This window comes from Miscanthus floridulus, chromosome 1, assembly GCF_019320115.1.
Source record: "Miscanthus floridulus cultivar M001 chromosome 1, ASM1932011v1, whole genome shotgun sequence".
NCBI lineage: Eukaryota > Viridiplantae > Streptophyta > Magnoliopsida > Poales > Poaceae > Miscanthus > Miscanthus floridulus.
In genome coordinates, this window is record NC_089580.1 from 151,049,625 (window position 1) to 151,121,186 (window position 71,562).

The 71,562-nt window shown below is 45.5% G+C and overlaps 3 protein-coding genes and 1 long non-coding RNA gene across 7 annotated transcripts; 3 read left to right on the plus strand and 1 right to left on the minus strand.

The window, feature by feature from the left end:
- Positions 1-13,810: 13,810 nt before the first annotated feature.
- On the plus strand, positions 13,811-23,638 carry LOC136543910 (uncharacterized). Its single transcript, XM_066536231.1, has 14 exons — positions 13,811-14,447; positions 14,545-14,637; positions 15,295-15,357; positions 15,659-15,745; positions 15,828-15,980; positions 16,061-16,218; positions 16,956-17,190; positions 17,299-17,409; positions 18,426-19,484; positions 19,579-19,842; positions 20,180-20,365; positions 20,862-22,013; positions 22,102-22,452; positions 22,553-23,638. Exons 1-14 carry the CDS (start codon positions 14,034-14,036, stop codon positions 23,039-23,041), a joined length of 4,815 nt encoding a protein of 1,604 aa, XP_066392328.1. The 5' UTR covers positions 13,811-14,033; the 3' UTR covers positions 23,042-23,638.
- Positions 23,639-23,838: 200 nt separating this feature from the next.
- LOC136543917 (proteasome subunit alpha type-2) lies at positions 23,839-31,134 on the plus strand. Of its 2 annotated transcripts, none has more exons than XM_066536239.1 (11): positions 23,839-24,111; positions 24,194-24,270; positions 25,245-25,309; positions 25,415-25,461; positions 25,987-26,062; positions 27,931-27,998; positions 29,506-29,575; positions 29,825-29,910; positions 30,326-30,388; positions 30,473-30,537; positions 30,874-31,134. In XM_066536239.1, exons 1-11 carry the CDS (start codon positions 24,071-24,073, stop codon positions 30,921-30,923), a joined length of 708 nt encoding a protein of 235 aa, XP_066392336.1. In that variant the 5' UTR covers positions 23,839-24,070; the 3' UTR covers positions 30,924-31,134. The 2 variants fall into 2 exon arrangements, with proteins under 2 accessions (XP_066392336.1, XP_066392333.1); XM_066536236.1 differs by having other exon boundaries at positions 23,841-24,111; positions 30,473-30,538; positions 30,892-31,134.
- A 2,878-nt stretch (positions 31,135-34,012) lies between these two features.
- LOC136465402 (uncharacterized) lies at positions 34,013-35,655 on the plus strand. The gene is made up of 3 exons (XM_066464151.1): positions 34,013-34,549; positions 35,049-35,099; positions 35,617-35,655. The coding sequence occupies exons 1-3, from the start codon at positions 34,013-34,015 to the stop codon at positions 35,653-35,655; spliced, it is 627 nt and encodes a 208-aa protein (XP_066320248.1).
- A 558-nt stretch (positions 35,656-36,213) lies between these two features.
- Positions 36,214-41,706, minus strand: LOC136497796 (uncharacterized). Of its 3 annotated transcripts, XR_010769435.1 has the most exons (8): positions 41,105-41,706; positions 40,814-40,985; positions 39,780-39,837; positions 39,498-39,575; positions 38,811-38,920; positions 38,048-38,190; positions 36,858-36,938; positions 36,214-36,602 (listed from the first exon to the last, which is right to left on the minus strand). It is a non-coding gene; the product is annotated as an uncharacterized lncRNA (long non-coding RNA). The 3 variants fall into 3 exon arrangements; XR_010769434.1 differs by having other exon boundaries at positions 38,815-38,920; positions 39,498-39,837; XR_010769433.1 differs by having other exon boundaries at positions 39,498-39,837.
- Positions 41,707-71,562: the final 29,856 nt, after the last annotated feature.

The following is a 71,562-nucleotide window of genomic DNA, read 5'->3' on the forward strand; positions in this document are numbered from 1 at the left end:
AGCATCATGGTGAATTATCTTCCTATCATGCTCACGCCACCCGCCATGAGCTGGTTTACCAGCCTTGTGCTAGACTCCATCGGATCATGGGAAGAGCTGAAGAAAGTTTTCACCGACAACTATATGGTCACGTGTACTCGATCCGGCATGAAGCATGATCTCAGCCGCATCAACCAGAAGCCATCCGAGCTCCTCCGTAGCTACATCCGATGTTTCTCCAAGATGAAGAACTCTATTCCCAACATCACGAAAGCTGAAGTCATCACCGCCTTTATCCGAGGACTCCACCATCGCGAGCTTCGCTCCAAATTCAACCACAAGCCGCCCACCGGTATCGGTGAAATGATAACTACCGCCAACCAGTACGCCAACGCCGAGGAAGCCGAGGTGTGCTTCAATGAGGATGCAGGCACTCATCGCCTGTCTCACCGCTACGACGATCGCCCTGACGACTGGCGCCACAGCGACCACCGCCCTGACGACCGCAGCTACCATCATGACAGCGACTGTGATCGGACAGGAGGACACATGCCTAGCCAAAATCGCCGCCGCTGGCTAAAACACATCATCGCCGCCGTCAGTCAACCTTGCGCCAAGCGCAACTATGACAAACAGTACCAAAAGATCCTCGATGGCCCGTGCCCTCTTCTCAAGAATGCCAAACACAAGATGAAGGACTGCATTGGCCTAGCTAAGGAGTTCCAGGACAAGAGGCTCGATGACGACGCCAATGATGGAGCCGGAGGTCGTCGACCACCTGGGGGCAACAATAATGCCTTTTAGGACCATGATAAGGTGGTCGCCACCATCTTTGGGGGCCTCGCCTCCACTGAGAGTAGAAGAGAATGTAAGCTCGTCGCTCAACGAGTGCTCGCCGTCACTTCAGAGGAAACCACCACCAACCCCAACTATCGCCCATGGTCTGAGGTCCCCATCACCTTCAGCAGGGCCGACCAGTGGGCAGACATACCCTACACAGGGCGTTTCCCCCTTGTCCTCGACGCAACCATCCAAAAGGTGCTCTTCAGAAAAGTCCTCGTTAACGGTGGCAGTGCTTTGAACCTACTCTTCGCCAGGGCCCTAAGGGAGGTGGGCCTCACGATAACAGATCTCACACCCTTAGACTCCTCCTTCTGGGGTGTGGTACCTAGAAGGGCATCCAGACCACTTGGAGAGATTACCCTACTAGTACAGTTCGTCATGGCAAGCAACTACCACGTCGAGCATATCAACTTCTACGTCGCTGACTTCGACACCGCCTACCACGCCATACTTGGTCGGCCAGCTCTGGCTAAGTTCATGGCCGTACCACACTACGCATATCTAGTGATGAAGATGCCTTCGCCTGTAGGAGTCCTGGCTCTGTGGGCCAACCTCTCTGTTGCCTACGCCTGCGAGACAGAGAGTCTCGCTCTCGTCGAAGCCACCGACCTCTCCATCCAGATGGCTAGCATGGTCGCCGAAGCCAAGACAGCGCCCACCGATGACATGGAGATCCTAGAGCTAGAGCTTCCTCGCGCCTCCGCCAAGTCCAAGGAAATCAAGGAGGTCGGTCTTGGCCTCGACGATGTCTCTAAGACCGTGAAGATTGGGGCTCACCTTGACCCCAAATAGGAAAGCGCGCTCGTCTCCTTTCTACATGCCAACACCGATGTGTTTGCTTGGAAACCTATAGACATGTCGGGGGTACCACAGGAGAAGATCGAGTACTCCTTGAATGTCTCACCAACCGCCAAACCGATCAAGCAGAAACTCCGCCGATTCGCGCCAGACAAGAAGGAGGCTATTAGGGTAGAAATAAAACAGCTCTTAGCTACCAGGTTTATAAAAGAAGTGTATCATCTAGATTGGTTAGCAAACCCTGTTCTCATCCAAAAAAAGAATAAAGAATGGAGAATGTGCGTTGATTATATTGATCTTAACAAACACTGCCCTAAAGACCCCTTCAGCTTGCCTTGGATAGACGAGGTTGAAGACTCTACCGCCGGCAGTGAACTACTCTCCTTCCTTGACTGTTACTCTAGCTATCATCAGATCTCCCTCAAGGAAGAAGACCAGATCAAGACGTCGTTCATTATGCCTTTTCGTGCATACAGCTACACAACTATGTCCTTCGGACTCAAGAATGCTGGGGCTACCTATCAAAGGGCCATCCAGATGTGCCTCAACCAACAGATCGGCCGCAATGTTGAAGCCTACATAGATGACGTGGTTGTCAAGACCAAGTCAGCCAACAACCTTATCGCCGACCTCAAAGAAACCTTCGCCAACCTGAACAAGTATTGGTGGAAGCTGAACCCTTCAAAGTGTGTCTTTGGAGTTCCATCCGGTATACTGCTGGGCTACATCATCAGTGCTTGAGGTATCGAACCAAACCCTGACAAGGTCTCTGCCATCACTAATATGAAACAGCCGACATGCGTCAAGGATATACAGAAGCTTGCAGGCTGTATGGCTGCTTTAAGTCGCTTCATATCACGCCTCAGCAAAAAAGGGCTACCTTTCTTCAAACTCCTTAAGGCCTCCGAGCGATTCTCTTGGTCGGAGGAGGCAGACTTAGCTTTTGAGCATCTCAAGGTGTTCTTAACAAAGCCTCCGATCATGACAGTGCCACATCCAAATGAGACTCTGCTAATATACATCGTCGCTACTTCTCACGTCGTGAGCACAACTATTGTCGTCGAACGTGAGGAAGCCGGGCACGCTTATAAAGTGCAATGTCTGGTTTACTTCATTAGTGAGGTACTTAATGAGCCCAAAACTCATTATCCTCAGGTACAAAAGATGTTATACGTCATTCTTATTACGTTGTGCAAACTCCGCCACTACTTCGAATACTGCAAGATCGCCGTGGTCACTGAGTTCCCTCTAGGGGACATTCTCTGCAACAAAGAGGCCAATGGCCGCATCATTAAGTGGGCTATTGAGCTCGGCACCTATTCCATCAAATTCAGAAGTAGACCTACCATTAAGTCATAGGCGCTTGCTGATTTCGTCGCTGAATGGACCGAGATCCAAGAGCCCATCGCCGCTACTTGCCCCGAACACTGAATGGTGCTGGTGCGGGCATTCTATTCATTACGCCGACCAAGGATAAGCTACGCTATGTTCTTCGGATACACTTTTCAGCCTCCAACAACGCCGCTGAATACGAAGCGTGTCTCCATGGTCTCCGTATAGCCATTGAGCTCGGTGTCAAATGCCTCATGGTGTACGGGGACTCCGCGCTAGTTATCAACCAGCTCAATAAGGATTGGTCCTATTCTAGTGAGAAGATGGACGCATACTACACCAAAATCAGGAAGCTCAAAGGAAAATTCTATGGCATCGAGTATCACCATGTGGTATGTGACCAAAATCAGCTCGCCGATCACTTATCCAAGCTGGGCTCTTCTCGCGCCGTGATCCCACCGGGGGTCTTTGTTCAAGATCTCCTGGCGCCATCCATCAAAGAAGATAAGGAAGTCGAAGAGGTTCCCCCTATCGAGCAGTTGGTACTTGTGGTACCTTCATCGGTCGCCGATTGGAGGGAGCAATTCATCAAGTACCTCACCAGCGCCAAGGTACCCGCCGACAAGACTGAAACTAAACGCCTAGTTCGTCAAAGCAAACTTTATGTGCTGGTGTATGGCAACTTAATGAGGAAAAGCGCCAAGGAAGGGATACTGCAGAAATGCATCACTCAAGAGGAGGGAGTAAAGCTACTTCTCAAAATTCACTCTAGTTCCTGCAGCAACCACGCGGCCTCGAGAACACTAGTCGGCAAGGCTTTTCGAGCTGGTTTTTATTGGCCCACAGCCATCACTGATGCAAAAGACCTCGTCCGACAATGTGAAGGATGTCAATTCTTCGCTAAACAAATACACGTGCTGGCGCAAGAGCTGCAAACCATCCCAGCTTCCTGGCCCTTCACGTGCTGGGGACTAGACATGATCGGCCCTTTCAAACCAGCACCAGGTGGTTTCCAGTATGTGTATGTCGCCATCGACAAGTTCTCCAAGTGGATTGAATATAAACCGCTCGTCTCAGCTACTGCAAAGAAAGCAGTTGAGCTCTTCAAAGATATCATCCATAGATTTGGTCTACCGAACAGCATCATCACCGATCTCGGAACTACATTTACTGACCATCACTTCTGGGACTTCTGCGAAGACCATTGCATCTCCATCAAATATGTCTCCGTTGCCCATCCAAGAGCCAACGACTAGGTCGAACGGGCGAAAGGCATGATCCTTGATGCCCTCAAAAAGCGACTATATCAGCAAGAAGAAAAGCACCCGGGTAGATGGCTCAAGGAGCTTCTAGCTGTAGTCTGGGGATTGCGTACTCAAGCTAGTCACAGCACCGGCGTGACTCCATACTTTTTGGTCTATGGCTCAGAAGCCATACTACCAGCGGATGTTACTTTCCGAGCACCTAGAGTGGAAAATTATGATGAAGAGCAGGCCAAGGCTGTTTGGTCTGAGGATGTCGACAGGGTCGAGGAAGAACGCCTAATCACCTGCATCCGTACAGCTAAATATCTGGAAGGCTTGTGGAGGTACTACAACCGAAATGTCAAAGGTCGTTCATTTGTTGTTGGCGATCTCGTTCTCCGCAGAAAACAAAAAACTAAAGGGATGCACAAGCTCTCTTCCCCTTGGGAAGGGCCTTATGTCGTCAAAGAGGTTACTCGACCAGGTTCTTATCGCCTAAGTGACTTAGAAGGAGTCGATGTTCCCAACTCGTGGCACATCAAACACCTTATACGTTTCTATCCTTGAAACACTCTAGATATGTACTCTCCACTTTTATATTGAGTAAAGTTTTGGTCTCCATAACTTGTCTCTATTTTGCCTCTATTGTTGTTTAACATCCACTCGCGGTCACCGACCTCCATGCTACTTCATAACGAACTCCAATACATAATCGCCATAACCACGCCGACCATGTTTCTCCAAAATCGCTGAAAGATTTCTCCAAAATTGCCGAAAGATTTCTCCAAAATCGCCAAAAGATTTCTCCAAAATCGTCGAAAGATTTCTCCAAAATCGCCGAAAGCTTTCTCCAAAATCGCCGAACACGATTTCTCCAAAATCGCCGAACGCGTTTTCTCCAACATAATCGCCGAACACGATTTCTCCAAACGTTATCACCGAACATGTTTTCTCCCAAATCGCCGAACACGTTTTCTCCAAATCGCCGAACACTTTTCCCGATCGGAGAGCAACATCCTTTCTTTTCTATTCTCTTCGGAGAAGACCCAGTCTCCGATCTCTCCCTACACGTGCTACGGGCTCCGCGCTCTGCGTTATGGGTGGTCGGCTGTGGTTCCTTGGTCACACCTGTTCGTCCTACATGTCTATGGGCTCCGCGCTTGACATTATGGACTATGGGTTAGCCAAGGCTGAGAGTTCAGCATAGAATACATTGCTCGGACGCCGCTTATGCTACCTTTATCTCCAAGTTCGTACAACAACCGCCGAGCAGCACGTGTTCTGCGCTGTTTTTATGGAGAAGACCCAGTCACCGATCTCTCCCTACACGTGCCACGGGCTCCACGCTCTGCGTCATGGGTGGTCGGCTGCGGTTCCTGGGTCACGCCTGTTATTCCTACACGTGCACGGGTGCCGCGCTCGACATTATGGACCATGGGCTAACTAAGGCCATAGGAATCAGTAGCAGACCAACTGTTCGGACGCTATTTGAACTACGCATAATCGTGTTAGGATTGAAACTGTGAAGATTTTTTCACCGAAATACAAGCAAACTGCATATATTGCATATACATGCACCTTATAACATTTATTCGATAAATAATTGTTTCTTGCGCTTTCGCGCGTTCTAATTACACTGTCAAGATTTTACAGATGATAATCTATGAGCAGATTACTGAGCTCCGCCATTACCATCCGTCTCACCAAACAGATCTATATCGCCGGCCAGCATCTTCGTTGCGTCCTCCACCTCATCCTCTAGCTACTGGGTCCCCACGTCGCTCAGTCCTTCAGCGAACCCACCCCCTATTGACTGAAGGCAATGGTCAGGTAATGGGACCAAACAACCGTGAGGACATGGGTAGCGATGGTCGTAATGGCGTCATGGTTGAAGGTCTTGAAGTTCTCCCATGCTGCCTTGCACCTCTAGATGATGGTGTCGGGATGTTGCCGCCTACCGTCGTGCTGAGTGGCCGGTTCCAGGTTGATGCAGTCAAGCACCGGCTTAATTGCAGCGATTACAGCGTCGAAGTTCTCCTTTTGGACCTTGGCCTCCTACACCAGCACGTCAAACTATGCTTTGGCTTTATGACAATAGCCTACAAGCGTTACAACGATCCATTATACAAGGAAGCTACTTTAACAGCAATTCTGACAAGGAGGAATTCACCTTTTAGCTCCAAAGCAAGTTTGTCCGCCTGCTCTGTTTCCTTTGCCTTCTCCTGGCGAAGTTGATCAATGGCCTGGTGCATTTGCCCGAGCTCAGCGTCTTGCTCTACAAGCACAACAGTTGTCACCAAAATGTGGTTGTTTAGCAATATATAAGTACATTCGTTGATATACCATACCTGCTTTCTACTTGGATACACTGTTAAGTTGTTCAGTTTTCCTCTCCAACTGCTCGGAAGCACTTTTTAGTTGGCCGGAGATGGCGGCCAGCTGCTCGGACTGGCTCCTAACCTGTTCGAATATAGCAGCCAGCTTTTTGGTCAGGACCCCCTTTTCGTATTCCAGGTCCCGCGCGTTGGACTCCGCAAGGTCTCGTTCGTGTTGGGCCCTCTAGATATTCTTCTCTGAGAGGTTCCTGGCCTCCTTGAGTTTTTCATTCTCCTCAGTAAGGGGCTCCATTCGCTTTATCAGCTAGCGGCGCTACTCGGCAACTTGAGTTATTTTCTGCAGATGCACAATGATAGTACCGTTATCCAATTCCAAAAAACAAGCAGGACCTTTCCACACGAAGTACTAACCTTGATCTATTTCATCACACCGATAAGGGCAGTCTCTAGTCTCCTAAACTCTTTGGAGGTGTCCTCCTCTTCGACAATTACAATTTCATCGCCGCGCTTTCGGAGGATCTAGACTGATTGGGGTTGAGGTTCATCATGAATGATCTCCTCCACCTCGTCCTCCTCTGTTGTAGCCGGGGGCACCACCTAAGGGCACAGTGGTCGGATAGCTGGTCTGACCATGCCCTCCGAAGCATCGAGAGTGTCGTCTGCTCCTTCGGCGCCGAAGGCTTTTCCGCTCTAGATTCTTCCATTGTCAATGATGCTATCACCGACTCATTCGCCGTTGTAGACAGTCGTTCGCTGCCACCAAGCCCACCAGGGGCAGCGATTGGCTCTGCTGCGTGCTCCCGAGCAGTTGGGGACTCGAGGATGGGGTCTACAGGCATCTCCCAAGCTCCGAGGCCAATTTCTGGCTGCTGCTCAATCTGAGCAGGCGGGGCTAGATCTGTCATTCGCCTTGCACTATATCAAATCAGTTATTCAGACGCCATAGAAGTAAAGAAAATACATCAAAGTAACTTACGGTTTGGTCTGACGGTTCAATTTCTTGAACCAGCGATGCCGACCCGAGCCTCCGGGCGCAGCCACGGGGTCGACTCCCATGCTCTGTGGGGGAATTCTCGGCTCTTCCTTGGTCGACCATGGTTCCGCCTGCTGCTTCGGGTCTGCTTCCGCTTGTTGCTCGGAGACTTCCATTGCTCGACCCGCAAGGACTTCCGTCATCTACTGCATAGAAATTCCCTCCGCTCGCTGCTCGGGGACCTTCCTCGTTGGTGCCTCACGGACTTCTTCGCCTACCCCGGGTTGTTCCCCCGCGAGTGGGATACGTGGAGGCTCTTTCATGCTCGGGGGAGGATCCATGCCATTTTCATTGTCATTAGACCAATCGAACACCGTGGTCCTTCGTGTTCGATTGGTCTGATCATCGCCAAGTGAGATGCCACCTAGTTTGCGGGGAGCAGTAGCCACTATTTTCCTCTTCTTCTGGGCTGGCTCATCTGCCACCGGCCTCTTCCCCCGGATTTTGGCCGACACCGAGGGAGGACTCTCCATCCGACCAACATCCATACCTCTGGATTCCGAGGAAACGCCAACAGAGCTTTCTTCAGGTTGAGCTGGTGGTCATGCATCCACTGCTGGGGGCCAATCGTTTCTCAGCACGCTCGAGAAATACACTGCCCTGTCCTACGAATGGATCTTCACATGAGTAGGATCAGTTTATTACTCAGCAATGACAATAAAAAAAACTTCTCGAAAACACACAGTCGGGATATTCACCTGAGGAGGCAGATTCTTGCAGTTGAAGGGCTTTGTGTACCTTGACAACCTGAATGAGGCTAGTGGAGCGAACAGCTCTGCAGTTCGCTCTTTAACGATGTTCTTGGATAGTATTTCTGGCCTCTCTCAGGTACCGTCGATCTCCCCTTTGAATTCAAAGCCTGGGTACGCCCTCTCTTTATAGGGCTAAACACGGCACACTATGAAACTTGCCGCTACCAATCCGCCATTGGTCTTCATGCCTTTTATTAAGTCGAGGAGTTCATTCACTTGCTCCATATCGTCGTTGCTCGATAGCTCCGACCAACTCCTCTAGCTTTCTGGGATGTGGTCGGCGTTACAGCAAACCGCTGGGTGGTTTTGTTTCATGTAGAACCACCTAGTGTTCCACCCCTTCAGTGATGTGTTAAGTGGTATAGTAAGGTATTCGCTCGCCATTTCATCCCGCAGCTAGAGATACACCCCGTCGACCACCTTGGAACCAACGCCGCCTCTCTTCTTCAGCCAGAATAGGTGACGGAAGAGATTGAAGTGGGGTAGGATTTCAAGGTATGCCTCACAAAAATGGATGAAGATTGAGATGTGCAAAATGGTATTGGGGTGGAGATTGCATAGAGTAATCCCCCAGAGCTCCAACAGATCCCTCAGAAAATAGGTGAATAGGAAATCCTAACCCGCGCCAGAAATAGTCCTCGAATACCACTGCTTCATCAGTATGGGGTGTTGGGAAGGACTCATCGAGGGCTAGCCGCCATCCGGCGGTAGCACGGTCGAGGAGAACGCCAACTTCCACCAATTGGTTTAGCTCCGCTTCTCCTATTCACGATAGCACCCACTCCTCATCACGTCGGGCCACGGCGCCCGTGTTCTGTGGACTAGTCTTCTTCGGCACCCACTCCCTTCTTCGGTGCCATCTCCCAGATCTGGTTAGGGTTTGGCGGTGGAGGTAAACGTGGTTGCGGATTCGGCGGTGCAAGAGATGAGGAGGAAGATGAAGTGGAAAAGGTGGGAATGGGGTATGCGGCGGCACCGTTATATAGGACTTTCCCCACTGTTCCACATTCAAGGGTTTTTTGGGAACCATTCCCGCGATGTGCGCCGCTCCGATTTCTCCGATGCAACATATGGGCCGTTACTTAGGCTTCTACGCAACTACAGCCCATGTTGCTCATTTATCGCTGCCATCAATTGCTACTCGCTGAAATATCACCGACTTCTCCGCCATTTATTGAGGCTCAATAACCAACACTGTACAGCCGTTACTCCAGTTTTTTCTCCATGGTTCGATTTCTCCGATGACTCCGCCTGTAGCTCGAGGACTGGCGGCCTGCTCCGCTAGTCTTTGATTGTTTTTCTATTTCTAACCCTGGCACCACGTGACTGCGTCACCTACTGTTAGGCTCGGGGACTAAGTGGGCATACTTTACCTTGCGGTGAATGTTCTTTGTCTCTTTTTGGGCCACGCACGAGGACTGGCTGCCTGCTCGGCTGGTTTTCTACTATTATTTTAGTTTCTGACCCTGGCACCACATGATTACATCATCTGCTGTCAGGCTCGGGGACTAAGTGGGCATACTTCACCTCACGGTGAGTGTGTGGGATTTTTTTCTCGAAGACTACATGCCTATAGAAGAATATTGACTCCTACTACTTTGTTCGGACTCTAAGTGGGCACACTTGGTCCACTGTGGAGAAATTTTCGATTCTGAACTTGAGCTCCTTACACCCTTATGGCAAGCCGTACTTGGAACACACTGCTCGACGATAGGTCACGCTGCTCGGCACCAGCTCATGCTGCTCGATGATGGTTCACGCTGCTCGGCGATAGGTTATGCTGCTCGGTGGTAGTTCATGCTGCTCAGCGATGGTTCACGCTGCTCGGCGACGGTTCACGCTGCTTGGCAATTCATCATGGTGCTTGGACCATGAGTTTGACCACTCGGCGTTACTCGCACCTACTCGGACGAGCTCAAGATGGCGTTGCACAACTGGTACAAGGCGCTCGGGGACTAGCTGTGAGGTGTATGACCCCGGATACCCATGACAGGTCACATGGGCTACGCCCCTAGGGGTGGCCCAACCCACAAGATGAAGCCTTACGGGGCACGATTCTGCTCAGCGTCTCCCGCAAGACATCGAGAAGATATTCAGAAGATACTACGAGATCTGTTAGGATATGTATGATCCCAAGATTCCTGTAATCAGTTATTACTTTCCGGTTATCTCTCAGATCTAACCGACTTGTAACCCTGCCTCTCGGACTATATAAGGCGGGCAGGGACCCCCTCCAAAATTACGGCATATCATACGATAGCTAATACAAACCAACAGACCATAGGAGTAGGGTATTACGTCATACTGACAGCCTGAACCTGTCTAACTCGTGTGTCTCTGTTGCCTTCTTGTTCTTGATCTTACGCTCCTCTGCCGATCAATCTATTTTCATGGGATACCCATCAGAGGACTGCCGACAATATTCTGTCGACAGTTAGCGAGCTCACCGAGCGTGACACTTGAGCCATCGAGGCAAGTGATGTTAGCTCAACCCCTCCAGTTGCGGAAACCGCAGACGGGGTGACGATCACAAAGATGAGCCGACCCTCGATCGGACCCCCGCTACGCGTGGGGGCTCAAGAAAAGTTGGACTTGCAAGGAGACCGAACACGCGGTCGCAGAACAACAGACCCCCGTAGGGGTTGGAATCAGGAAATACCTTTTTCGACCCATCAAATCTCACGGCTATACCCCCGAGGGGTCCGATCATGACGAAAGGGAATCGCCGCCCCCAGGACACGCCGTGGGCGACAAAAGAAGACCAATGAGAGTCCTCCCATTCGAAAAAGCATCCGAAGGAGTATTCTACTCCTTCGTAGGCTCGGAGGCTACTGTCGGGGACCAAAACTAGGGTACCCGAAGAGGTGGAGCTAATGGTCACCAACATTTATTTATCTGAGCAGTCAAGAGCGCGACTACAGTTCCAACCGACCCCTAGGTACGCGGGCTTCGCCTCGTCCGACCTCTGGGTCAGGGGCCCCACCTCGTCTAACCTCTGGGGGTGGGCTCTGCCTCGCCCAACCTCTGGGTCAGGGGCCCCACCTCGCCCAACCTCTAGGTCGGTGGCTTCGCCTCGCTCGGCCTCTGGGTCGGGGGCTCCGTCTTGCCCGACCTCTTAGGCATGGCTCCTGGCGGAAGCCCATACCACCACCAACCACTACGAGCCAGAAAGTACAATCCAAGGTCAAACTTTCTGGCATCGTGCAGGGAGCGGGCACATCTCAGCATGACCCGTGCCCGCGATATGTCACTCCAGGGAACTCACATCACCAACAGTGACGGACGCATGGTCACTATGCTACCTACTCCTTGTACGGTCGCTGACCAGCAGGCTGGTTCGCCGCGTCGCCCGTCGGGACAGAATGGGACGTCATGACCCGCTGACAACGTTGGGCGTGGCATCAGCGGCGAACAGGCGCTCGGCGTGGAGACATCCCTGTCACCATTTACAGTGTCGGCGGGACCCGCGTAAAGGAGAAGAAAGGTCCGGCGGTCCTGGAAGCCTTCCTCTCCTTGGCTCTTCTCCCTCTTTCTCTCTGTGTAACCTGCTCTTCCCCTTCATCTATAAAAGGGGAAGCAGGACGCCCCAGGAGGGAAGAGAGCGGTTCACCACTCTATAGGGCTACAGACATCAAAACACACGCCCTAACACGCCTTAGGGGCACACGCACATCAGATACTTGGGACTTGTCCCTCTCTCGCTCGTTTGTAACCCCTACTACAAACTTTCAGTGCTAGTAACACGAGCAGCAGCGACGAACTGGACGTAGGGACTTTCTGCCCGAACCAGTATAAACCCCATGTCCTCTGAGCGCACTATCCGAGCCAGACGCGCAATACTAGAAATTTACTAGTTGGTAACTTGAAACACCGACACTATTTATTTTCTTAGGCCGGAAGTGCATAAGCGCAGATTAGTAAAGTGCTAGAAATTGACCAGCCACACATCACGAATTGTTTAAATTGAAATTTGAAGACCACTTTGTGAAGATTCAAATTGTGGACATAAAGTATGTAGTGTTGCAAGTACAATCATGGTAGTTCTTTCTAAAGAGTTCTGTTTGGTAGCACATCTAAATGTGCATAAAAATCATTCAAGAAAGAAGGGTGAATATACAACTATTCATGTCCGACTTGCAATCTGCAACTATCCATATGTTGATTTCTCTCTTTTGTTTCTTGTTGCATAAATCTTGAATAAAACTCAAAATTTCATAATGTAAATACTTACAGCGTAGTTGGTCTGATGACGAGAAGAGCCTGGCTCGCTTCTAGCAGCCAGGTCAAGCCAGGACAGTCCTACTGTATACAAGACTGATGTTTGGTTGACTAAATAAATACGTAGGATAAGTGCATCAGTTGCTTGGGCGTGTTCGGCTGGTCTATAAGCCGTTTGACTGATTTGTACGACTGAATTATTGAAAGAGAAAAATATTATACTATAACTGATAAGTCGCTAATTAGAGCAGCCGAACACGCCGTTGCCTGCTGTTGTACCTGCTGTCTCTCTCTCGCGCGAGCCACAACACACGCTCGAGCAGTAAAACAACTCTAATCTCGATTTTTTTGGTAAAATAAAGAAAAATCTCCCTCCAGTAACGTCTACCCACACTTGGAAAAAAGATCGCTCCGTGCGCAGAAATATACGGATGCTAAGCGCTCCTATGGCTGAGTGGTTTGGACAGGGTCTAATGCAAATATATAAGAGAAAAAAAGTATAAAAACATCTGGGCCGATTTAAAAATAGTATAGGTTTCCTGATGTACAACTGTTTTTTAGAATGGGATAATAAAAATGGTTGAAAAATATAAAAAAATATGCATCCTTCAATTTTAGCAATTAGTAATATAAAAATTCCTTGATTACTAATTCTTTTTTTCTGATAACAGATTACTAATTTTCTTTTTAGAAAACTATTGGAGAGATGCTCTAGGAGCCATCAGACTATCAGCTTACCAAAAACAGCCCCTTTCTACCGCTATATTACTCGACTTCTTTTTTTATAATGTCAGACATTCCTGGTTCAACTAAAATTTGTGCTTGGTGCCCATTATTATTTTTAACTTGAAATGGAATCCCTAATGAAGAGGGGGAAAATTGTTCAAATTTTCGTGCGATGGTAGCAAGGAGTAGTGCAGGACGAGCAAATCAAGCGAGAACCGACTATCCTCGAAGTCGAACGATCTCACGGTCACGGGGCGTGGTCCATAGTCCGTGGGCTTGAGCTAAGGGCCTGTTTACATAGCGAAAATTTTTACAAAATGATACTGTAGCATTTTCGTTGTTATTTAACAATTATTGTTCAATCATAGTCTATTTAGGTTTAAAAGATTCGTCTAGTGAATTTCGTCTAAACTGTGTAATTAGTTTTATTTTTTATTTATATTTAATGCTTCATGTATGTTTCAAAGATTTGATGTGACGAAAAATCTTGAAAAATTTGACATTTTGGAAAGCAACTAAACTGGACCTGAACGAAACGGGACTCTGCTGTAGCGGGACCCCTGCAGCTTCAGCCGAAAAAATGGTGACGACCGGCTAAACCCCCTTTCCTCTTTCAAATCTCATCTCCCTCTCGCCGCCGCCGCCGCCGCCGCCTCCCCTCCCCTCCCCGTCCCGCTCCCACTCCCGCTCCCACTGTCCAACCCACCACCCGAACCTTAAACCCCGCAAGCCTCGCCCAAACCCTAAACCTCGTCGAGCCGCAGCCCCAGCCATGCCGAAGGTCTTTGGCACCGGCGTCTTCGAGTTCCGGCACCCCCGAGCGGCCGAGTACCCGCTCCCCGGGGACGCCGCCCCCGCTACGGCCACGGCGCCCGACAAAGTCCCCGCATCCACCGGCGGCGGCTCCATCACGCTCCTCGACATCCAGCGGGACCGCCTCACCCGCGTCGCCACCGAGCATTGGGGCACGCCCGCCGCTGCGTCGGCCTTCGACGCGGACCTTGTCAGGAAGATCTATGCCACCGAGCTCCGCGTCGAGGGGCGGGGCCGGAAGACCGTGCCTCTGCAGCGTGTCATGATCCTCGAGGTCAGCCAGTACCTCGAGAACTACCTGTGGCCGCACTTCGACCCGGCGGACGCTTCCTTTGAGCACGTAATGTCCATCATCCTCATGGTCAACGAGAAGGTCAGCCTCTGCCCCGAATTGGATTGGAGAGCTTGCTGCCTGCTGCTAGCTCGGGCAATTTCTAGGGTTTCTGACATGGTTTGGGCCTTGTGTGCAGTTTCGGGAGAATGTGGCGGCTTGGACATGTTTCCATGATCGGAAGGATGCATTCAAGGGGTTCCTGTGGCGGGTTCTCAAGCTCAAGGAAGAGGTTTGTGTTGATTTTGCTTTGCCATTCAAATTTTGTTTCATGTGAGACCTAATTTATGATACAGTTGATTTTGAAGTTCATTTACGCGCCTACTTTAAATAATTTTTCTAGAGCATGGATAAATCTGGGTGTTGGCAATTGTATGTATTTCACTTTAGACAAAATGTAAGATGTAGTGAGATGTAGTCACTATAGTTGGTCGTGAATTGAGAACATCAGATTTGATTACCAAAGCTTAAGTTTGGTGGTTTGAATTGATTCTGTTGCACAGACGATGGTTTCCCCACTTAATTGTTCAGTTGTTTTGAGCTCCAGTTGAAGAGCTTGCGCAGAGCATTTCTTTCTCAGATGCTCTGGTACAATTCTTCTCAATCTCAAGTAGTCGAGGTGCCTTGGTTGTCATTTCTTACAGGCTGGGTCATAGAGTTGAGAGGCATCAGGGGATACTGGTTGTGTGTTGCTTGCATTCTTTTTGTTTTTTTGTTGTGCATACCAGTTGTTTTCATATACAAATAGTTTGGTTGTTTGTCCATCTCCAGCTCAAAACTTATCTGCTTATGACAGTATGGTATCTGTGGCTTCTGGATGGTTTCCTTATGAAAATATTTTGATATTATGATGCTTATTCTGAAATTTTCTTCTTATGCTATCATGCAGGAAAGGGCTCTTAATATGGCAGAGAAAACAAATTACCTCCTGTTCATGATAAATTCATTTCAGGTACTCAATATATTTTCCTTGGGGCAGTATTTGCATCACATGCGGATGCTTCATTTTCTCAATATACTTTGTTTAATAACCTCTGTTCAACTAGACAACCACTACATACTTGATCTTGAGGTTAAATGGAGATATAAGTTCTTTATTGAATTGATATGTGCACTGATATTTATTTATAATTTTCAAGATTATGAGCAAACGTCAGGTTGCCCTAATAACTTCAGATTTAGTTATCCAAGGCTTACTCTTGTGTATACACATTGGGATCATACAATGACATGTATTTTATGCTTCGCTGCAGAGTTTGGAGGACGAGCTTGTCCGAGAAACGATACTTCAGTTAGTAAGCCTAAAGCTGTGGAATACTCTTTCTTTTGGACGACTTCAGGTAATTTTAGGTTTTCTTCCCTATGAATAGTTTTTTTATGTGCTAACTTTTGGGTTCTTATCTTTGTTTCAAACATGTACAGATGGAACTCTGCCTTAACCCTGAATTGATTAAGAAGTGGACCAAAATCAAAAGAAGAGAGGCAAAGGAAGCAAAAAAGGCTGACCAACCTATTGACCCTTCTGAAATGCTCAAGAATAAGTTCCTTAGGAATCTAATTGAAGAATTCTTGGAGGTGCACCTTTGAAACTATTCTTCTTACTCAGTTGTTGCTAGATATGAATCTTGCTTAACTCCTGTGGAACTTCTTTGTAGATTCTTGATTCAAAGGTCATACTATCCAATCAAGATGCTGGTGAAGAATCTGTATTGAACGAGTCGCTCAGTGGGCAGATCGATGATTCTTGTGTCCTATATTGTGAGAGATTTATGGAATTTTTGATTGACATGTTAAGCCAGCTTCCTACTAGACGGTATGTAATTACTAATCTTGTATGCAGCACCTTTATAAGAGTAGATTTACCTAATAAGTCATTCAATTTTACACGCACACTCCACTTAGATCCAAGAACCTGAGAACTTAACATCCTGCTCTGCTATTTTTGCAATTATGTCGTTAGTGCAAGTAGGAGTTCCTCATGATATAAACACCCATACACATATAGAGCCTTTAGGGGCTTGAATGCTTATAATTCTCCAGTTCATTCATGGGTCCAAATGGAAACCTGGGATAGAGTTATATACAGAGCAACTGCCTTTTTTGACCATGCAGTTCTCAATGTTCTTGCACATCAAATAATCATAGAAACAAATTGTGAGTACCTGGCTCTGTCCACCCTGAGCAATTCAAATCATGAAGCCATAAACCAGTGTATTTCCCTCCATTCAAGGGTGTTTACTTTCTGCTGTCAGAATCTCTCATTTTCATAACGGGACATCAGTTCTGTGATCTGGTTGTCTGTATAAGTTCGTATCATGTCAATTATGTGACCTGGTTGTTTCTATAAGATCGTATCATGCCCACATCACATTTTTCCATTGTATTTTTACCTAGATTTCTTTAGTCTATTCAAGAAACACATCTATATTCCTAAGCAAAGGAATATCTTGATTCAGTTAAATATTGTTTACAAGTGGCATTGCTAACAAACCTTAGCTTGCATTTGCTTATGTCTTATCTTTGCCCACTTATGTTGGTTATAATCTGCAGATTTTTGAGGCCCCTAGTTGCTGATGTTGCTGTTGTTGCCAAGTGCCACTTAAGTGCACTCTATTCTCATGAAAAGGGACGCCTTTTTGCACAGTTGGTTGACTTGCTGCAGTTTTATGAAGGTTTTGAGATTAATGATCACTCTGGGACACAGCTCGGTGATGATGATGTCCTGCAGGCGCATTATTCCCGTTTCCAAGCTTTTCAGCTGCTAGCATTTAAACAAGTGCCTAAGGTGTCCACCTTGTTGTCTTGTCTAATTTGATTTCTATTTTGCAGTTCAATTTCTTGTACGCTAGTAGTAACATGGAAGACTTATTATTTTTTGTTTTAATTATTGCAGTTGCGAGATTTTGCCTTGTCTAGTATTGGTTCACTCCATAAGCGAGCTGACTTAACAAAAAAGCTGCTTGTCTTGTCAGATGTGGAACTGCAAGATCTGGTTTGTAACAAGGTGAAAATTTTCACATTTTAGTTTGTGCTTGTTGTCTATAAATTATGTCAGACTCTTTTGTTGTTTGTAAATGGATTCCGGATTCCCTGACATGTGTCAGCTGGATATGCTTCTTGCTTGTCATGGGTAGTCTATCTTTCAAAGTTCGATGGTGCTCCAATATCCAGACTTAAATTAATAAAATAGCATGAAAATCACATGCATACAATTGGTCATTTGGATAATTGACCATTCAATGACTGATCTGATTGTAGTTTGTTGGAAATTTCCACACACATTGGATGTTTTTTGAGGTTGGGTGTACAGGAGCACTTAAATATGCTGGATAGGCCGTATATATCCTCTTAGATTGAGCTGTCTAGCTTCTACTTCTTCTCCCCCTTGTCAATGAGGCTGCAATCTGAAGAGGTGAGACTTACATTGAGTCCCTTTTACCTCGGTGATATTAGGTGATCTTAGCTGCAGGTTTCAAATAAAATTGCTCCCCATGTAGTTGCATTTGGGAATCACTGGACATTAGAATCTGCACATGATATACACCTTACAAACAGCACTGAGATCTGACATGCACCGACTTCTTTAGGCCTTTAAATGTGTGGAGCAAAAAACGATTTTCAAGAAATTATATGTTCAAAAGCAGTAAACACCATCTCAAAATAAGCAGCAAATGCATTTCCCACTTGGTTATATGTTAATCCACCAAATAAATACTTCTCATTCTTATTTCCTAGCATGTCCTGTGCATTGTCATTAGTGGTTAAATGACATCAATGGTGAGCAAATATGGAACTGTCTGCTACCAATCAAAGGTCCGAGAAGTTATCTCTGATGACAATGATTGCTCACCATTTATTTTGTATTTTCACCCAAACAGCAAATTAGTTCCATACTGGAGTTGGCTTAAAAGTTGTTCTCATGGTTTATAGCTTATTATTTCCTAATTGCTTATTAGTGATTTTTTTACCTGTATAACTGAATGCATGCTTTTGAGGTGCTAATATGTCCTTTTTAAGCAGCTTAAGTTAATCTCAGCGAAAGATTCATGCAGTGGAAGGCGTGATTTTCTTATCGAAGTTCTAGTTGCTTTTTTTGAGAAGCGGCAATCCCAAAAAGATGCAGTAAACGCACTTCCTCTGTATCCAAATGAGCAGATCATGTGGGATGAAAGCCTTGTTCCTAGCATTAATTACTCTGGAGAAGGTTGTCTTGCCCTCCCAAAGCTCAATCTCCAATTCCTGACGCTTCATGATTATTTGTTAAGAAATTTCAATCTGTTTCGTCTTGAATCAACTTATGAAATTCGTGAAGACATTCAGGAAGCTGCTCCTCATCTACATGCTTATATCAACAATGAAGGAGAGACTGCCTTCCGTGGATGGTCTAGAATGGCTGTTCCGATTAAGGAATTTAAGATTACAGAAGTGAAGCAGCCAAACATTGGAGAAGTTAAGCCTTCTACTGTAACTGCTGATGTTACTTTCAGCATATCAAGCTACAGGCATCAGATAAAATCTGAATGGGATGCTCTGAAGGAGCATGATGTTCTATTTTTGCTGTCAATCCGCCCTTCTTTTGAACCTCTTAGCCCTGAAGAGGCTGCAAAATCAACTGTGCCAGAAAGGTTAGGATTGCAATATGTACGTGGATGTGAGGTTATTGAAATTCATGATGAGGAAGGAACACTCATGAATGACTTCACAGGAAGGATAAAGCGAGAAGAGTGGAAACCACCCAAAGGTGAGATTCGTACTGTCCGAGTTGCCTTAGATACAGCACAGTACCACATTGATGTTACTGAGACAGCAGAGAAGGGCGCAGAAAATGTGTATGGAACATTTAATATTCTAATGAGAAGGAAACCCAAGGAGAATAATTTCAAAGCAATCTTGGAATCTATACGTGATCTAATGAACGAAACATGTGTAGTTCCAGAATGGTTGCATAACATATTCTTGGGTTATGGAAATCCTTCTGCCGCACAGTGGATGAATATGCCTGATCTTCTGGAAGTTATAGATTTCAAGGACACTTTTCTTGATGCCAACCATGTTCAGCAAAGTTTTCCAGATTACCAGGTATGTATTTTGACTAAAACAATTGCTTTCTTGGAGTGTATCTATTCTCATTTTCATCTTCAATCTCCAAGCTTCTAATGCTTGAATTTTTCAGGTTACATTTATCAATTCTGATGGTACAGAAAACCTGCATCCAAGTCCCCCTTTTAAGACTAGGCTATCCAAGAAAATGAGGGAAAGCAGTCATGCTCTACCTGGCAACGTGAACTCCAATTTGACTGTTAAGAGCAGTAATAATATTGCTGATGGGGAGCCTCAGAAAGAGAAACTAATTGTTGAGAGTTACATTCCAGCTGATCCTGGGCCGTATCCTCAAGATAAACCTAAACAGAACTCAGTGAGGTTCACACCCACTCAGGTACTCTTCAGACTATCAGACAATCCAATAGTTTCAGTTGGTGCATTGAGGCACATTTAGAGCATTTTTTGTGCATATTAGACGCTTCTTCCAACATCGAAGATACGATACTGTCTCTGGTCAAGAATCATTATTTTTATCTAAGTGTACATGCAATGGTTATCTGACTGGAACTTGAGTACATAGCATATTTGCTCTCTTAAGTATATAGAATAAGCCTACCCTGACATGTGTGTAGGCTCAATCTGTGTGATCTGCTAGTGTCTTTGCTTTCATGATGAGTGTGGATCTTATTCACCTTAAAAATTCTGACCGTGATAATATTATTTATTTGTAGATTGGTGCTATAATATCTGGTATTCAACCTGGGTTGACGATGGTTGTTGGTCCTCCTGGTACGGGGAAAACAGATACAGCTGTGCAGATATTAAATGTTCTATATCACAACTGCCCTTCACAAAGAACACTGATTATAACCCATTCCAATCAGGCTTTGAATGACTTATTTGAGAAGATAATGCAGGTACCGTTTTTGTGCAATATATGATCTAAACTTTTACCTCTTACCTTACATCAGTACTTTTTCAAGATATATGGTGTGTCAATGCTGTGCTGTACATTAATGTGAGTGACTTGTTACTGTTGGTGCACCTGACTGAAAATTAGTCGAACATTTCCCTGCTCTTCCATGTATAATTGCAACATGCTTGTTTTACTCCTTGTTGATTCTGATCTGTTCTGTTAATAGAATCCAAAGGTAAAAGGGTACATGTTCTGAGGGAGTGAGGGATTTGAACCTCATGCTTCCATACATTGTTGCTTAACATGCCTAAACACTACAGTTTATATTTTTTATTTTCCTTGTATTTTGACTGGTGGCATGACTCATTTTATTCACTTCATGATGGGTGATATATGTTTGCTAGATGCTTTTCGTATAATTGCAGAATATTTTTAATATGACTATCTGTTGCATGTTAGTTTGCTACAGGACATCTGATACTTTATTTTTCTGCCAGAGGGATGTACCTGCTAGGTACCTTCTCCGCCTTGGTCAGGGTGAGCAAGAACTGGCCACTGATCTTGATTTTAGTCGTCAAGGACGTGTCAATGCTATGCTGGTCCGGCGGCTAGAGCTGCTCGGTGAAGTTTCTAAATTGGCAAGATCTCTTCGTCTTCCAGAAGATGTGGGCTACACATGTGAAACTGCTGCATATTTTTGGCTATTACATGTTTATGCCCGTTGGGAACTATTCTTAGCTGCCTGTTCTCAAAATCAAGACAAACCCTCTTTCGTCAAAGATCGCTTCCCATTTTCAGAGTTCTTTTCAGATACTCCACAGCCTATTTTTACTGGTGAGTCATTTGAGATGGATATGCATGCAGCGAAAGGTTGTTTCAAACATCTTTCTACAATATTCCAAGAGCTGGAAGAGTGTAGGGCTTTTGAACTACTTAAGTCAACAGTGGAGCGAGCAAACTATCTAATGACTAAACAGGCCAAGATAGTTGCTATGACTTGTACTCATGCAGCATTGAAGAGGAGAGACTTTCTTCAATTAGGTTTCAAATTTGACAATTTGCTGATGGAAGAAAGTGCACAGATATTGGAGATAGAAACTTTTATACCGATGCTGCTGCAGCGGCAGGAAGATGGCCATGCTCGTCTTAAACGTTGCATTTTAATTGGTGACCACCATCAGTTACCCCCTGTTGTGAAGAACATGGCTTTTCAGAAGTACAGCCACATGGACCAGAGTCTCTTTACAAGGTTTGTTCGACTTGGTGTCCCTTATATTGAGCTCAATGCTCAGGGTCGTGCAAGACCTAGTATCGCTGAACTTTATAACTGGAGATACAGAGAGCTGGGAGATCTGCCTTATGTCCGTGAGCAAGCAATCTTCCATAAAGCTAATGCTGGGTTCTCTTTTGAGTATCAGTTAGTTGATGTTCCTGATTATAAGGGAAAAGGCGAGTCAGCGCCTTCTCCTTGGTTCTACCAGAATGAAGGGGAGGCTGAGTATATTGTTAGTGTGTATATCTATATGCGCCTGATTGGTTACCCTGCCAATAAGATTTCAATATTAACCACCTACAATGGTCAGAAGCTTCTTATTCGGGATGTTATCAACAAAAGATGCAAGCCATGGAATATTGAGCCCCCTAACAAGGTAATTTGCAATGAGTACGGTGTTTGCTAACAGTTTGTTGGCTTCCGTTTTTTTTGGGTACTGACATCCATTGGCATATCATATCTAGGTTACCACTGTGGACAAGTTTCAGGGCCAGCAAAATGATTTCATTTTACTCTCTCTTGTCCGTACCCGTTTTGTGGGTCATCTTCGTGATGTCAGAAGACTTATTGTAGCTATGTCCCGTGCTCGTCTGGGCTTGTATGTGTTCTGCCGTCGTTCACTGTTTGAACAATGTTATGAATTGCAACCGACATTCCAGCTGCTCCTCCAAAGACCTGATAAGCTTGCCCTGAATCTCGAGGAGTGCACTCCTTTTACCGAGCGACCTTTGGAGGAAACTGGAAACATCCATTACATTACTGGTATTGAAGACATTGATCACCTAGTGAAGTTCAGGCTGGAACATCTTCATCAGGTATGTTGTCCAGTATATCTCTGAAATAAATAGTTGTTATTTTTGGTATTTCAAAAAAAAAAAAACCCTAAGCCAAAACTACAATTTCTCTGTGCAATAGATGCAATACATGCAGTATTATGCTCCTCCGGCAAATGAACTGCCTCAAGCAGTGCCAGAAAATATTGCTGATGCAATCCCTTCTGAAAATGGGAATGCTGGTAGTGCTCTAAATGATGCAAACGAGCACATGGCAGTGGAAGAAAATGGTGGTGTGAATGACGCAGTGACCGGTAATAGGATGGACGAAGATGGTGTTGAGGCAAAGGATGACATGACACAAGAAGGGAACAAGGGTGAAGGGAGTGGCGTGGGTCACATGGCTACAGAGGATACACAAGGGGAAGCACAAGCGAGTACAAATGACAAGATGGAGGAAGCAAATGCCACGTCGACGGACAAGATGGAGGAAGCAAATGCCATGTCAGCGGACAAGATGGAGGAAGCAAATGCCATGTCGATGGACAAGACGGAGGAAGCAAATGCCACGTCGACGGACAAGACAGAGGAAGCAAATTCTGATCCGAAGGACAAGATGGATGAAGAGTGACTTGGTGGTGTAGCCAGTTTTGAAATAGAGGTAGACTTGTGCTGTCCAGCCACAGATCTTGATTTGGAACATCATATTTTCAACTGTGTTACCACAGATGAAGGCTGATAACATGCCACACAAGAGGTGTAGCCGTGTGGGCGGAATCAAGATTGACATATGATGGCCTATGTTGCTGCGGTTAATGATGGTGAAGGTTGTTCGCTACCATCTTGGCCATGCTATGCTGGAAAATGTTCCTTTTCTTCCAACCAACGGCGTCTCCATGTATCCCACATGTGTTCAATAGTGTAAACTGTAGAGATTTTTTTGGCAGTTTGTCTGAATCACTCAGATATCAGAGGCCATGTGCAGCTTCTCAACAGCTTAATGAGTTCCCCGGGCCTTTAATTTAGCGTGCACAAGTTCCATCTATAGTTGTCCCCGTAGCATGACACAGCTGGAACGTTGCTTTTGTATACTTGATTGACTATATTGTAATTTTGGCACAAGCATTAGATTTTTGCAGATTTGATAGACCTTATTGGTCTACAGCTATCATATGGCAACTAATATAAATCTATCAGGCCAAATGTGACCAAGAGAAAGGTTGTCATAAGTTTGAGCTAACTGCATCTTTTGTCTAGCAATTTTTCTCCTGACAATTTGAGGTTTTACTTTACTTATAAGAAAGTCGCTTACTGGTCGTGTCGTGGATCGAAAACTGGGCTACACGTACACACGGTATACGCGTCTTGAAAAAGAGATGGCAGTAGAGAGTTTGGCAACTCGAGGAGATGGTAGTAGAGAGAGTTTGGCAACTTGAGGTGAGTACGGTGTACGATGCAAGGTACTACGGAGTGTAGCATCCAACGGCGCGAGTCGTAAAGGAGCCGGATAGGGCCCGCGAGGCAGATCCCCGCCCGGCCGCCCCTCATCTCTTGTTCCCAATCCCACGGCAAATTGGCAACAAATTCGCCCAACTCTTTCTTTCCCCCCGAAGAAAGGAAACTAAGGCGGCGGCCGGCGAGGTAACAGTCGAGCCCGGCTATGGGGGACAGCCAGTACTCCTTCTCTCTTACCACCTTCAGGTCCCAACTCAACTCTCTCTCGCTCTCTCTCTGCGTAGACTTGGCGTCAAGCTGACTTTAAATGGGTCTTGGTGCCTTGCAGCCCGTCGGGGAAGCTGGTGCAGATCGAGCACGCCCTGACGGCGGTGGGCTCCGGCCAGACCTCCTTGGGGATTAAAGGTGCGATCCCTATCCCCTGCACTAATCCCTTTCCTACTCTCTTTCGTCAGTGTTAGGGCCAATGCGGAGTCGCGGACGAGGGTTTGGGGCTGCCGCTGCGGGTTTCTGTGTGTTCCTGGAATTTGGGGATTAGGGTTTGGCTAAGTGTAACCGTGTGTCCACGCCGCTCTAATCTGGTTAGGCTGGTTTATTTCTTAGCATCTTGAAATTTTACATTTGATTCATAACGTGTGGGGTCTCCGAGTTTTGAGATGGCTATGGGCGTTGGTGGCCATTGTGGTGAATTTGTGATTCCCTGGTGGCACTGTTAGCGCGTGCCCAATCTGAGACTGCACGTAGTCTTAATTTGCTTCCTCTCTTACCCCAAGTGGTTCAGGAGTCAGTTCAATGCCTAGGAAATGCACTGAAGCTAATAAATCTCATAAAGTTGGACCTTTCTTTATCTTGGAGTCATTGGGGACTGTATATTGCACATAAGCTAGCATTGTTTTTGTATCATCATAATTATAAGTATACACAGAATAATACCTTCCCTAGTGATAAGATGGTGGCAGGCATGGTCCCTTGGAAGGGGTTTGTTCAAATTCCAAATCTTGGTCATATTTTTTTGTTCGTTCCTTCATTTATTTTTGTTGTCGTTCATATCCAATTATCCATCATACTGATGGTCTCTTCTTATTGCTGCCACTCAGCAGCTGTGTTCTGGAAGCAAGTTCAATATTTGGATATGTCACTCTCGTTATCAATTTGTGTCTGAACTCAAATTGCTGAATGGAACTACTATTTGACTTGTATTTCTGACATAATTGCTTCTGCTGATATAGTAAGCTATTACATTATTATGAGTTTATTGATAGTATATGTGCTCTTTCAGATATTGCTACTCTGTATTTATACCTGGGATCTGGCAGTCTGTAACCATTTCACTACCTTTTGTCTCTTTATTATTTATTCTGATACATGCCATATTACAGCTTCTAATGGAGTTGTTATTGCCACTGAGAAGAAATTGCCGTCTATTTTAGTGGATGAAACATCTGTATGTGTAACATCATCATTATCTTTTGCTTTCTCTCTCAGTCAAATCGCATAATTTGTGCTTCTCGTAAATGCATTAAAAGGCCCTCCAATTCCTAACCTGTAGGTGCAAAAGATTCAAGCATTGACTCCAAATATTGGAGTTGTTTACAGGTACTTTCCTACGCTATTTGGACCTATGGGTTGCTTTGCTGTTCACATCTTATGTTCTGGTGCTGACAGCCTTTCTCTATACATTTGCCTCACATTTCTGAACTTAATAATGTATAAGATCAGTAGATCACAAATCATAATCTTTCAACATGGCTGATGTAGGGTTTTAGTGTTAGCTCCTTAGAGCTGTCACATCTGATTTGCACTTATCACTAATGAGATGGTGTAATAAAAAGTAAAACGCACTATGCTTACCAAAAGAGATATGTTGAAAGGACAAGTTCTTATATGCCTATGGGGAATTTGTTTTTAAACAATTGTGTACAAACTAAGTTAAGCCAAAATATACTTCAATTCAAGTTCCCTCTTGCTTCTTTTAGCTTCCTAGCATCAATATAAGGTATTAAGGTTTAACAGTTTAACTCAGTGACATGTACATTACTGATCATTGAGAAGACCTATGACAATGAACTCTCACTGTTTTTTTGTCGCATTTCCACGTGCTTACCTTGTGTTATTTTTCAGTGGGATGGGTCCGGATTTTCGCGTTCTAGTGAGGAAAAGCCGGAAACAAGCACAACAGTATTACCAGTTGTATAAGGTATTTGTGACAGTTCATTTTGTGTACATTACAACAACAACAACAACAAAGCCTTGAAGTCCCAAACAAGTTGGGGTAGGCTAGAGTTGAAACCCAGCAGAAGCAATCAAGGTTCAGGCACGTGAATAACTGTTTTCCAAGCACTCCTATCTAAGGCTAAGTCTTTGGGTATATTCCATCCTTTCAAGTCTCCTTTTATTGCCTCTACCCAAGTCAACTTCGGTCTTCCTCTGCCTTTCTTTACGTTACTATCCTGGCTTAGGATTCCACTACGCACCGGTGCCTCTGGAGGTCTCCGTTGGACATGTCTAAACCATCTCAACTGGTGTTGGACAAGCTTTTCTTCAATTGGTGCTACCCCTAATCTATCACGTATATCATCGTTCCGAACTTGATCCCTTCTTGTATAACCGCAAATCTAACGCAACTTACGCATTTCCGCGACACTTATCTGTTGAACATGTCGTCTTTTCGTAAGCCAACATTCTGCACCATACAACATAGCAGGTCTAATCGCCGTCCTATAAAATTTGCCTTTTAGCTTCTGTGGTACCCTTTTGTCACATAGGACACCAGATACTTGGCGCCACTTCATCCACTCTGCTTTGATTCTATGGCTAACATCTTCATCAATATCCCCGTCTCTCTGTAGCATTGATCCTAAATATCGAAAGGTATCCTTCCTAGGCACTACTTGTCCTTCCAAACTAATATCTTCCTCCTCCCGAGTAGTAGTTTCGAAGTCACATCTCATATACTCAGTTTTAGTTCTACTGAGTCTAAAACTTTTAGACTCCAAAGTCTCCTGCCATAACTACAGTTTCTAATTCACTCATGTCCGACTTTCATCAAGTAGCACTACATCGTCCGCGAAAAGCATACACCAAGGGATGTCCCCTTGTATGTCCCTTGTGACCTCATCCATCACTAAGGCAAACAGATACGGGCTCAAAGCTGACCCTTGATGTAGTCCTATCCTAATCGGAAAGTCATCCGTGTCTCCATCACTTGTTCGAACACTAGTCACAATATTGTTGTACATGTCCTTAATGAGCCCGACGTACTTCGTTGGTACTTTATGTTTGTCCAAAGCCCACCACATAACATTCCTTGGTATTTTATCATAAGCCTTCTCCAAGTCAATAAAAACCATGTGTAGGTCCTTCTTCTTCTCCCTATACCGCTCCATAACTTGTCTTATTAAGAAAATGGCTTCCATGGTTGACCTTCCGGGCATGAAACCAAATTGGTTCATAGAGACCCGCGTTATTGCTCTCAAGCGATGCTCGATAACTCTCCCATAGCTTCATAGTATGACTCATCAACTTAATTTCCCGATAATTAGTACAACTTTGAATATCCCCTTTATTCTTGTAGATCGGCACCAATATACTTCTCCTCCACTCGTCAGGTTTCTTGTTCGATTGAAAAATATGGTTAAACAGCTTGGTTAGCCATACTATAGCTATGTCCCCAAGTCATCTCCACACCTCGATTGGGATACCTTCCGGTCCCATCGCCTTACCTCCTTTCATCCTTTTCAACGCCTCTCTGACCTTAGATTCTTGGATTCTCCACACAAAGCGCCTATTAGTGTCATCAAAAGAGTCATCCAACTGAAAGGTTGTATCCGTATTCTCACCATTGAACAATTTGTCAAAATACTCTTGCCATCGATGTCGGATCTCATCCTCCTTCACCTTATCTTTGCATTTAAATCTGTGCAGGTTCTCAGTCTGGATGCGTTATCAAATTACCTTTTGTTTTTGTAAATGATTTGTTAAACGTTATTATCACATACGTTTGTTGTTTTGAAGTGAAACTAATAATTTGTGCTGTCTAATTGTTAAAATTTCCACCCACTGCAGGAAACTATACCTGTTACACAGCTTGTCAGAGAAACAGCTGCTGTTATGCAGGAGTTCACACAGTCTGGGTACGATAAGTTGACACATGTGTTCACTTTCATTGCTCTGTTGAAACTGTTAATCTATGGACAAGCTATGTCCGATTTCTGTATCGAGATTTCTCGATATTGTGGATGCATAACATAATATAACTCTGCATCACTGTTCAACATGATGCACTAAAATATTATGCTATGTTGTACCACTTAACAAGTTCAATGTAAACTATTAATGGACGCTGATAAGTGGCATAATTTCTTTTTCAAACAGTTCAACATTCTAATAGAAAGTTCACCTCATAGAAATTAAGATCCACACAAGATGCCCTAGTTTTGCAATACTCTCTTTTTTATGATAATTTATACAATACTCTTACTCAGGAAACAAAATACCAGTGGTAACCTGGTGGTTCTTTACCAGCGTCCAACCTGGAATGGTTGATGCAATGCTGGTATTGATTTACTGCTATAATGATTATGAAAGACCAAACAAACATAATATTGCGATTGCGAGGAAAATCTGTGTACAAGGAACAAATGCATATTGTTATCCAGAATAGACCCAAAAAATACGGGTAACAGGCCAGTTGCAGATCGCACTAGTTAATCTTAGTAATCCAGTTTTTGGATCCTTGCTCTTACCAAAAGTTGGTCTCTAATGATGCCTAGTTATTCTGATTGGTGAGACCTGAAGAAGTGAAAATCACTCTTTTTGTTCCTGGATAATTTTTCTCAAATTGAGGTTGTCCCCATTTCCATTATCATCAACGGAAATACAACGAGTTCAGACCAGAAACTGGGAAGAAGGGAGAATAGTATATGATGAAAAAGGAAGGCCAGACTTCCCAAACAGTAACCACACCTCTGCTTCAGAGTATGCGTTCCTGGGGGGAAGCAAGGCAAACCACATTCTAGCAACCTTATTACAGACATGAGTTTAACAAGCACAATACCATACTACATACAATTTAACCAAAATGAGACTACTCAACCAAATGAAACTAAAGTCAGCAGAACAACCAGCACCATCTAGCGGTAGCAGGTAGTCAATCTTCATCGTCCGGTTGTGCCTCCTGTCTTCCTTCAATCCTTGGTACTCCAGTTAATTTTTTTGAAGGAATTGGTACTCCAGTTGTTGCTGTCTGCATCATAACCCAGACACCTTCAATGACCAGTTCCTGCATCTCCCCGGAGTAGAGACCTGCCCGGTATTGCATAAAGAGCACAGGCATAAAAAAACAATCTCAGAAGGGCACTAGATATATTTTCCATCAAAACACGCTTTATTCCTTGTCTTCTAGATTACCCAACATAAAGCTGCAACCCCAAAAGCATGCACTTCGGTTCCATTTTGCAACCATTTTTAGACCCACACCCAGGCTTGGGCAAGATTTCTAGGAATGTCATTAGCTCCAAAACATACGCAACACCACCCCAAACTACTCAAGCACTACTTGAGCAACAGCGCGATTTTAAAACAGATGAGAAATAAAGCATGTTCTTGGATATATTTTTATTATGACCTTGTTTGTTGCAGTGGTGTAAGACCATTTGGTGTATCTTTGTTGATTGCTGGGTATGATGACAATGGCCCCCAGTTGTACCAGGTATGTACAGAGAAATACTAAATAGAGGAGGGTCATTTTACATTGCTCAACAAGTGATATTATCTCATTTTTCAATTAGTGAGATTTTGTCATGATTATTTGTGCTGACTGTTGACTTAGAAGAGTTGGAAATGGAAACTTTCTAAGTTGAACTATTTTGCTCCGACCATTTACTGAATCTTTCATCCGCTGCTTGTTATTAAATTTTTGTACTCTAGAATTTTGATATAGTCAATATGTTTTTTGTAGGTAGACCCTTCAGGATCATACTTCTCCTGGAAAGCATCAGCTATGGGGAAAAACGTGTCCAATGCAAAGACATTTCTTGAGAAGAGGTATGTAGAAGATCGACCACACGTGTTAGCCATATGCTGTTGTACATAATCTTTCTTTGGAAACTTTAAAACATGGCAAGCTGGTTGTCTGCTTCCATTCACATTTACTTGAAATAATATGCTGGCCTATAATACTTTAGTAGACACTGTTGTTAGTTGTATTTTTTTTTCATTTTGGTCATTAAAATGTTGTGCATGAACTTTAGGAATTTTTTTGATTTGACACCCATATGTTGTTGCTTTAAGGTTTCCCACACATTGTCTCACTGATAGATCCTTGAATGTTGGAGCAGATCCTGAATCGCCCATAATTTTATTGTCATATCTGCTTAAGTGACAACTAATACAGGTCGATCTCTTTCCTGAGTCGTGCGAGTACAGTATCATATGACCTTTATTTGTCATTTCTTTAAAGGTACACAGAAGATATGGAGCTTGATGATGCCATCCATACTGCAATTTTGACTCTGAAAGAAGGGTATCTGATTTCTATATTGCCTCTGTTACTATGTTACTTTGCGAACATCGTCACTGACAAAACTCTGGGCTTACCGGCTTGCAGATATGAAGGGCAGATCTCTTCCAACAATATTGAGATCGGGATCATTCGATCTGACCGTGAGTTCAGGTATGTCACTCCCTGATTTGGCACCTGGTTCCTCACGGTTGTGTCAAGGAGATTTGTTTCACCTTAACCCAACTCTCAAACATTGTCAGTCAGTTTAGGGTCTTTGAGCTCTTCGATCTTCTATGCTTGTGACTAGTCCCTTTATTCTGAATAGATGCTGGAAAAAAAGGTTCCTGCATATGTTCTCCGTTCCATTAGAATTGGATTCATTAAGTGCGCTCCCAGTTTTCTGCTGTTGCACTCCTTGCACCCTAAAGCTGTTTACTGGGAGTAGGTGTCTCGTTCCTGCAATAAAATGGTTTGCTGATACAATTTTTTTTACCATGCAAAACACTGGGTTCTGAGCCCCGCAGAGATCAAGGATTTTCTGGAAGAGGTGGAGTAAGCTGCCCCTCAACGATTTGCGAGTTTCAGAAACGAGAGAAGCATGAATTCAAGTAGCCGGGCCCAAGCCCCATGAAGTTTGTCAGATCCTTTAGTTTATTATTTTTTCAATCTTTGAACAGACTGTCTGCAGTAGTGACATCTAGTACCCGCTTTGTCACGCTGTCTGCCACTTTAATCGGCTGCCATAGTATGTGGCGCCCCTTCCCGTCCTTGTGTGCCCTCGGGGCCAATGTACAATGTCCATCTAAGGGTCCTCATCAGAGGGCTGCACCAGCATCTATGTGGTCGAAGTTGAATGCTGCAGACTAAAATAGGGATCAAAGTCAAACTGGACCATCTTAATCAAGATGAAGAAAAATCCATGTTCAATCGTTAGCTTTGAGGTCAGGTGAACTCTGCCCAACTGTCAACCCTTAGTCCGGTCTGTGGCTGAGGATGCCATCTAACCTTCGTGGGAGATACTGTAGCTTCATGACCGTTGCTAGAATTCAATTTTCAAGGACGGTTCCATTAAGAAAAACCGCCCCTAGAAATATGTCCATTTTTAGAGGCGGTTGTGTTAACACTATCTCCCTTGAAAATATGATTTTTTGGGACACGGTCGCCTTTACAGAACTGTCTCGGGAAGAAGCCGATTATCAAAGACGGTTCTCTTAAGAGAACTGCATCTCAAATCTAATATCAGGGGCGGTGCTCTTAGTCAGCCGCCCCCAAAAAATAACCCCCCTAAATTTCCTTTTTCCCCTTCGCGGGACAGTGCTGCTCCGCACCATTGTTGGGCTCAGTTGGAGGTGAGAAATAGCAAAAATAGAGGGGGAGGTTTTGCCCTTTGAACTTTTGAAGGAGTTGGGTTTGAGAGGTGAGCTTATGGCATCCCTAAACTCTTTTCAAACTTTACCTATACATTTCTTTCACTAATCTTTTGTTCTCATGTAGATCTAGAGAGACATGCATGATGTTTGATTTTTTTTTTCCTAGCAATTTAGACTCATTTTTACCCAACTCACTTGGCTCACATGAACTCTATTTAATTTGTATATTTACTTTGTCATTTTTGGTACATAGCTTTTTTATATCATTTTTAAGGTCCAGGTCTAGAATAATATAATATTTGTAAAATAAATAGACAATTCCTTCAAAATTAGTTGTTTGTAATGTAAATTAAATTATGCCACAAATACTTTGTTGTTGTTGATCATGTGTGTATTAGTTAACTAGTTCACCACTATTTATATATGAAGTTAATTTGAATCAATTGCATTTGGCTCTGAAATTTGGTGAGAAAACGTGATTTTAAATATGGTGGAAAATTCCAAATTCCAAATGTTTGGAACTGATTTTCAGAGGCGCATCGGTGACCGCCTTGTAAATACATTTTTAGGGGCGGTTGCATTGGCACAACCGTCCTTGAAAAAATAGTTTCAAGGACGGTTGCAGTGCAGTAACCGCCATTGAAAATATGTTTACAAGGTTGATGTGCTTACTGAAACTATCCCTGAAGGGTGGTTCTCCTAGAGCAACCATTCGGGGCGGATATCATAACAGAACCACCCCTAGAAATATTTTTTAGGGACGGTTAAATGTCCGACGATGCTAGAAACGCTCTATCTTTACCATCGGTGGCATCGTAGCGGTTTTTCAAACCGCCATTGACAACTTATTTTAACCGCCTCTAAAAAGCTTTTCTGTACTAGTGATCAATTTAGCACTAAAATGAAGTAATAAACCATAGATACAAAGGCAATAGCAGGGCATGACGATAGAGTAGGTGAAGATGTGGGATGTTTTGTCGCTTGACCTTGGGCAATCCACACCGACGAGGAAGCCTTCTTGCCAATTTTGCTTCAAGACTCCAACCTTGTCGGCGGCGATGGACTTCGCTCCTGCACCTCGACGGCCTCGTTTTCCTTCTCCATGGTGACTGGCGAGTGCGAGGCAACACTAGCGCGTAGTGTGTAATAAGAAGTAAAAAGGCACTATGCACAACTAGACATTTAAGTCAAGAGGAGTTCAATCTATATTATAGTCTGAGGTAGCCCAATTGCAATTTAATTAGACACAAATTGAAATACCTCAAATGTGAATATATATTGATATTGAACTTGAGTTCACTTTAAAGTTGAGGCTTCCATTTGAATCCATTTAGGGTCTGAAATGTTCATTTGAAAATCAGATGAAGATAAAATGAGAAGGACAAATATCCCAAATAAACACAAGTGTTTTATGGGTGGAGTGGTTAAGGGAGGAACGTGTGAGTGTTGAGGTGGCGTGTTGATTTGATGGCAAAAGCAGAGGCAGCCAGTAGATTTCTATAGTAGTGGCTTGCACACCTGGCAGTGAAAATAAGCATACTGTGAAAGTATATTTCATGGTATATGTCTCGTGTCATACTTTAAATATTTTTATAATTTTAGTCAAACTTATAAAAATCAATTTGTTTAGAGACGGGGAGGCTGTTATAGACAAATATAATGCCACTGGCAGGGTGAGCCATTGTACTAAGCTAGAGACTAGATAGATTGGTGACAGATGGAAGCCATTATCATGCATATCGCTGGCCCGTACGTGCATGCAGCACATACGGGAACGGGACGAGAACAGTTCCGACCTCACCCCTCTACCTGGTGCAGAGGCACATGCATGGTATGCCGGTCCATGGATCGGCCGGTTCCGGCCGGCCGGCCGCAACTTGCTATGAGATCATGATTAGCCATGCACACATATCCGCCGATCATCGAGAGCAGCGGAGACGACGACAACACGACGGCTGGCCAGCGCACGCAGCTCCGACCGGCGGACCATCTCCCTCTGCAACGTGCAAGGACACGCACATACACGAACCATCATTTCCTGCCAGGACTAGATGTGCACCACACAGCACACGCACACGTCTGATTGTTAGGCTATCTCCAACGAGAAAGACCCATACCAAAGACCTATACCGGGATTTAGGTGACGTACGGTGAACAAGTGAGCTACCTAAATTCCTCCGTTTCCAACGGCGAAGGCAAAATATCTTCGGTCCTCTCTCTCTCCCACGCGGCTGCCTTGCTCTCTTCCTCTCTCTCCCACGCGGCCGTGCATGTCATGGCGACGGCGACGACGTGGGGCGACGGCGTGCTCTGGCGCTGGCGTGGCTCCCGGATCCGGCCCCCTCCCTCTCCTTCTTCTTCCCCGAGCCCGGCGGAGCTCGCGCCCGCGCCCGCGCCCGGCCCCCCTGCCTCTCCTTCTCCTTCTTCACGCCCGCGGTTCGGCGGAGCTCGCGTCCGGCGGAGGTCGCACCCGGCCAAGCTCGCGCCCGCACCGGCGGATCTCGCGCCCGCGGCTCGGTGGAGCTCGCGCCCGGCGGAGCTCGCCCCCGCGGCTCGGCGAAACTCGCCCCCGCGGCCCGGCCGAGCTCGCGCCCGGATCCGGCCCCCCTCCCTCTCCTTCTTCTTCCCCGAGCCCGGCGGAGCTCGCGCCCGCGTCCGGCCCCCCTCCCTCTCCTTCTCCTTCTTCGCGCCCGCGGCTCGGCGGAGCTCGCGTCCGGCGGAGCTCGCGCCCGGCGAAGCTCGCCCCCGCGGCCCGGCCGAGCTCGTGCCCGCGCCGGCGGATCTCACGCCCGTGGCTCGGCGGAGCTCTTGCGTAGTCTTGCCCCGACGGCCGCGCCCTGCCCCGACGGCTCCTATGGGCCCACCATTTGCGTCGTCTCTCTTCGAAACGCAGATTTGCCCTCCCAATCGCAGAGGACCCAGAATGGGTAGCTGGTTTCGGTCCTCCGTTGGAGGAGTGTTTTGGTACCAAAAACACTGTGCAGAACGTATTTTTGCATTTAGGTCACGTCGTTGGAGACAATCTTATTGGACGTATAAAAAATCTACCAGTACAGTACCTGCTTTTCTCAGATCGATCTACTCCTAGTAAAATCCCAAATCTTTCTTGAACAACCCAAAAGGCCATATATATATACTACTCCGTAGCTGGCTACAAAATAACTTATTCTGTAGTCACTTTAAGTTATGATAATTAGTATGCTAATTTACAATATTATAGTAACTCCATACTAAGTGGTTTACTATAACGGCCCCGTTCGGCTTGCTGAAACTGGCTGAAAAACACTGTTCTGGCTGAATCGTTGTGACAGAAAAACACTGTTCCGGTTAAAAAAAACAGGCTGAATAGTGCGGATTATAAGGTAAGCCGAACGGAGCCAACGTTATGGTAAATATCTCCATATGTTATAGTAACATAACTATGGTAAATATGTATTGACATTATCGTAAATTAGTATATAAAATTATCGTAAATAGAGGTGGCTACGGAATAACTTATTTTGTAGCTGGCTACTGAATATACTCTTCCCCCCCCTCTCTCTCTATATATATATATTGGCACCCCTGGGTAGGGATGAAAACGGATCGGATATGGACGAATATCACTGATATTATATTTGTTTTCATATTTCTGTCTGGATTCGGATTCGAATACGGATAGTGTCAACTATGTCGGATAGGATACGATTGGATATCGACATCATAAATATGTGATTTGAGTATTCGGATACGGATACGGTATCGGATGTTGGATATTCGGACTCGGATATGGACAGATCTCAACCTCTCTAAACAAATTCGGTTTCGAATATGGTCGGAAAATATCCGTACCGTTTTCATCCCTGCCCCTGGGTAATATTCAGTACCTGACCCCTCCAGGTTACGCCCGCAGTCCACGCGCTCGGCCACCAGAAGTGATGTTTTTCCTTTTTTTTTTCTTCCGTGCCTATTTCTAGCCGATTTTTTTTCTTTTTTTTTTTGTTTCTGGCCGTTTTTTTTCCCGGCCGATTTTGTGGGTGTTTCTGGCCGATTTTTTCTTCTTTCGTTGCCCACTCGGGCCTGTGTTTTCGGTGATTTTTTTGAGTGAGTTTCATATCGATTTTTTTAGTTTTTTTCCCGCTAGGCCCGGAGGGATGCATATATTTGGCCATTTTTCCTTTCTATATACTAGGTTCCTTGTGATGAATTACTTGTCAACAATAATAATTCATTATCTAAACTATAAATATTATTTTAATTTGATTGGTACAAACACATCTTGTCATCACCTTGATTGTTTCTGCTGGTTTTCAACTCTAGCCTACCCTAACTTATTTGAGACTTAAAGGCTTTGTTGTTGTCGTTATTGTAAACATATCTTGTCATCAATAATAGTACGTGATGCTAATCACAAATAGTACTATTTGGTTTGTTAATAGTTACAAAGAATCTGCAGGCTGTTTGGGACAACTTGAACAAAAAAAACTGCAGCGAAGAGGCTAGAAAGGAGATGATTTATGAATTCCACAGCTTGTTTCTTTCAAAAAAAAACACTCCACATCTTGATCACAACGAGATTTGGATCCCCCCAAGGTGCAGATACACTCTTTGTTTTTTGAAGAACTACAATGATGATGCACAGGCATCAAAGTGCTTCCTTCTGATGAACTGAAATCTGCATCATCGAGGGCTCTTTGGATGTCATTTATAGTTTGCAACAATGCAACACAGCTTTTCTAGATGATGGCCTGTTATCATGGATATTTTCCTATCTGATTATAGGTCCTCATTCACCAAACACTTGGGATGCTGCTAACATTGACCTTCATTTGCATAGCACCCAGACCCAACTTGTTAGGCATTATGACAGTTGCTTCTTAAAAAACCTGCAATATAAGATACATGTATAAATTCATGAAGTAATTGATTGCTTGTGTATAGTGGCAGAGCAACTAACGGGAAGTTGTGTATGGTGAAACCGATACAAATGCTCACATTTGGAGTAGTCCTAATAACTTGTTTCTTTAATGTCAGCTAGTGCATACATAAATCAAGATAGATAAATCATAAAATCAATGTCAAATTTTATGCCTGGTGGAGACAGCGATCAGTCCAGACAAGTGCAGAGCACTCCAGCATACCTTGTTCATGCTAGCGGCACACTAGTGTTGCTGACCGAGTGCGCATGAGGCCAACATCACCGACTGGTGGAAGAAGGCTAACTAATAAAATTAGAAAACATATGTAACTGGTGAGAGCTCACATCAGTAGGCAAGGTTAAATAAAAATTCATGCATGGTGGTAAACTTAGAACCTCAAGGCTCTCAATTTTTTCTCTGTCCCAATCCAAAGATAGAATATAATATTTTGTTACTGTAACAAATCCCCATTTCTGTACAAGGTTCCTTTGACGCAGTTTTATTGCAGTCATAAAGAAACATTTGTTCCACACAAATCCTTGTGACCATACAAACATCTTAGGTTTTGCAATCATAGTATTCTAAAAAGTAAATACTAGCACCAATTGAGCTTAGCTAGGACATCTCGACTGCACAGATAAGCTCCTAATGTCCATAATTTAATTTTTGGTTTAAAGAATTATGTATTTAAACTAAATATCTTCGTACAAAATCAGTAAGTGACAAATTATTATGATTTCCTCACATATATACTGACATGACTCTGAAAGTGACCAAAAAATCGCTTGGAATCATAAAACATATGGACATGGTCAAATATATTTGTAAGTGTATATATATATATATATATATATATATATATATATATATATATATATATATATATATATATATATGTTTACGCATGTGTCTTGCAACCACAGCAGAATCGAGCCTGTCATCCACCAAAGACACACTCTCCCCATGTCAGAGAATGAAACAATAGTGTATCTAAAAAAATTCTGATCGGTCCCTCTGAATAAGTTCAGGGATTCCTCCTAAAACAAGATAATATCAATATACATGCTCTATTTACCATGTTCGTATCTTGCATGGCAAAAGGACAAATGGGAAGTGCAATTATGAAGAGGAAAAGAAGAAAATATAGGCAAGCAGAGAAAACTGAGACAGAATAGCATGGAGCCATGAATATGAGCACAAGCAAAAGATCCTGATCCAATCAGACATGATGGAGAAAACATGACAGAGGGAGGCCATGAATATACATTGGCATGGAGTGGACTAAGCCCAGTTTAGTAAATAGGTGGCAGTAGAACTGTTCACATGAGTGCAGGATTTTTAGAATTAACTGCAATGACCAATACTGGCATAAGGTCTAACTAGGAACATAGTACATGAGGAATAGAACTTACCAAGGTGGCAAGATTGTGGCTTCTCTTGGCACTACCCTATCGAGATCAGCCAAGGAAATCTATATCTAATAGATGGATTGATGGTCAAGATATTGCACCACAAGTGGGTGCGCTAGTGCCCAAGTGAGATCTGCACAAAAAAACTAAGAGAAAGAAAAGAGGATAAATAACAATAATGAAAATATTAGGTCTAACAAGAGGAAGCATAATCAACAATATTGAGTAAGAAATGAACACAACATAGACAATTGGACAAACAAATCCTGAAGTGAATCCCAAGGGGAAATGCAAATCATATACAACTCAACCTCTAACTATTTTCGGAAAATGTCACTGCCTATGACGGTAATGTACCAACAGCATGAAGAATCAAAAGAGAGTGGAGAAAAAACCTTATGTGCTGGGGGAGCTCAGAGAAGATTAGTACGAAGAAATCCTCACACACATAATTTTTGTTTCAAAAAAATCAGCTTCAGGTTAAGGATATTCTAAGACTAAAACTTCAATGAATGCATTCTATATTTTCCGTAGAGATGCTAAATCAAGTGAATTCCACTTCAACTATAAGGTGGCACAATGTCTAATCCAATGTTAATCACATTCATCCAACTATTTCAATTGAACCAGAAAAATTAGCTGGGGCAGAACGTGAATACATAACTAATATTATAAAAAATCAAATATGCACATCACATTCTCATTGATATCCCACACGAATGAATAATATATGACAAATTTAATTCTTAAAGAATGAAGATGGTACCTACTATTAAAAAGCAGCCGCCCATAGCAAGCTAGCAGCGCCTTCATATAATTCATTAATTCAACATACACCAATTTGACTAAGATTCAACTACCCAAGAGCTAATAAACCTGTAATTTTAAACAATAAATCAATTACTATATGATATTATGTGATAATACATCGACAATGTTTCAACTAGCTGTCGTGAAGCATATGAGCAGAAATACTTTTAGGGACTCCTAGATAATTAATTTAAGAACTTGAACATCAACCAAGCAGAATCAGATACGATACAATGTGCATCCACCATGAAGTTTCCAGGTTCTGGGAAATTCTAATCATGAAATGCGTATCAAAGTGACAAGATACATCGATGTATATATTTAAAGATGAATATATGAGCAGTATACAAATGGTCTTACAAGAAGCAAAGTGGCATGCATAATAGGATACATAAATTTTAGAATACATGAGCATATGAACAACAATGATCAGCTTTGGGATTCAAGAGCATATGAGCATCAGGTGCTCGCACATGCAATTGTCAAAAGCATACCACAATGATTAACAGTCAGAAACCTTAAATCTATAATATTAACAAGTGCATACATAGATCAAGATAGATAAATCATAAAATGAATGCCAAATTTATGACTGGTGGAGATAGTGATAAGTCCAAAAAAGTGTAGAGCATTCTCAGCATACCTTTCTCGTGCTAGCGGCATGCCACTGTTGTTGATGGAGTGCATAAGAAGCAGACGTCTCTTACTATTGGAATGCTAACTAAATTGATCAAAAAAACATAAATAACTAGTGTTAATGATTTAGAAGCTACATCAGCCATAAATTAAATGTGTAAAATTGAAAAATTAGCAAGGCTGAAAAAGAAGCTAATTTCCAATAGAAATAAATGCAAAATTTATACTCTTGTAAATCTTCAAGCATAATTAGCCACACAAACAAATCAGTAATAGTAGAAGAAACTACATATGTGAGTAATCATGGGAAGTAGATGGAGGATGCTTTGATGGCGAGCGCCTGGGATCTGCACAAAAAACAAAGAGAGAGAAAAGAGGATAAATAACTTCTCCTGACCTCCGGACACTGACAAGAAATTTTAAGAAAAAAATCATCGCATAAAGAATAATATATATTGCAATATAGTTTCTCATCTGAGATTACATCTAGACAAACATTATTTATAAGCTAAGACTTCACGTGAAAGAAAATTATCATATAAATTTTTCATGATATGACATTTGAATTTTGCATTGTGTAGCTGATTAGGTCTTAGCAACAAACAATTTAGCTCTTCTGAGATGAAAAAAAATACTGATATATTCCTTAAGCTAAGAAGATTCAGTTGAGCTGCAGAAAACTATGGTTAAGAAAAATACTTTATGCTTGTTCGCCAGAAACTTGATCTAACTAGCACAAGAGGCAATACCTATTGGATATTGCGCATAATGACACACCACACTGATTAGGTAATATTTCAAATATGAAAATATATGTTTTGCCAAAAATAATTATAAGTTACTAGGAATCAAATGCACGATAGTTTCTTAGGTAAGTGTCTCCTTATATGTGATTCATTATTACGGACCACTTCAGCAAGCTCATAAGTACATAAGACCGCAAATACATTGACAAGATCAAAATAGTCTCATTGATCTATTTCTATGCCTGTCATCATATATCTGAAAAATGCCATATTGTTGCTAAATCTATGTCAAACCAAATAAAAAAACACATGGCTGGAGCATGATAACAGAGAAAGAATCCAGATCAAACCTCTAAGCTACTCGCCTCTTCCACTACAGTAGCCTGACACTTGAAAAGCAAGAGCACATTTGATGCATTCTAGTTTGGCTGTAGCATGTGTGGACTAGCTAATTAACCTAGAGAACCTTCAAATCAATTGCACATGTTCATGGATTGCATGTCGATTCTCCCATGCCCTCCTTCCCTCTTGCATGGGTCCTAATAATGGCAAGCTGCATGCGTGTGAGATGGTTTACCTCAGAAAAATCAGAACAAATCTACCCTCTCCATGTATCAAATGAACCTTCGGCAACAAATCACGTGAGGCAATACAGGATTACAGCTGAGGGGGCTGATCTGTCCCGCATCATGGACATCATCATACATCGTTACAATAAATTGCATGTCTATTGCCTCCCTCCATGGATCCTACAGACGCCATGCAATTTTCATGTCAGATTATAATATGTGAGAAAATCACAACTCTCCCTCCACAGATCTAGGCAAGATTTAAGAAAAAATTAAAACAAATCATGTGGATATGATACCTACGAGGAGGGGGCTGATCACGCCAAGGCGAGCAGAGTCCCTCTTGCCCGCACAACTAGCTCTCCAGCCCCCCATCACCTGGACATCTCGGCCTCGGCACGAGGCGGTGGCAACCTGATGAGGTGAGAAGAGTACGGGGTTGTGGGGTGGACCGGCGGGCCTAGGTGCGATGAGCACGCCAGCGTCAAACTAGGGAGCAGGGGCGGTGGCGAGCTGAGGTCGTGCGACGAGGGCAACGGCGATCTGGGGTATGCGTTGGAGGCGGCGATGATGGGTGATCTATGCTTGCGACGACAGCGGATCAAAGAAACCGGCAACCCACAGCGCCACCAATGAGGCCGCCATAGGGGTTGTAGAGGCAGCGTTCAAAGGTTTCGTAGGTGTCGAAGGCTGCGGACGCGAGGGGGAGGGGGCGAACTGGGCTCGTGCGTTGGAGGCCCCATAGTGCCATCACCGATGCCACCGCCGGGACTGCAGAAGCAGCGGTGGGCTGCGGAGGCATCGGAGGAGGCAAGGGGGACACGATGAGCTAGGCGCGTGAGGCGGGGGCCGCGAGCTGAGCTTGTACGGCGGTAGGGGTGGCGAGCTGGGTGAAACCGCCATCTCCTCCCCACGATCTGGACTTTTGGAGATTGGAACGAAAAAAAGAAACTTTTTTCATCGGGGAAAAAACTGGAAGGATAAAGAGGTGTGTGCGGTAGGAAAAAACGCAAGGAGTTGAGGGACCGGGTGGGGTGGCTCGGGTGCGGTGATTTGGACTCGGGTACTGATTATTATTCAGTACCTAGGGTATAATTATAAATGTCCATGCAGCCCGAGGCTCGACGGCACAGCACGGAGCCCGCAAATTTGGCCTGGCCCAAGCACGGCCCGGCCCGGTGGTGTGCGGCCCGGGCTGGCCTGGCCCAATAGAGCAGGCCATGCCTAGGCCTTACCCTAGGCACGACGTGATAGCCCGACATGGCCCAGCCTTTAGCCTATGGCCTGAGAGTGGCCCGGCCTACCCACCTTCCCTCCTCACCTCTCAACGCCAACGGCCCAGCGGCCTAGCCCAGTAGGCTCCCCCCTCATATATAAATGAGCAGATGCGGCACCCTCCCCTTCCCCCTCACCCCGAACCCTAATCCATTTCACTCCACCCGCCGTGTTGTTGTCTTGTCTCGCGCTCTCGCCTCTCCGACTCCTCTACTGGCGACTGGCGTCCGTCCTCACCGACTCTGGTTCCGGTGACCTCGATTCGCCTACCGCTGGCAAGCCGCTCCCTTCTCCTCCTCCCTCTTTGCCTCTCTCGTCTCCTTCTCCCTATCTCCCCTCTAGATCTCATGATTATGTGAGTTTAGAGTTCGTATCACTGTTTGTCCCTCCTCTGCCGCTCGTCGTCCTTGCTAACCAATGTGTCATCTTCTCTAGGTAGCCCTCGTCTTCTCCGGCACCGGGCTCCGGTTGAACAGGTAAAACCCTAACCCTAACCCTAACCCTCCTCTTCTTCCATTGATCTATTTTGATATGATCTTTTCATCCTCCCCCATCTCTTTGCGTAGGTCAGTAGCCGATGCGTCGTCCTCTAGCTGTGGCATAGAGTGACCAAGGTGGCCCTGCGCACCGTTGAGGAACGGTGCTGGAGAGCTGTCCGCCATGGTAGCTACTGATGACGACATCGTCTGGCCGCTCATCGGCAACAACAACTTGATCATGGCAGGCCTAGCCCCCGAGGACGACGATGACACCGGAGAGGACGCTGCTGCGTTATTCGGTATCGATGTCGGTAGCGGCTCTGCTGCTCCGATTCCGATCGATCTGGACGGTGACGGTGGTGAAGGGGCGACGACGACTGGGAACCCGCTGGGCTCCAACTCCAACAGCTGCGCTCCATCTGTTGCTGGTAACTCTAATGTTGATAAGTGTAAATCATCTGGTGTTGTTGGTCCTTCCCCTGCCTCTGCCCCCACTCCATCTCTATCTGCTTCTGCTACTACTTGTGAGCTCTCAGCTTATCTGGACAGTGACAATGTCACTGCATATGAGGATGACTTTGATTTACTTCTCTAGTGGTGTGACCATAAACTAACCTTTCTAGTACTTTCTATAATGGCTAGAGATATTATGTATGTTCCTGTTTCTACTATCTCTTTAGAATCATGTTCCAGCTTGACATGAAGGATAATTGAAGAGCGGCGACGACGTTTGTTGCCTGAAACTGTGAAGATGTTGGCTTTCATAAAGGATTGGGAGTTAGGAGAAAAAAGGTTGCAGCATGCTATTGACAACCAAGAGTTGGAAGACTCCTTCGATAATCTCTATCTTGATGAAGATGCATCTGGGGTTGCTTCTGCAGGGACATCTGAGGCTAGCACATCTACATCTGCATCTATGGCTTGTGTTGGTACCTAGTGTCTATGTGAGACTTGAGAGTTGTGAGAGTGTGAGACTTGAGACTTGAGACTTGAGAGTGATCTGTTATTTGTATCTGAGACATTTGAACAATGATGGAAGACTTAATTAAGAGTTGTGCTGCACTCTTTTTCCTTTTCTAGGGTTTCTCATAAGAGTGAGTTTTACCTAGAAAGGTTTTTAATGAGGCAACAATGCACAAACAACTCATTTATCCTAATTGTATTGTCTGCTTTGGTGCTTTTGGTTAAAAGTTATAACTTAGAATCTGTAATAAATTTGGAATGTTATATTTGTGATTGTAAATGGGTTTGGCTAATGGTTTATGAATGAGTGTGAATGAATCTGTGCAACTATGAAAATTAAGAAGAGTGTGATGGAAGTAACATTTTAAGGTGTGTTAAGATCACCGGGCCATGGGCTGACACGGCATGGTAATTTGGCCGTGGTTAGCGGGCTGGTACGGTACGATTTTTGGCCCGTAGTAACGTGCTTGGACCGAAGGCCAGGCACAAGGCCCGTGGAGGCACAGCGTGCCGTGGCGGCTTGACCCCCTGCGGGCCGTGCCCACCGGGCCAGCATATATACATATATATATATATATATATATATATATATATATATATATATATACATATATATATATATACATATATATATATATATATATACATATATATATATATACATATATATATATATATATATATATATACATATATATATATATATATATATACATACATATATATATATGTATATACATATACATATATATATATATGTGTATATACATATATACACATATATACATACATATATACATATATACATACATGTATATATATATATATATATATACATGTATGTATGTATATATGTATATATGTGTATACATGTATATACACACATATATATATACACATATATATATACACATACATATACATACATATATATATATATACATATATATATATATATATACATATATATATATATATATATATATATATATATATATATATATATATATATATATATATATATATATATATATATATATATATCTATATATATATATATATATATATATCTATATATATATATATATAGACACACACACGCGCACGCACGCGCGCGCGCGCGCGCGCACCATCATATCGTATGTATGCATGGTCGGCCTGGGCATGTAATCTGCATGCTACTAGCTAGCAATAGTACTCCATTTCCGATGCTGCCCATGCTACGCTAATGCATGCATTTCGGTCGTAGGTGCAACCAACGCGTGTCGGGCAGTAGGAGTACGTACGTGGTTGAACTAACCTAGCTAAACCTGCTTCAACTTATAAGGCCCAGAGGAGCGAGCTATTATAGGTGAGAATATGATGATTAAACTCCCATCAGGGGCCTGCCGCCCACCGGATCCAACGTGCATCTAAACTACCCTTATTTAAAAAAAAAACGTGCATCTGAACTATTATTTGTTGGAGCCAGGCCAACGAGCACAACCTACACACACCCAATATATGCTGGACACGTGTACATGCATTCCAATAAGAGTGTGTACAAGCTAAGCTTGTAGCTCGATTGCTCGACCTAGCTTAGATCGACGATCGAGCTGATGATGCACACCGTCAGCTGTTAATAAGATCCTTATTATCTGATCTGGAACATCAAACTCAAGGTTTTACATATCATGTGCATATTGTACATGCATGTGTGTACTATACACTACTACTATATGTTTGCACGCACCTAAACATGAGCTAGTTTGCCAGGTTATACATCCCCAGCATTCACTTTTTTCCCCAATTAAGAGAGAATAATAAAGGGCAGGGGGAACTTGTCTTAAAATGTGAACATATTCATATCCAAAAATCAACTCCTAAAGAGTCATGTTTAAAAAAAATTAAATATGATATAGATTTTGTAGCAATTGATGATACTTCCTCCGATCATAAACTGTAGCACCCGGTTTTAAGAACAAAATCAGATACGCACCATATGTGAGCTCAGGAAGTCAAATCTCACATATAGCTATAAATAAGGGTAATATCAATAGACAATGCTCAATATATAACGTACTTAGTATAGAGAATATAACCTTAGATAGCAAACAGTGGAAAGACAACTTCGATCTTCGGGTGAAGACTCTAATTCCACAGGGACAACTGACTGGTTGATCACAAGCTCAATTCCTCCAAACTCTAGCAATCTGGTACCCATCCAGGATTTTTATCCAAATATTTGAAAAATAAAGCAAGCGTAAGTACATGTCGTACTCAACAAATATAACATGGGGTTCATAAGGCTCAAAAGGCTGACACAGGTTTAATTGCGATTAGCTTTTAATAAGTCATCTTTTAGCAATTGGGTGGCAACAAATTTATTCACAAGCTTAAATAAACACATGATCATGTAAACATGAATAATGAATAGCATAAACAATAATCATTAATGAGCATCTTTATCATCAGTATCATCAGTGTTCATCATCTATTCCGTAAGGGTCCAAGGCCGCTCGTGACCGTGAGCACGACTGATATACCAGTTTTACACTCTGCAGAGGTTGTACACTTTCACTGTGAGTCATGATTTACCCTTTCGCCCGAGGTGATCTGCCTCTTGACCCATTACCAAGGAAGGTCGGCAGGGTTCACTATAAAGCCTTTCAAAGGTTCATCTAACAAGTTAGGGTCATTAGATTCACTCGGCAAACAGATGTAGAGCCCCCCCTTCCCGATGGCACAATGACGCGCATCCTATACTCAAGGGGATAGATGCCGTACTATATCCGATTCGTCAAGCCATTCTTACGTCAATAAAGGTAACCTCTAACAAGCTAGAAAATGTCCTCATACTGAACTAAAGTCAGAGCCATGTAGCCCTCACAGTTGTACTGTAAGTCTCGGATGTTCGCTTACAGAAAGTCCTTAGGGAGAGGAATCTAGAGCACAATAAAAATAGCCCAATGCTCTAGCCCCCTTGTTTCATGTTGCTAAAAAGCATCTTTTAATGTTTATTACATATACCATTAGTCAAGTTACAAGATCATGATTGTAGTTGAGCACTAGCATCATACTACCCAATGCATAAACCCATAGGAATCAAGGTATAAGATATCAAGTATCTAGGATATCCTTATTGGCAACAAAGGTAGACACATTCAAGATGAATTAAATGGTTAAAGTTGAATAGGTAACAAGGATGGTCTCATGCTATACTTGCCTTAAACTTGGATCCTTCTTCTATTCCAAACCTTCAAAGATTTGCTTCTTGATTCACCACGTATAGCTCACCGACTGGACATGATCATAAAAGCACCACACAAGCATCCATGCAATCATACACAAAGCAAACAATAGAACTACATTAGAACAGTACACCAAACATATGAAACAACAAGTGAAAGGGTTTTAAAGATGTTCTACACGTTACTACGAACACACAAACGCTTGGAGCAAACCTACATGGTTTAAATTGTTTAGGAGCACGGCACATAGCTTGTTTTATAATTGTTCATCTAATATATGCCAAAGTCCAAATTGTAGATAATTTCTCCCGAATATCACTTTCGAAAATGATTCTCACATTCATGTGATGTCATCTTTCAAGTGGTATTTTTTATTATAAAATCAATGTGCATGTCTCCTACAAGTATTCCATACTTGTGTGCACAAATTTAGGGGGAGGTTACTCTATAAGTTGGATGCTTTGAGACTAACACCTTTTCAAGCTTATCATATGTGTAGTAGTCACATTGCAAGGAAAATAGAGTCCTCGGAGTTAAGCATCATACTTCAAATATCCACCACCTATTGCAAGTGGTATAAATCAAATTGATTTTCACATATTTCTAAACCGATATTATCATGTTGATTTCACTTTGGTATTTATATGCTTTCTCCATGCATTATATAGATTAAACTCCCTTGAACATTAATTTGCCAATTATGCATAAACTATATTCTCCATCATATGTATGCATATATTTAGGGGGAGCTTAATCTATGTAATGTGAGAGTCAAATTTTGTGACCTATTCCACTCCACATACAAAGGATCACAAAGTTTGACCCTCCCTTGTGCTACTAATGTCTTCCTTTTCGGTGTTTGGTTCCAAAGGGGGAGAATTTGTAGGACTAAAAAGAAGTCCAATCATAATAATTTACAAGTGGTAATGATCCGAGAAAGGGAGGATAGTGGATTATGGAGTTAGGGGGAGGTTTAAAACCATAATGCCTCATGGGGACATTTGCAAGGGCAAGATGAGTTTCCAAAGATGTTTACATGAGGTATCTTTTAGCATCATATAACCTTGCCCTTTGCATTGCATCCTAGCAAGTAAATAGTTTTTAAATTCTAAAAATTTTATTATTTGCTTGCTTTGGTCGTGTTGTCATCAATCACCAAAAGGGGAAGATTATAAGGAAAATAGACCCTAGACCCATTTACTTTGGATTTTGATGTTCGATGACCAATACAACCAAATTGGACTAATAAATTTGCAAGTAGTTGTTTTGTAGTTCAATAGGGTGCAAGACGTGACTTGGACGAAGGCGACATGATGATCCCACGATCAACACCATAAGCAAGACCCTAGAAGCATAAGAGAAGACCCAAGATATCAAGCAAAGTCCAAGCACGAAGATAGGAACCAAGCCAAACGCAAGATCACGAATAAACGAGCTCCATAGAGGTGACCGGACGTGGCCCTATGAGGACCGAATGTGTCTGATCAGTTGCTCGGTAACAGCAGGCGTTAGGAGTAGTAACCGGACGCTGAGCGAAGCAGTTACCAGACGCATAGGTGACACTATTCATCGTCGCAGCAACAACTCAGCAGCACTAGATCGACCGGACATAGGAATAGTAGCGTCCGATCATGTCCAGAGCGGCGCAAATGCGACCGGACGCGTCCGGTCAATGATGACCGGACTCGGCCCAGAGTTTGATCAACGCATGCGCTCAATGGTCGGGATGATCGGATGCATCCGGTCAGGACAAAAGCAGCGTTCGGTCAGTAGCAGAAAGCTAGATTTCGTCTCCAACGGCTACTTTCTCTATGGGGCTTATAAATAGACCCCTCAACTGGGCATTTGAGATGTGGAGAGCTAAGAAAACATACCAATGGTGTTGATACACCATTTTAGTGATCTCCACTTGTATAGTGCTTAGTGATTTATTAGGTGATTAACATAGGTGCTTTGTGAAGTGCTTAGATTGATTAGACCACCGCTTATGCGCTTGCTCATGGTTTAGGCCTAGTGTTTAGTGAGGTTTGCACACATCTTATCACTCGGTGCTTGTGCGCACCATTATTGTACATCGGAGGGGCTTGTAGTCTTGCAAGATCACACTAACTGCGTTTGTGGTGTGGCCGCCACAGTGTATAGAAGGGAACAAGGCCCGCGGTGGTTCGGTCGAAAGCTTGATAGTGAACAAGACGGGGAGTGGTCCGGGAGAGGCATGCCGGAAGGTACACCGGAGACCCACTTGCGCGTGGGGAAGGCCCGTGGCTATCCACGGAGTTACCCGACCAGGAGCTTGGGCCTTGCGAGGGATTCCTTGTGAGGGGCTCCAATGAGGACTAGGGGGAAGCTTGCGCGCTTCTTGATACCTCGGTAAAAATACCAGAATCATCGATGGGAGTTTGCATATCTCTACCTTACTCTTTACCTTCCGTATTTATATTGCAATCTTGGTGTGTGCTTTACTTTCCTTGCTTAGTGATAGGCTAGTTGATAGATTTAGAACCTAGGTTGCATAACTCCTTTTGCTGTAGAGATAGCAACATACTAGCAAAACCGTAGTTACACATTTAGATAGTTTATCTTTTACATAGGTTTTGCTAAGGGTAGAAAAAGAGATCATAATTTTGAGTTAGAGTTTTAAGTTGCCTAATTCACCCCCTCTTAGGCATCACGGTCCCTAACAATAGACTATGTTCTAATAATTTTGAGCGGTTCTATATGTACACACACTCTCTCTCTCAGCAGAATTGTGGAGTCCCGTTGAAGAAGGTGAGAGTGGACTTGCTTGTCCTATGCTCAAATTTCTATATATAAAAAAGAAGAATAAAAAAGAGGGGGCCAAGCTAAGAGATGAACCTCAAAACTCATTCCATACATAGTAAAGAAGCTTTCTAATAGCAAGGGGCCATGGCCACCTTTGGCCCCAATTAAGCTCTGCCCCTCACTTAGGATGTCTAACGTGATAAGAAAATCTTAGTCCTAAGACAAAGGAGTGGGCCCAATGGTAAAAATTAAGGATCCATCCAAAAACTAAAACTCCGAGGCAACAATTAAAACAATATACTAGGTCATTATTGCTTCATCCTAAGTCAAATTTCTCCAGCTTGACCAAATTTATGGAAAAATATACCAACATCTATAACTTCAGATTAGCTTTACTAAATTCTTCCTGAAATATGTCTTCATTGTAAGGGACCATGACGCCTAAGAGGGGGGGGGGTGAATTAGGCAACTTAAGATTCTACTTCTAACTAAGGCCTCTAATTTCACCTAGTCAAAACCTATGCAGGAAAGCAATCTATCTAAATGTGCAACAACGGTTTTGCTAGGTGTGTTGCTATCTCTACCGCAAAAGAGTGATGCAACTTAGGTTCTAATCCTATCAACTAGCCTATCAAGTAAGCTAGGGAAGTAAAGCACACAACCAAGGTAGCAATGTAAATGTGGAAGGTAAAGATGAGGTAGAGGTGTAAACTCCCGTCGACGACTCCGGTATTTTTATCGACGTATCGACAAGCGCTCAAGCTTCCCCCTAGTCCTCGTTGGAGCCCCTCGTAAGGATTCCCTCACAAGGGCCAAACTCCCAGTCGGGTAACTCTGTGGATAGCCCTGGGCCTTCCCCACGTGCAAGTGGGTCTCCGGTGTGCCTTCCGGTAAGCCTCTCCCGGATCGCTCCCCACCGTCTTCACTATCAAGCTTTCGGCCAAACCGTCGTAGGCCTTGTTCCCTTCGGTACACGATGGCGTCCACACCACAAACGCGGTTGGTGTGATCTCGCAAGACTACAAGCCCCTCCGATATACAACAATGGTGTACGCAAGCACCGAGTGATAAGAGGTGTGAAAACCTCACTAAACACTAGGCCTAAACCTAGAGCAAGCGCATAAGCGGTGGTCAAATCAACCTAAGCATTTTACAAAGCACCTACGCTAATCACCTAATGAATCACTAAGCACTATACAAGTGAAGATCACTAAAATGGTGTATCAACACCCTTGGTATGTTTCCCCAGCTCTCCACTTCTCAAATGGTAGGTTGGGGGATTTATTTATAAGTCCCATGGAAAAAGTAGTCATTGGGGACGAAACCTAGCTTTCTGCCATTGACCGGACGTGTAGGTCGTCCTGATCGGACACATCCGGTCGTCCTGACTGTTGAAGCCGACCATTGGCTTTCACTGTTGATCGGACTCTCTGGCGAGTCTGGTCGCTTACCATCTGACGCGTCCGGTCGACATTTCGTCGTTCTGGAACCTCTCTGGACTCAATCGGACACCACTGCCTGGCGCGTCCGGTCGTCCATAGCTGCTGCGTCTGGTCCTCACTGAGTTGTTGCCGCGATGATGAACAGTGAAGTCCGTGCGTCCGGTCACTGCCTCGCTCAGAGTTTGGTCGCTGCTGCTGACGCCTGCTGTTGCCGAGCAACTGATCGGACGCATCCGGTCCTCATAGGGCCGCGTCCGGTCACCTCTGTCGAGCTCGTTTCTTCGCGATCTTGCGTCCGGCTTGGTTTCCATCTTCGTGCTTGGACTTTGCTTGATATCTTGGGTCTTCTCTTGTGCTTCTAGGGTCTTGCTTATGGTGTTGATCGTGGGATCATCATATCGCCTTCGTCCAAGTCGCGTCTTACACCATATTAAACTATAAAACAATTATTTACAAATTTATTAGTCTAATTTAATTGTGTTGGTCATCGAACACCAAAATTCAAAGTAAATGGACCTAGGGTCCATTTTCCTTACATTCATAATGCATAAATATATGTTCTAAAACATGGTCAAAGTTAGAGAAATTTAACTTAGAACATAGCTAAAATGACATATATAATTTAGAAATGAGGTGAGTAGATCGGGTATTTCTTATTCACATCATCACTCCTCTCTGCTGTGTCCCCATATTGGTAGCTAGGACTTTTTTTACATATAACATTGGTTTCACTTAGGGTCATGGTGGTCCGATATATTGTAGGAATTTTTTCACAAGATGGATATATGTCCCACACCTACTAGGCTACTACTGAAGTGTAGGTTCCTTACATTGGATAATTTGCATATGTAGAATAAACATATCAACAAATACTAGCTCGTTTTAGTCATTTCTTAGCAAGCTTTAGCTTTATTTGAAGATCGCCATATATATATAATTATACGCATGATGGAGCAATAGTGTGATATATGCTTAGCAAAACGTCGTTTGATCTATTAGTCAACGTACAGATAGACACGATTACATCATCTTGCATATATATGGTCACCCTGCAAATGCGTACACACCAGTTGCGTGATATTATTAGAGTCTTCCCTACCCTACCCAGCAGCTATGATCTGTACGTACTCGACAAAAGCTAGGGGAAAGAACGCCCAAAAACCTGCTAGTGCCGAGGACATGTTTGGTTCTAAATAAGTCACCTACTTATAAGTTAAAAAGTGAAATAAGTGATTGATTTTATCAAACACCATTAATTTATAAGTTACCCCTGCTTATAAGTTTTAAGTTGGTTCATCCCTACTTAAAACTCATAAGCCACCCTTTTCTGCATGGAGCCCACTGCTTATAAATCATCTACAATCAAACAAGCATGACTTATAAGTCACTGATTTTCAGTTACATGACTTAATAAATCACCTGACTTATGGCCTGGGTGTCGGGATGGGAGTGATGATTTGACTGTTGTCCTATTGCATGCATCGCAGGGTTAACGGTGTTGCAATGCACGAACTACTTAGCTCCGGCTCTGCCTTAAATGACCCGGTTCGTTGAAAAAAAATAAGCTGAAATACTGTTCTCGCTGATTTATTATGAGAGAAAAATATTATTTTAATTAAAAAAATAAGCTAAAAAGATGGATTATAAGAGAAACGAACATGGCCTAAAGTATGTACCGTGCAGCACTATGCGTACTATAGTGTACTGTAGCTAAGAGCAAACGGCTGTAAAAATAAACTAGGGTTTTGTTTAGTTGGTGAATTTTTTGGGAAATAGTATTGTAGTACTTTTGTTGTTATTTGGCAGTAGTGTCCAATCATAGTCTAATTAGGCTTAAAAGATTCGTCTAGTGAATTTCGTCTAAACTGTGTAATTAGTTTTATTTTTTATTTATATTTAATGCTTCATACATGCGTCCAAAGATTCGATATGACGTGGAATCTTGAAAAATTTTGCAAAATTTTAGAAACTAAACAGGCACTAGCTAGGAAAGGGAGGATCCACATATTAGTGTTTCTTTCGGCTCCGCTACAATACTGCCACAGTTAAGAAACCGGGAGCGTGGAGGAGTCACTCCAAATGGGGCCTTGGTTTCACACCTTGCCCTACAACACAAAAGTAAGTTGCATCACAATGCATGAGATCCTAAATCTGGCTCTATCGCGGTAATAAAATAATGCTGATCAACTGAACCACATCTGACCATTCCTATGCCGATCAAAGGAAGTTTACCTATTAACCTAGCTCCATCTTTCGCCATAATGCAATAGTCGCCTGACGGATCAACGTAATCAAGGAACACATACTATAGCAGTAACCGTCACCAAATTGTGTGCGTCAGTGCGTGTGAGAGAGAGAGAGACAGAGGCACACAAAGGTTATCTATGTAGGCATGCATAGCTTGGTAGCTGCCATGGTTTACACGTTGGTAAGGATGAGGCACAGCCGCACAGCTGATCCGACAGATATAGTAGCTTTGCACCACTGGTCGGCGTCGGTCGATGGAGAGTTGTGAGGCAGGACAACAAGATCGGAAAGCAGCGCGCCTATCTATATAGAAAGGCCGGAGCCTTTTCCCATCCACAAAGGGGTTACACCAACCAAAGAAACTCTCCCTCTCTCTCCCTCTCTATCGGTTTCCTGCAGGCAGTAGTGGAGGAACAAATCGATTGCAAGCAGAGCAACGAGACAGCAGCATCGAGCTTTGTGTGTCTCTCTCAATCTCTCATCTCTCATCTCTCATCTCTCATCTCTCTCTCTCGTACAGCACTCTATCATTTCTCCTATCGTCTCTCTCGCTCTAGACTTGTGTGTGTTGTCTGTGACTGCATGGCTGACTGTACAAGTGTGATGATGGCCTACTCCTGAATCCCCCACTACATCTATACATGCATGCACAGCTAGCAGGCATGCACTAGATAAACCACGACGCCGGCCGGCCAGCAGCATCTTTCCTTTTGCCTCTCATCTCAATGCATGATGCATCTCTTTAGATCCATCGATGGATCCATGGAAATGATGATGCCCCACGCGCGCCTTGGCAACACATGCTCCTTCCGTCCCTAAATAATTGTTATCATTAGTGTGTGTCACAAGTTTGACTCGGTTTGTACAAAATGCTTGCAACATTTGTGTCGGGGTTCATAAATCCGGGATCCCTCGCGGACCGGCTTTCCAACAAAGGCTCGGCCCAAGCAGACAATGCGTAACTCATGGGCCGGCCCAAGTATCAGAACAACAGACCAAAAGGACGATCCAATCACCGACCGAAAGGCCTGGCCGAGGAGGAACGGCGCCCGTTTTTCGACTCCAGTCTCCTCTCCGACCGGAGCGCTCACTTCGATCTTCAGCCCACCTCCGGAAGGCCTCTCCGACCGAAAGGCCTGACCGAGACACTACTTCCGACTCTGACCCCGCGTCTCTGATCGGGGTATGCAAAAATCTTGTTCACCGCTCTTCTCCGACTGACGCAACCAGAGCCGACTAGGACTGACCGACCGGGGACGCCCGTCCGGAAAGGACTAGGGAACGAACGGAGAAAGCAAGGCAAGGCACACAAGTCGAACCACGATACCAGGGACCGTACCCTGTACACCTGCAGAAACAGTACTCTGCAACCGCCCTGACACAAACAGTGTTGTAGGCGCCGACTTTTTCCTACAGTATTGTGGGCGCCATTAACTCCCATATGGTAAGGCTCCCCCCACATGTCTCTGGGCACCGGCATTTACCATACCGAGTGAACATGGTAAAACCCCTCATATGCCTCTAGATATCAACAGTATAGCAGGTACCGACATCTGCCATACCCGAACAAAATGACGTGGCCTCCCACGTGCATCTAACATCCAACAGTGTTGTGGGCGTCTGCCATCATCCTGTACCCGTCGGCGTGGACAGCAAGGTTTAGAAGCATACGTACTCTCTTCCTCTTACTTGTAAGGCCATCCCCTTCATCTATAAAAGGAGATGCGCTCTCTCCCAAGAGACTCAGTTAATCCAGGTTCATCCGAGTGATTCTAGATTCATTAGATCGACCAAGTTCACTAGTTCACAACCTCAGAACCGCCAGGTTCGAACCTTAAGCACACGCTTGAATACTTAGCTCATAGCGGAGCTCCTGTCGCTCTTGGCCCTTCCGACCGGAGTTTGATCGGACCTCTTGTACCCCCCATCTTTCTCCTTCTCGTTTGTAACCCCACTGTAAACTTCGAGCACCTGGGCTCAGGAATAAAGTCACTGACCGACTCCAACTGGACGTAGGGCACGTTGCCTGAACCAATATAAACCCTGTGTCATTGAGTGCTAGGCCACCTCCGATCACAACGTACGACAAAACTACAAATATTTACTTGTTGGTCACTTTATGCACCGATAGTTGGCGCCGTCCGTGGGGAAGACGTTGTATGTTCAATACTTTTTGGTCATCGGATGGCCCACTTTTCCGCCACCTTCACCATGGCGGGCTCAGGCAATACGATTTGCTTCGGCTCACTCGAGTTTCCCGCTCTCCCACCGGTTGGGATGCGGGTTCCACCCATCTTCGAGCCATCCCAGGCCTTCCTCTTTGGAAGCCTGGACTTCGTCGCCGACCGGCTCGGCATACTACACCTCCGTGAGGAGACTCATTCTAGCGCCCATCGGAGGGGCACTCTCCATCGGCTCTGGGACACGACGACTTCAACAACGAGGCCTCTGTGCTTCATTCCAAGCAAACTCTCTGCTTAAACCCCGCTGTGAGTAGTGTACATGCTGTTAATTACTTGCTATTTTCTATCTTCCACCGATTAACCAGAGGGACCCTGTTGTCCCTGTCGCGACCGCCATACGATCGGTTCCCCTATGGCCTCACGTCTCCCGTGGACGCGTACGCCCGAGGGCTCCGAAGGATGCCGGCGCCACCCCCTCTCATGTCTGAATTCGGGGAGATGGCCAGCTATGCTCCCACTTGTTTCCTCGACCTCATGGATGACGATGTTGAGAGTGACGGCTCTAGCATCGGTGACGTGGCGCCTGGCCACCGTCTGTCCTGGGAGTGTGCTATGGCGGACGCTCCGGGACAGCCATAGGTGATAACGGAGTCCCTGCAGACTCACACCCCTCTGGACCCTCGTGCGGAGACCACCGAGCTCACACAAGAGCACGACGAGGAACTACGACAACAGTGGCTACACCAGCCACCGACTATGCCCCATGCGCATAGACCGGCGAGCGGCGCCTGGGGACGCGCTCGTTGGGTCCATTGCAACACCATGAACAGGGGGGATGATCCCCCACTATTCACTCAGGCCAATCAGAACATCGCCGCTACGGCAATGCTTCTGCACGGCCTTCCTGAGCCGAACGACCCTCAGGAATAGATGATCCACCTGAACCTCTGGGCACTAGTGGAGACCGTCGCCGTTCAACAAGCGAAGTGCTCTGTTTCGTGACACTGACTCACGGCCTCACTCCCCGCTAGGGGAATGGAGACGCAGCAGACGAGTCGCTCCACCCGCTCACCGCTACAACAGCCGAACGTGGCACAAGAGGCCACATCGGCACCTCGTCTTGACTTAATGACCGCTCTGCACCAACCGCCTGTATACACGTGGCTCGGGCCGAACCGAGACACATGCAGCAATGACCGGAATCCCAACCCTGATGGCTCGAGACCACGGACCTTTATCCAACACCTCTAGCGAGCGCCGCTCCCGCCGTGCTCCAACAGAGGCCGAGGCAAAGGCAAGGCCAAGCGCCAGGATCAGGACGAGGGCCCCTCCATGCAGAAGGGGAAAAAGAATAGAAAAGATCACTGCCGACTGGCCAACTCTGTGTTGATCGCCACGGCTGATCAAATGGGCAAGCAACCCCAGTAAGACCCTCCGGGCCACTTCCACGAGCTCATGAAGAGCCCATGCACCAACCACAACTACCCCATCAAACGCCTCTACAAGGACTATGAGCTCCTCAAGCGCCTTCTCCGACAGGCCGGCGGGCCAAAGGAAGAAAAAGGCGTAGAAGCAGCGTCCGAGAAAGGGGGCATAGTGGACAAGGATCCGGACGACTGAAGGTTGAAGTGATCCGACCGAACGTCTACCGACTGAAGGACTACAACGACGACATTCTCACCAAACGCTTGGAACAGCTATGTCGTTTTTTCTTCCCCTAAATTTCAGTCTTACCATTGTTTACTTAGCGTTTGCTCCTATAAGAGCACCCAACCTGAACACTTTTCGGCCCGAGTCGCTCGGGGGCTCCACGAGGGTACACTACTACCTCTCTTTTCTTTACTATCATATGGTGAAACTCCTTCTTACCCAAACAAAAGGGTAGTTCGTTCCTTTAATTTGCCTTACGTAGCTTTGCTTTAAAACATTCCGATAGATCGCACCTCGCCTTTCCCTACGGTTACGAGCAACTGAGCCTTGCGGGCCACGCCCTGGGCTCACAAGGTTGCAGCCTACAGGACGAACGAGCAAGTATGAGAAAGAAAGAATAAAAAACAAAATTATGCTAAGGGAAAAACTAAGGAACAAAAGGGATAAGTTTCCCCAAACGGAGTGACTCCATCACAAAAAATGAAACCGATTGTAGTCATTAAAACACACAAGAACGTTTACATGGGGGCTCCCCCACGAACTTAATATTTTTACATCTACTAAACTGCTTTTACTTTATAAGCTATTGGGGTGGCTCAACGGCATCTGCTGTCGGTACGACCGGCGAAGGCGCGGGCTGCTCACTCCCCGGTGGGACAACATTCGGCTCGATCGACGCCGGGGCGATGTCCACCTTCGACCCAGGCTCCATATCATCTGTAGGCTGGGCAACGTCCCCCCGACACACGCTTCTAGCCATATCTTCACGACGGGCATCCATCACCCACTGCGTAGAGACTTGCTCTACCACCAATGTTGTGTGCGGTAGCAAGCTCTCCCCGAGCGATTGGTTGTCCTCCGTGCTCAAGCTATCAACATACCCGCTGTAGATAGTGGCGCAGTCCAGGTTCGGGTGGTACGTCGCCACCGAGGTCAACACCCGCGATGCTCCGTAGAACAGCCCACTTGTGATAAGGTCCCGAACCGCATCCGGAACCTCCACCAAATGGACAGCAGGCGCGTTGTACTTGGCGTTGACCTGAAGACCTCCGAGATGACAAGCTGGGTGACTTTGCGAATCTAGTCAAGTTCCACCTCGAGAGCATGTTGCTCTTCATAGGACTTGGCCAGCTCCTCTGCATTCTAGCCAAAAGTCACCTTGACCATCTCTAGGTCCTGCTCCAGTGACTTCACCATCCCGCCTAGCTCTGAAAGAAGGGCAACAAGCTCGAAAATAGGCTGAAGGAAGAAACCAACATGATGAACAATAGAAAAGGTATGTATCGAGGCGGAAGTTCTCAAGGGTGGAGAACTCCTCTGCCTATCGGGCCACCTGCTCGCGTAGTCAAGCGCTCACCTCCTCCGTCCCCATCACCCAGCCTCGAAGCACGAGCACTTCTAGGTCTGCCTCCGACCAGGCCTTTCACTCCGACTTTAGGGCCTTTCACGCCGACTACAGGGCGTTCTGCTCCGACACCAAGGCATCCCGCTCTGACTCGAGGGCCTCTAGGGATTTTTGGGGCGTCGCCTCAGTGTCTGCCAGGGATTTCCACAACCCTACCTTGGCCTCCGCCTGGCGGGCCTTCACCGCCTCAAGCCCCCGCTCGGTGGTGGTCGCCCACTCCGCTGCACGCTGCTCCTCCGCTCGCACAGTGGTCACTTCAGTGCCCAATCCCGGGACTCATGGTGGGTGGACTCTAGATGACGCTCAAGCTCAGCCACCCGAGCGTGCTCCATCCGGAGGAAGCTAGACTTATGGGATGACATGTCCTTCAGACCCTACGAAAAGCAAGCATGCTGAGGCAACCGACAAGAGATTCAGAAGTCAAGGACAAAAACAGGAAACTCACCTCCACAGCGAGCTGTAGGTCAACCTAGACTAACTACTAGGTAGACTTAACCCGCTCCTAGGTGTCCTCGAGCTTCATGAATAGGTTGGTGAGCTCGGACACCGTGGCAAGTCCTTTTCCCCCAAGGATGTCCCAGAGCTGACACTCCTAGGAATCCCCCAAGGAAGCCCACTGGAGGGCCCAGCCTCTGACTGGACCACCGCTAGCTCCCGCGACAACACCGATAGCTCCACCATGTCATCTACCTTATCATCGGATGGGATCTCTAGCACCTCGGTTGCGCAGGCCGCCGCCGACCGTTCCGACTCCATCCCGGTCGTATCTCCCCCCAGCGCCTTCAGCTTCGACTGCGAGGGTGAGCCATGCAGCCCTCCACCTGGTGAGGTAGGGAGCTCGGTCTCCCTCGCCTCTTCTGCTTCAGCTGGTGGAGGAGGGGCTACAAGAGTTACCTCCGATGTGTCCTCCGCCATCAGCACCGGGTTCACCACCAATGCCGCCGCCGACGCTGCCATCGTACCAATAGCCGACCCGAGGGGGCACCACCCCGGAAGGGAAGGGTTCGCTGCCACCACCCTGTTCCCCCACTGCTCACCACGACATGATGCAGGGTGGGCCTCCAAATCTCCCGCATAGGAGTTGGGGCGATGCTCAACCCCGTCATTGCCCGGCCACTGACAAAAATTACAGATAAGTCATACTCCAAAAAGACTCAATAGCAAAAGAAACAAAGAAAAACATATCAGGAGGTAAGCGGCACGACTTTGAAGGCAAGACCTAATGTCAACGGGCCTACAGGGCAAGGACCACTCCCAGGCTATGACCCATGCCCCCTCACTTCAGCCGGGGGCAGAGTCATCCCAACCGGCTCTTGCTCGGCCTGCGGGTCACCGTGACCCTCGGCTTGGGACACCTCGAACGGAGCAACAAGTGGGGCATCCTCCGGCGGTGAGTCGTGTGCTGGCACCGGTCCCGATGATGCACGGGTACCAGCCCACTCCTTGGACCGCCCAACTTGCTTGGCCACATCTGTGGGAGGCGGGGACGAGACCAGCGACACCACCAATGGGCACGGTGACCGCGTCTGCTTCGCCTCCCGTTCGCCGATGGCATTTGCGCTCACCGCATGCTTCCTCAGCATGGGAACCACCACACACCTCTCCGCCTCTTACTCATCACCAGTGGACATCACCGTAGGGTCACGATGCTCCACCGAGGTCATGGCGACCTCCTGGCTTTCCTCCTCCTCGGAGAAAATCATGTCATCAACCTTAGTAGGAGCCTCCGACTCAAGCTCTGACTCGACGTCGCTCCTTCTTTCCTCGGCCTTCACGCGCTGGGTGATCTCTTGCTCCTTCTCTTGCTTCCACCGAACCTCCTTGGATCTCTTATTCTTCCTAGCATCCGCCGCCTCCTTCTGGGTAGCCTGCCGAGCCACGCCCTTCGGTCCCTTGGGAAGGTGCGGCTAGGACTTGTAAACGCTAAGTCCCTACAGAATGAGCAACTCAAAATAAAAAATAGGAAAGCAGAGGAAGAAGCACGAACTAAAGGGAAAGGAGCATACCAGTCTGGACATGATCACGGAGTTAAAAGGTGCAGGCTTCCCATTGACCTTCTCTTTGGACTTCAGCGACAGCACACGATCAAGGTGACTCGAGACCTCATCATTCGTAGCTCCTCCGGCTACGCATAGTCTGGGTCCATTGGGCCATTGTACTTCCACATTGGCTGCGTCCTCTATGCCAATGGCGCAACCCAGTGGCGGTAGAGGGTGTGGAACACCCGCACCCCATCAAGGCCACACCGCACGAGCTTCTGGAGCTCCTCCTCGATGATCTCCACCTTCTTCTTCTCCCAGCGGGCGCAACCCCATGACCAACTATCTTGCTTCTCCAGCCTCCCTCCGGTGAATGCTAGGAACGGCGCCTTTGCCGGATTTCTGATGTAAAACCACTCCCCGTGCCCCTCGGTTGGAGTCATAGGGGATGTATGTGGGATACAAGCCTCCCGTGCATAGTTTTCTCTACAAGGAGAAACCCCCCACCATCAAGCTCTCCTAGAGAACAACCGCCAAAAGAAGTCCACGTGTGGCTCCATCCCTAGGAAGGCCTCGTAGACGATAACGAAGCCAGCGATGTGCAGCACCCCCATCAGATTGAGGTGCTGCAGCTCTAGAGCTCACTCATTGAGGAGTCCACATAGAAACTAGTGTGTGGGGTATCCTAACCCATGCTCATGGAAGGTGAGAAAGGAAACCACCTTGCCGGGCCGAGGTTGCAGAAACTCCTCCCTCTCGGAAGCCCTCTAGTGCACCACCTCCTTCGGTGGCAGAAACACCTTCATGGCAAAGGCCTTCAACACTGACTCCCTCATAGTGGACGGCCACCAGTCTAACATTTTGCTCTAGGATCGCAAAAGGATTTGTGAGTTTTTCTCTTGTCCCTTGCTCTCTCCCTTTTCTTTCCTAGAAACTGCCACGGCTCTCAAGAACGCTCTCGGCAAGAAGGAAGAGGAAAGGAGGCGGCAGATGAGGAATAGGTGAAAGAATAGGGTGAAAACCTTCTCCCTTCTCCTACTTAAGGAAAAGGGTACAACAGTTAGGGAGGGCATGCCGATCAGGAAAGATGAAACGGCAGAGCGAAAAACCCACTCTCTTTCCCATTTAATGCAGATAAGACGTGCCCTGACCAATGAGACGTGCCCTGCCCAACGAAATGGCTCCTAATCAGATGGGACATGGCCTGGGTATGGCCCACCACTACCGCACACCAACCACTACCGCACGAGGGGCACAAAAACCAAAGCGCCACCGCACGCAGGCGATCCTCTGCTTCCCTAGGCGAGACTTGGAAAAACCCAAAAAATGGGATCTCTGCCAGGAGAGACCATTGGACTTCCTAAAAGTCGATCGAATGACTTAGAAAAACACATTGAGGGACAGCTAAGGAGCGAAGGGACACCCCATGTAGGCCATGCCGACTCCATCATGAATGACGAGCATGGGTCCCGGTCGAATGTTTCCGATTGGAGCTCTCCAAACCCCGTCACTCAAGTCATCAAGGTAACACTACCGACCCCCTCCATTTCTTTATAAATCATTTCATACATCCATACACGCATTCATTCAATATGCTCATTGTGGCAGAACCGCCCAACATAGCACGCTTACGGAGGTACTCGTCTCCCACCATACACTAAGCACCCTTAAAATAGGCTACATCGAGCGGCATCCGTCAGGCACACCCCAAGGGAGAACCCGAAAGATCCACATTTTTCCCAAGGATCCAATAATGAGAACGAGTTACAATATAGGTCCATTTCATACATCAGAAGTTCTTAAAAAGTACATTATTACATTACCAAATGTCAGAGTGCGGAATGATAAACAACGTAATTTAAATAAACATCTAGCGATAGGAATGAGGATTCCGTCTGAGCCCACCAGAAGAATCATCCACACAAAGGTACTTCTTATGCATCGCCTGCAACAGGGGTAAATAAACCCTGAGTACGCAATGTACTCACAAGACTTATCTGACTAGTGGAAAATAATTTCCTGACTCCAAGGAATATGATAAGCTTTATGGTTTGCTGGTTTCTTTTGGGCAGAAAGCAATACTAATAGTGAGTCCTTACTTATGTTATTATTATTTGCCGCATTAAGTTATTAGCTATCCAGTCTATATAAGCACATGTTCTACTTTCAAGCAAGAGTTGAGCAATCAGTTCCATTTCTTCTCCTTTCAACTTTTAGTTCTTACTACGGTGCTAAACTGTAGACAAGCCGTACCGAAACGCCGGCGATTCGCGAATCAATGCCCCTAGCTAGGTGACTCAAAGACACATGCCCCACTTGTACCCTAGGCACAAGCAGGACCAACCCATCACTCTCCTATCCTGGGTGTCTAGGTCCCCGTCCAAACTTGGACTCCAAGGCCCCACTCCTGAGTCCAGGACTCAGTGCGGTGCAAGGACCTCCACCATCTCCGCCTCCAATCAGTTGGTCCGGAAAGAGCTGGATCCACGACAAGAGAGCAACAAGTCTTCCCTATGCCCATACCCAAGTATGCGCTCAGGACAATAGATCTGTGACTTGCCTAGAGCCATATGCAACGACGGGTCCTTAATTGACATAGATAGGGAAAAATGTAACCGAGCTATGCCCTGTTGGCCGCAGGACACAAACCTTTACACCCACCAGTACCCAAACCATATCCCTGCCCGGTCACTATTTCCTTTCCACCAGTTTATCATTAGTGATCATATTTATCACCTATTTGCGAGTAACGGTAGGTTACTCATGCTACCGATATCCTGAGCATTGCAACTACTTGACCTATACTAGTAGGACTCATAGGTAGATATATTTATGCATGTAGTTTTCATAAAATGCCTATAACATAAATGCACATCATATATATATTCAGTGATCATTTAAAATAAGGATTATGCACCGGGGCTTGCCTTGGGTAGGCGACGGGTCAGTAAGGTCAGCACCAAAAGGCTCTGGGGCTCCCTCCAGCACGAGGATCTCCTCCTTGTACTCCTTATTCACTTTATCGTACTCTTGTTCATTGATGGGCACAAAGTCTACCAGCTCATGATCTATATGCATAAAATGATGGTGGAATGCTTAGTAATATAACAACAGCAACTCATAAAATAAAAGTACATCTGTTTAACTACTAAACTAGTGCTACCGACCACGGTACTAAGCTATATATTGTTATCGATAACAAGTTTGAAGTATGACATTCATTATTATTATAGCAACTACAGGTATTCTTACTCCTAATGCTGATTCTAGCACTTAGCCCCTTGGTTTACTTCAAATTCTAGCACTTAGCCCCTTGGTTTACTTCAAATTCTCGTCGCGACACCCTTGGCCGGACTTAACAGAGCCGCGACCTCACTAGCCAAACGCTGGCAAGCACCGACCACTTCGGCACACACCAGCATCCCCACGAGCTTCCTCATGCTACGCGCAATGGATTGAGGTAACACACGCCTAGAATGGTGCACCACGTAGGCGTGGCCACATGCCACGGTGATGTCTGGCTGTTGTAGCCCAACGTCGGCGAAACCACCTATTCGAACGCCTCTACTACTCGGTGACCATCTATAGGCTACGTTAAACAATGTAGAAGTCCTAATTGGTCCGCTACTACCTTCAAACGCGTCGGCCACGGAAACAACATCTAACTATGTTCGTCGGGGACAGCTATGCACTCCGACGAACCCTAGCCCTAATTGAGTCAACCAGCTACCCTAGGAGCAAGAGGACCTCACCAGCGGTGTGAAGGATGGGCTGGGTGAAGGCACGGGGCTCAGCAAGATGGTTAGCCATGAACACGGGGTGACTCTGGTTCCCGATGAGCACAGCGATGGTGTCTCCGATGACCCACGGCTCCACCGGCGAAACCACTGCACGAGCGTGATAACCAAGTCAACTATTACTCAAGGGACAACCTAATTGACACGGCGAAGCACCACACGACGCTCTAGCCTTGCGCCCACTCTGGCGGCCATGGTGGATCGCCACGAGGGGAACGCCCCGCCTGAAAGGTCCTAATGGCTAGAGGGGGGGTGAATAGCCTAATAAAAAATTCTACAACAACACTTAACCAAATGGTTAGACAATTATGAGGCGAAGCGAGTGTTGCGCTAGCCTACTCAAAATGCAAGCCACCTACCATAATTCTAGTTTAGATAGTGTCAATTCACACAAGAGCAATGACACTACCCTATGTTAGTGTGTTCTCAAAGGCTAACTAAAGAGCCACACCAACCAAGCATGCAAGCTCTCACAACTAGCTACACTAAAGAGCTTGTCAACTAGCTTGCGGTAAAGTAAAGAGAGTGATCAAGAGGGTTATACCGCCGTGTAGATGAATGAACCAATCAATCACGAAGATGAATAACAATGATGACCAATCACCTCGGAATTAATGATGAACACAATGATTTTTTATCGAGGTTCACTTGCTTGCCGGCAAGCTAGTCCTCGTTGTGGCGATTCACTCACTTGGAGGTTCACGCGCTAATTGGCTTCACACGCCAAACCCTTAATAGGGTGCCGCACAACCAACACAAGATGAGGATCACACAAGCCACGAGCAATCCACTAGAGTACCTTTTGGCGCTCCACCGGGGAAAGGTCAAGAACCCCTCACAATCACCACGATCGGAGCCAGAGACAATCACCACCTCCGCTCGACGATCCTCGCTGCTCCAAGCCGTCTAGGTGGCAGCAACCACCAAGAGTAACAAGCAAAATCCATAGTGAAACACGAACACCAAGTGCCTCTAGATGCAATCACTCAAGCAATGCACTTGGATCACTCCCAATCTCACTATGATGATGAATCAATGATGTAGATGAGTGGGAGGGCTTTGGCTTAGCTCACAAGGTTGCTATGTCAATGAAAATGGCCAAAGATGTGAGCCACAGCCGGCCATGGGGCTTAAATAGAAGCCCCCCATGAAATAGAGCCGTTGTACCCCTTCACTGGGTACTCTACGCTCTGACCGGACGCTCCGGTCCACTTGACCAGACCCTAGGCTCAGCGTCCGGTCCATAGATGGACGCCACGTGTCATCGCCTTCAAACGCTGTTCATCAGATTCCAACGGCTATGACGCTGACCAAACGCAGCAGCTTCAACTGACCGAACACTGAACCCCCAGCGTACGGTCGTTTCCAGTAAGGTACCGACCTTGACCGGATGTGTCCGGTTAAAACTAACTGGACGCTGGAACCTCAGCGTCCGGTCGAGTACAGTAAGGGTTGAAACTTGGTTTTCCTCGACCAGATGCGTCTGGTCCACCTCGACCAGACACAGCCAGCGTCCGGTGGTAAACCCTAGCCACTATACCGACAGTCAACGTGACCAGACATAGGCAGACAGCGTCCGGTGCTTCTGGATCCAGCGTCCGGTCACTGGACCGATGCTGTCATCAGCTCTGTTCTCACTTCTATCTTCTCCACCCTTGCTCCAATGTGCCAAACACCAAGAATTTGCATCCGGCGCAATAGAAAATAGGCATTTCATTTTCCTGAAAGCGCCAAATCCCACCGAGCTTGCGAATGTGTTAACATATTTTCACAAATATTATCAAGGGTGTTAGCACTCCACTAGATCTTAAATGCATATGCAATGAGTTAGAGCATCTAGTGGCACTTTGATAACCGCATTCCGATATGAATTTCACCCCTCATAATAGTACGGCTATCAAACCTAAATGTGATCACACTCTCTAAGTGTCTTGATCACCAAAACAAAATAGCTCCTACAAGTTATACCTTTGCCTTGAGCTTTTTGTTTTTCTCTTTCTTCTCTTCAAGTTTAAGCCCTTGATCATCTCCATGCTATCACCATTGTCATGTTATGATCTTCATTAACTTCTTCTACTTGAAGTGTGCTACCTATGTCATGATCACTTGATAAACTAGGTTAGCACTTAGGGTTTCATCAATTCACCAAAACCAAACTAGAGCTTTCATCGCCTTACCTCACTGTAGGCCGAACGAACGCTAGGATGACTTCACTCGATAGCTAACTACCTGAGCTCATAGTTTGCACCGCTAATTGGAAAACGGTGGAGTGTGTGAGGCCAATTATAGGAGCAGCGCCTATGGACTTATGGCGGCCGACAACGGCAAAATTTAAAATTGGCGCCCCTCCCTTGTACCACCGCCACAGTGACCAGTTTGGCACGATGCCGTCCTTCCACTTGACCCCCAAACGTGCTCGGTACAAAGAAAGGGGGCTAGCCCATCGATTTGGCTTTGGCGTGGCTCAATTGACCGGCAACCTTCCAGGCGAAGTGACTGGCACCTTTGGCGTGGCCTCGAGCGCAAGCGTGAGGATGAGCCCACGCTCACACACAGTTGATGTCAATGGAAGTAGTAGCGTGACGCGATGGTGAGTAGCAACCACGGGTGGACACGCTGAAGGAGGAGCAAAGCAGCGAGGCACGGCCGGGCCTAGCATGTGCGCGTGCCATGTGCCAGTGCACGACAGTAGGAGACCCAGACCAGCAGTGTAGGGCCAACGCGTGGGTGTACATGCGTAGGCACGACGACGGCCAATGTGGGAGCGTACGTGGTGTGCCAGAGCAGCAGCGCAGCGTAGCCAGTAGGGCGAGGGTAGTGGCCGGGACGGCCAGTGTGGTGGCCCACGCGTGGCGTGCTCGCACAAGCGCAGCAGTGGCGACGCAGCTAGCTCAACAGTGCTCGCTGGCGGCTAGCAGCGGCAGTAGCGGTGCTAGGCAGAGGCGGTGACCACGACCAGCACTGGCTTTGGTTGAAACTATGTGACGTGCATGCTTTTTAAAGCTATTGAAAAATCCTACCCCATGGTCCTAATGCCAAACCAATTCTTCTATACGCAAGAGGGTACATAGGGCTATCAACCTAAGCCATGACATCTCACCACTTCCTAAGCCGATCGCTCTATAAAAAGTGCCAAACATGACTTCGTCGACCCAATTACAGACTTAACGCGAAATGAATAAACCTCGAATGGTTTCGCGTCGAATTCCAATTTCTGAGCTTCTTGACATATTAGCTAGCGAACCTCATCCTCGACCGCACGCATTTTATCATCGCCTATGAAGTTCATACTACAAACTTTAGCAAAGTTCATATAAATGTTCTATAGCATTTTTGTTTGATAAAAAATTCGCTTAGAATACTAAACGATATTAAGCGACAAGAAGCGTAACATTTGTTTCTTGTTTCGGATGAACGTTTCAAGTGTCGTACATTGATTTATACTTTATGTTACACACATTTACACATAAGTATGATGCCCATATAGTGTTTTAGCAAAAACTATACAATGTAACACCAAGGGTGTTACACCGGTGCCCCTCGGACGATTCGGGCCCTGAACTGCCCGAGGGCTCGGGAACTAAGCATCGCACGTGCAGCGAAATGCATCACAATGCTTTGTGTTGTGTCATGAAGCGGCAGTTGTCTCATTTGACATGAGCAACAACATAGCTAGGGGAGAAAAATGCAGATGAGCCCCGTGCGGCCCTCGCCCAGTCTGGCAGATAGGGTCATCTCAACCTTCTTGTTCGATCCTAAGCCTCTGCCAAGCCCACAGAATCTCCATCGAGGGGAGGCCATTAGGCCACCTGGATCGGTCTCTGGAACAACCCAGGCATCTGCCAAGTTGCAGGTAAAGGAGCAGTGGAATGTCATAAGAGGGCTATGCTGACCTCGTCATGAACGACAGACCTAGATTCCACTAGATCATACCTGTTAGCGAACTCACTGAGCACGTCACTCGAGCCTGAGTGATCGGGACAAGCGACAAAACTCAACCCCTCCGGTTGTGAGAAACCAAGGATGGGATAATGCACACAACTCAAACCGACCCCTACTAAACGATATTAAGCGACATGAAGTGTAACATTTGTTTCTTGTTTTGGATGAACGTTTCAAGTGTCGTACATTGATTTATACTTTATGTTATACACATTTACACATAAGTATGATGCTCATGCAGTGTTTTAGCAAAAACTGTACAATGTAACACCGAGGGTGTTACAAATCTATCCCCCTAAAACAAAATCTTGACCCGAGATTTCATATGCCTAGTGTGAGAAAGAGATAAGGAATACATTTTGGCACAGCAACTAACTATTAGAGCCAACGAGGAGGTGGGGGTAATGCTGTAATAGGTAACTCTCTTATTCCTAGGTGGCTTCATCCTTTGAATGGTTTTGCCACTGCACCTTGTAGAACTTTACCACTCTATTCCTCGTCACTCTCCTTCTCATCCAAGATTTTGATCGGGTGCTCAACGTAAGTCAAATCTGGTTGGAGGGTAAGCCCTTCAATTTCCACAGCTTCATCTGGCACTCGCAGACATTTCTTCAATTGCGATATATGGAACACATTGTGTACCATAGATAAGATATCAGGAAGCTAGATACGATAAGCAACAGGGCCACACTGCTCCAACACCTGATAAGGACCCACATATCGAGGGGCTAGCTTACCATGGACACCAAATCGATGCACCCCTCTCATAGCAGACTCCTTGAGATACACATAATCACTAGCTGCAAACTCTAAGGGCCTTCTTTGCTTATCGACGTAAGCTTTCTGTCGGCTTTGAGTTGCCTTCAAGTGACTCCAAATAATACTTACTTGCTCTCGAGCCTCTTTGATGAATTCAGGCCCAAAGTACCCATAGTCTCCCACTTCAACCCAGTTGAGTGGTGTCCTACACTTTCTTCCATATAGAGCTTCAAATGGTGCCATGTGGATGCTTTCTTGGTAGCTATTATTGTAAGAAAATTCTGCTAGCTTCAAGCAGGCATCCCACTTCTCAGGGAAAGAAATGGCACAAGCTCTCAACTTATCCTCAAGCACCTAGTTCACCCTCTTGGTTTGACCATTAGTTTGTGGATGATATGCGGAGCTTCTGAGGAGATGAGTACCAAGACATTGTTGTAGCTGGTCCCAAAAATGGGAGACAAAGACTGACCCTCTATCAGAGATGATGGTGAGAGGAACCCCGTGCAGAGTCACAATCTGGTCAAAGTATATTTGAGTGTACTTCCTGGTTGCATACCTAGTGTCCACCGGGATAAAATGAGCAGACTTAGTTAGGCAGTCCACAATGACCCAAATAGAATCATAACCCTTGGAGGTGCAGGGCAATCCCACCACAAAGTCCATAGAAATATCTTCCCATTTCCAAATAGGAATAGGCAAGGGCTGCAAATATCCTAGGGTACGCATATGGTCTACCTTAACCCTACCACAAGTGTCATACTCCATGACGTGCCGGGTGATGTCCTGCTTCATATTGGACCACTAGTACAAGTGGCGCAGATCATGATACATCTTGTTGCTGCAGGATGAATAGACAACTTTGAATGATGGGTTTCACTCAAAATCTTCCTTCTCAACTCCTCACTGAATGGAACCACCAGCCTATCCTTGTATCTTACTACACCATGTTCATCAACGCTAAAGTGAGGGCCACGCTCTTTGGCAATCAATTTTCTGATGTGGGGAATTTCTTCGGGGTCTTCCTTTTGCTCTCGAATAATCTTTTCCAGCAATTCTGAGGTCAATGCAATGTGAGCCAACACTGCTGTGTGGTTGAGAGACAAAGGTGTTTCCTCAACCTAGTGTGACTTTCGGCTCAAAGCATCAGCTACTACATTAGCCTTTCCTGGATGATAATGGACTTCCAAGTTATAATCATTTATCAATTCTAACCATCTCCGTTGCCTCATATTCAGCTCAGACTGAGTGAAAATATACTTGAGGCTCTTGTGATCTGTAAAGATATGCACTTTATTGCCCAACAGATAGTGCCTCTAAATATTCATAGCATGGACCATAGCAGCCAGCTCTAAGTCATGGGTGGGGTAATTCACCTCGTGCTTTTTCAGTTGGCACGAAGCATAAGCTATCACACGCCCATCTTGCATAAGCACACACCCTAGCCCTATCTTCGAGGCATCACAATATACATCAAAGGGACTATCAATATCTAGTTGGGCCAACACAGGGGTAGTGGTCAGAAATGTCTTCACAGTTTGGAAAGCTTCCTCGCAGGCAGGGCTCTAATCAAACTTGACTTTTTGGTGCAGCTTGGTCATTGGCTAGTCTATCTTGGAGAAATCTAGGATAAAATGCTGATAGTACCCAGCTAGACCAAGAAACTAATGAATCTGATACACAAACTTGGCAGACTACCAATCCAACACATCTTGCACCTTGCTGAGATCTACTGAAACGCCATCAGGTGTCAACACATGCCCCAAAAACTACACTCGATCTAACCAAAATTCACACTTGCTGAATTTAGCATAAAGCTTGTGTTCTCTTAGTCGAGACAATACTATTTGAAGGTGTTGGGCATGCTCTTCATCATTCTTGGAATAAATTAGTATATCATCAATGAATACTACCACAAACTTGTCCAGCTCTGGCATAAAGACTGAATTCATCAAGTACATGAAGAAGGTAGGAGCATTGGTGAGACCAAAAGACATCACTAGGTACTCATACAGCCCATACATAGTAGAAAAAGTTGTCTTTGGTATATCATGTGGTATGATCTTGATCTAATGATAGCCTGATCGGAGATCAATCTTCGAGAACACCTTGGCGCCAGCTAGCTGATCAAACAAAGTGTCTATGTGGGGCAAAGGATATTTGTTCTTAACTGTTACCGCATTAAGAGGGCGGTAATCCACACACATCCACAGAGTACCATCCTTCTTCTTCACAAAAATGGCTAGGCAACCCCACAGTGAAGAACTAGGACGGATGAAACCTTTTTCCATCAACTCTTCTAGCTGCTTCTTCATTTCTGCCAATTCCCTTAGAGCCATGCAGTACGAGCATCTAGAGATAGGGGCAGTACCAGGCTCTAGCTCAATGGAGAATTCTACCTCTCTGTCCGATGGCAACCCAGGAAGATCTTCAAGAAAAACATCTAGGAACTCACAAACCACAGGGATGGGGGTAAGATCAGGAGAGGCTTCAGCATGGGCAGCAATAGGTAAGACTAGATTTGAGGGTACAAGCAGAGACATCCTATCCTCAGAATAAAAAAGCCATAACTCAACACTTCTATGCTTCATATATAATACTACCCCATACAACCAGTTCATTCCAAGAATAGCATCAATGCCTTGC

What these genes read in the sequence shown, in the direction of transcription:
- LOC136465402 (XM_066464151.1), top strand. Translation starts at nt 34,013, where the DNA reads ATGGCGACGGCGACGACGTGGGGCGACGGCGTGCTCTGGCGCTGGCGT. An exon ending in TGGCTCGGCGGAGCTCTTGC is followed by an intron (nt 34,550 to 35,048) that starts GTAGTCTTGCCC and finishes TCGTTGTGACAG; the next exon opens with AAAAACACTGTTCCGGTTAA. An exon ending in TGAATAGTGCGGATTATAAG is followed by an intron (nt 35,100 to 35,616) that starts GTAAGCCGAACG and finishes TGACCCCTCCAG; the next exon opens with GTTACGCCCGCAGTCCACGC.
- LOC136543910 (XM_066536231.1), top strand. Translation starts at nt 14,034, where the DNA reads ATGCCGAAGGTCTTTGGCACCGGCGTCTTCGAGTTCCGGCACCCCCGA. An exon ending in TCCTCATGGTCAACGAGAAG is followed by an intron (nt 14,448 to 14,544) that starts GTCAGCCTCTGC and finishes CCTTGTGTGCAG; the next exon opens with TTTCGGGAGAATGTGGCGGC. An exon ending in TGAGGTTCACACCCACTCAG is followed by an intron (nt 19,843 to 20,179) that starts GTACTCTTCAGA and finishes ATTTATTTGTAG; the next exon opens with ATTGGTGCTATAATATCTGG.
- LOC136543917 (XM_066536236.1), top strand. Translation starts at nt 24,071, where the DNA reads ATGGGGGACAGCCAGTACTCCTTCTCTCTTACCACCTTCAG. An exon ending in TTCTCTCTTACCACCTTCAG is followed by an intron (nt 24,112 to 24,193) that starts GTCCCAACTCAA and finishes GGTGCCTTGCAG; the next exon opens with CCCGTCGGGGAAGCTGGTGC. An exon ending in GACCTCCTTGGGGATTAAAG is followed by an intron (nt 24,271 to 25,244) that starts GTGCGATCCCTA and finishes GCCATATTACAG; the next exon opens with CTTCTAATGGAGTTGTTATT.